The sequence below is a fragment of the Arachis hypogaea genome, chromosome 20 (genome assembly GCF_003086295.3).
Source record: "Arachis hypogaea cultivar Tifrunner chromosome 20, arahy.Tifrunner.gnm2.J5K5, whole genome shotgun sequence".
Classification (NCBI taxonomy): domain Eukaryota; kingdom Viridiplantae; phylum Streptophyta; class Magnoliopsida; order Fabales; family Fabaceae; genus Arachis; species Arachis hypogaea.
The window spans coordinates 25,023,174-25,095,262 of record NC_092055.1 but is presented as its reverse complement, the minus strand read 5'-3'; the positions used below and the strand labels follow the sequence as shown (position 1 = coordinate 25,095,262).

The 72,089-nt window shown below is 31.6% G+C and overlaps 2 protein-coding genes across 2 annotated transcripts; both read left to right on the top strand.

Moving 5' to 3' along the window:
• The first annotated feature begins 37,563 nt into the window (after positions 1-37,563).
• LOC140183005 (uncharacterized) lies at positions 37,564-39,279 on the top strand. The gene has a single exon (XM_072230997.1). The coding sequence runs from the start codon at positions 37,564-37,566 to the stop codon at positions 39,277-39,279; it is 1,716 nt and encodes a 571-aa protein (XP_072087098.1).
• Positions 39,280-44,396: 5,117 nt separating this feature from the next.
• Positions 44,397-47,161, top strand: LOC112784873 (transcription factor bHLH61). The gene is made up of 4 exons (XM_025828207.2): positions 44,397-44,732; positions 44,878-45,003; positions 45,608-45,778; positions 46,658-47,161. Exons 1-4 carry the CDS (start codon positions 44,652-44,654, stop codon positions 46,778-46,780), a joined length of 501 nt encoding a protein of 166 aa, XP_025683992.1. The 5' UTR covers positions 44,397-44,651; the 3' UTR covers positions 46,781-47,161.
• The last annotated feature ends 24,928 nt before the right edge of the window (positions 47,162-72,089 follow it).

The window sequence follows — 72,089 nt, the reverse complement described above, 5'->3', positions numbered from 1 at the left end:
TAAAAAATACATTTTTATTAGACACATCACAAACACACTTCCATAAAACACAATTATAAATAAGAGTTGGCAGAAATTGGCAGATATGCTGTTGGTAACGTAGCGAAACCGTTATAAATATTATATACACTAAAATTACATCTATTAAATTGAATAAAATAACTTTAAATTATTATGTCCAGCTTTACCATTTCTCCATAACATGTCATACTACTGCGAGACGACTTCTTGATTTATGGGTTAGACAAGGAGAAATAATTGAGAAGATGATCGCTATCTTTTTTAGAAAAAATGTGTTTCTTCTTATTACTTCATTTTGATTTTGCTTTCTGTTTTCGATAATTGATCCATCAACAAACAAAGCACACAAAGAGTGAGGTTGTTGGCAGAGAACGAATTTGTGTAGCTATATGGTAGTATAGAGGAGCTTTATAGGTTCATAGATCAGAATGTAAATTATATTGAATGAATGAATAATAATAATAATAATATATAGAAGAGAACAAAGAGAACAAATGCTATTTAATAACATGTATTATCAAAGTTGACAGTAACAGTAGGCAGCAAAATTATTGTGTAACATAGTCACGTATATATAGAAGACAAACTAGTATAGCTGTACAAATTAAAGTGCAAAGATTTCATATAGTTACAGAACTATAGTCCATGGAGCACGCAATAACAACATAGTGTTCTAATTAAGTAGGTGATAAATCTACCTCGCTCTAGTTGCACAATAACATTAAGGTGCTGATAATTATACTAGGGTTGTTTAAAAACAAAGCAATTAAAAACCGATCAAAATCGTAAATAATTTGAATAGGATTGAATTTTATTTTTAAAAAATGGCATGAATTGAATTGAATTTTGAAATTCACTTTTGTAAACGGATCAAAACCAATTTAATTGTATAATAATATTTTTATTATTTTGTTATTAGATTCAAGACTTTACCTAATATATTTAACAATTATAGCATATATATAAGTTATAACCAGTTGTTGTGCCTAGATTACATATACATACATTTAATATCTCGTAAAAAGTTGTTACACTACTGTAAATAAGTTTAATTATTTGTTTATTGTAGATTAGATTATTCTATTAGTTTTTTTTGAAAGATAAATGTTATTTTATTAATATAAAATAAAATGTTTCCATAAGGAAGTACAAAAGAATTGGGTATTTCTATTTATCACCAACTGTGACTGAAAGACTAAGAGCTTAGAAAAGAGTAAAGTAAGAATAAAGAAAATTAGCAGCATCTATCAAGTATGGCTCACGAGTTCACGCACTAAATTGCTGGCTTCTTTCACTATCTCTGGTGCCGGGCTTATTACCTTCTCAAAATCACACCGATTCCTTGCTTTTCAAGTGCTCCAACATATTTAATTAAAAAATATCTAAATTAATATAAGTATATACAAACTCATAATAACTACTTTTTAGTATAAATGGAGCATTTTTATTTAAATAAAAATTTTTATTTAATTATTTTTATCAATTTAAAGTTATTTTTAGTCTTAATACATACTTAATTTTTAAACTTAAATTAAAAATAAAATAAAATCAATTCAATTTAAATTTTAATAATTTTTGAAATTTAATATCAAAATGTTGATTTTGATATTGAAGAATGTTATAAGATTATCAGAATTTATTATTTTTGACCATTAGTTAGTTTTGTTTAAAAATTAAAAATATGTGATAAAATATATATGTTGTTAGATTATTAGATTAAAGAAATTAAATTAATAATTAAATAAAAACCAAAAATAATACTCTCATGGTCCTCTAATATTATTTTTTTATATATATTTTCTCTATAAATATTATGTTGCAAGATTTGTACTGTCAAAAGACTTTTATATTATATGAATTCAAAAATGCTATTTAGACACTAAAATTTAGTCATCAAATTAGTCATTATATATTTATATATACGTATAGTGTTTAATTTATTTTCAATGCGTATTTTATATTTTAATATATATTTTATGCGAGTAGTTAATTCTTAGTATACATATAAGTTAGTCGTTGAATTTTAATATTTAATTTTACTATATAAATCAATCTAATAAAATTTTATAAATTTAATTAATTTGATATATCATCATAATATATATATTATAATTTTAAAAATAATGCAAGTAACTATAATGATTAAATTACATATTTATTAATATCCAAATTTTTATAATTTCGTAAGTTTTAATTATCAAGATAATATGACATAATTCAACTATGGAATTAATAAAATTTGTTACACATAAGAAGTTATGAGACGGTATAAGTTAACAAGACTTATATTGGATTTACTCCTAGTGTAAACCGATTTCTCGTCAATTTATTTAAGCCTGTTATTAAATAATAAAAATTTTACATACCGGCCGATTTTAGTAATTTTGATTATTATTTAATTAATATAAATATTAAATTATTTTTAATATATAAATTTTATTAATTTATATGTATAAATTTTAAAAAATATGAATATAAATTATATTAATTTATGTGTGCAAATTCTAATAAATATAAGTGTAAATTATATATTTTTTATGTATAAATATTTACAAATATGAATATAAATTATTATTGACTAAGTACTAATCTAAAATAAGAATATTTATTGATCACGTAATATTGTTAATTAAATAGTATCCTAAAGACGTATTATTATAAATCCATATCTAGAGGAAGAGCTATAGTTCGGACAATAGGGATTATGGTCCCTCCAAAATTTATATAAAAGAATAAATAGTATCAATACAAAAGAACAAATATAGTTCAGTTGGTATAAGAAATAGTTTAGATAGATTCATAAGTAATTTTTTATTTTTAATTTATAAAAATATATAGTATTAACGTTTGATATAATTTTAAAATTAAATTATAACTTATTTTTAAAAAATGACTTCTCCTATAATAATTTTTTTATTATTCTTTTTTTTAAAATAAATATTTTTAAGACTAAAAAACTAAATACAAAATAATTTATTTATAAGCTACTTTTAATATAAATATTTATTATTTAAACTCTTTTTTAAAAGGAGTTTAATTAAGTTATTTACTCAAATTGGACTCATACTTTTAGATTAAATTTGTGGGATCAACTCTCACTTTTTGCATTTATTCAATCATTTTTAATTTTAAACATTAACATTTTAGACTTAGATTTCAATAAATTGTCAAAAATTAAAAGTCTTATTGACTTATTCATATAAATTAAAATCTTATTCTCATTATCATTTATTATTTTTATCATCAACAAAAAATTTTACAATTTTAATATTAGAATTAGTTGTAGTAAATTTAATTTTTTATCTATATAATTATTTATTTTACAATAACATCTTAGATTTGAAGTTCAATAAATTTGTACAAATTAAAAATTTTATTGACTTATTTATACAAATTAAAATCTTAGTCTTATTATTATTTATTATTATCATTATTAATTGGGTTATACAATTTTAATGTTAAACTCAGTTGTAGTAAAATTAATTTTTTTTATCTATATAATTATTTATTTTATAATTTTAATTCTAAAATTTTTAAAATATTTTATAATATCAATCTATATAATATCATATTAATAATAAACTTAAAAATAAATAATTGTATTTATAAGTTTTATTTTAATATAAATATTATTATATAGTTTTTATGTTAAACTTTTTTTGTCTCCCCAATAAATTTTTTCAAGGTCTGCCACTGTTTATATCCACATATTTCGTACATGCATACATACACATACATACCCAATATATTTATTTTTTCTTCATTATTTATATATATTATCTTTGATAGATTCCTGAATAATCATCACCAATGCTAACATACATCCTTTTTTTGTTCTCTCTTTCTACCTATCCATGATGAACAACAGAAGCATGTATCACACAACTTTATACTTTAAATGAATTTTGTTTTCCGTCTTCATATTAGCATCATGCATGTGAATATAATGTACTTTTCCAAAGTGAAAACTCACGTGAGTTTTGATAGCTAGCAAAGTCACAAGCATCCTATAGAACACTGCTATACAAAATTACAAACACAAAAATATTTATCCATAACAACAATATATATATAATTAAAGAAATTAAAAATGGGTGACAGAGAAGATAAAATTCCAATTCAAAATTGGAAGAATCATAGCTAGAATAAGATAAATAATGCAGGCTGGCATTAATTCATCTTATTCTTCGGAACACGCACATATATAAATGTACTACTAATAAGGCAGATAAAAATACAGCAGGCACTGTAAAATCTGTGAATCTTCAATCAATTTCATTTTTATATAAAGAGACAAATATTTCATGTCTAACTATATATTTCTTTCCAATAATTTAGAATGTCACGAGAAACTTTTCTGAATTTGAGCAATATAATTCTCTGCATAATTGAACCCCCTATTTTTTTTTTTTTTTTTTATTCTCTGCCCATTAAGTTGGTCGCAGGATATATAGAAATGGACACAAAAACGCGTACAGATCAGCAACGTTACATGTATTGCACTCACATTCAATTATTATTATTCTTCATCATATCACCACTCACTAATAATAATAATAATAATAATAACTTTATGTAATTTTCTACATGATAGGAGGGTCCGTTTAATTAATATTTATATGATCTTGTATAATTAGGCAGCATACATGCGATATAAATTAAATTAATTACCATATATTATATTATTTATTATTATTATTATATATATATTGATGCCTGACCCTAAGAATTATACTAAAGCATTCAGCCGTACAATATATTTTTTTTTATATGATTTGATCATTGAACATGTGAGTAAGAAGTAAGAACAATCAAATCCAAAACAGAATCTTCTCAGTTTTCCAACTTTATTGGCAACTATATATCAAGTATAGTCCTCCAAGAAGGGTACATACACTACTTCTCAGTTATCACCCTAGCTAAAATAATGGGCTATCATTTTTAGGCTCCATTAATAAGCATAACCTAAAATTGTAACCTAGCAAATAGTAGTACTAGCTAGTATATATAATGGTGTGGCAAGCATTTTATTTTAAGGGTTTAAGTTAGATTCACTCTTCCTTTTATTTAAAAAAAATTATAAAAATATTTAACTATATATTATTAAAAAAATGTAGCTGAATTATTAATTACCTGCTATTTCAAAAATATACAAATTAAATAGGACAATGTTATAAAGTGAGAAGAAGCTATTACTACAATCAAATAGTTTATTGCCACACTCAATTGTTAAATTGTCGGATAATCTTTCTTTTATACCATTTCTTACATAAATGAATAATTCTAAAGGATGCAATTATTTAATAAACATTTTATAATAATTTTTAGTTATAATATTTTTATTAAAGCAACAAATTCATATTATTATAATTATTATCATTATATGTCAATGTAATAAATTCTTTAATTTTTGAACTATACAAAAGGTGAAATATTAGATATATTTATTAAATGTTAATACATTTTTTTAGTGTTTCCCTTATTTTTAATTTAGAATTGTGTAGTATATTTAATACTTTTTATTTTAATTTTAACAATTAAATAAAAATAATTTGGTTTCATTTTAATTTATTTTTTTTATTTATTAGGTTAAATGTACATTCGTATATATAGTATTTAACATGGCGTAAATAATCAAATAGAAAAAAAAAGACAAATAGAAACTATGAAAACACAAATTAATAAGTCATTATATTTAATTTGTTAGACACATAATTATTTTATAGCTGGCAATGGAGGCTTGCTACACATACAAGTCTTTTTGACTTACAAGTTTTACAAGTTGCTACATATACGGGTCTTTTAATGCGTTATTCAGTTTCCAAAACACTACACTCACCGTGTATTATGAACGACTCATCTTCCTCTTCCTCTTCCTCTTCCTCTTCCTCCATGTATTTCTTCGTTATTCTCTTTGCCTTTTTATTAGTTGTTTTACTTGCGTTTATTACTGGTATTCTTGCTTCGTTTTTTTTTTCGATTTTCATGGTTTCTGAAATCAAGCTTTGAAATCATTTTGAAGATAATGAAACTTCAGAAATACACCCAAACGATTACAGAAATACACCCAAACGATTAGAGAAATACACCCAAAAGGTTACAGAAATACACTCAAATGGTTACAGGAATTTACCCAAACGATTATAGAAATACACCCAAACGATTACATAAATACACTCAAAGGATTTAAGAAATACACCCAAAATTCGTTGAAGTACAACGATTATAGAAATACACCCAAATTATTACAGAAATACACCCAAAGGATTACAAAACTACACCCAAAGGATTTAAGAAATACACCCAAAATTCGTTGAAGTACACCTTATGCATAATTTAGAACTCTTTCTCTTTCTCCTCCTTATCTTCTGCTACTTCTTCTTCTTCAAAAATGATTTCAGAGCTTGATATCAAAAAATAATGGAAATCGAGAATAACAAAGAAAGAAAACAGAGAGAAAAGCACGTAAATGAAGAAGGAGAAAAAGAGGAAGAGGAAGAGGAAGAAGAATGTGCAGCAAAAAGAAGAAGAAGGTGCAGTGAAATTGTGCAGTAACGGTTGAAGAAGGAGAAAGAGAAAGGAAGAAACGAAAGAAAAGAAGAAGAAGAGAAAGAGGAAGAAGAACGTGCAGTAACGGTTCAAGCGCGTTAATATAATGACTTGTAAAGACTTGTATAAAAAAATGCTTGTATGTGGAGAATTTCTCATTTATTCTATTCGTGGGTATCTAATCCGATCCAACCCGTTCGGATACTGTTGGCAACCCAATCCACAACAGCTTGAGCTGTGGATAAGGTCGGATACAGGTTTAGGTCTAACCATACCCGATTAACCTACACTTCAAATATATTATGGTTATTATGTAATTAAAAATTCTTATACATGTATAATAAAATTGATGATGGATATCACACCCACGTCTTCTTTCTTTTGTAATTTTAACATGAATTTCATTATGATTTTATTGCTTTTAATTTTAATATAGATTTAATTTTATATTTTTTGTTTTATTAGTATATATGTTTATGAAATATGGAATAATTAAATATTATCTTTGACTAAAAAAATGATTTGTTGCAGTTAGACACTACAAAAAAAATACTGAATACCATCAAATTTAGCATCGGATATTAGCGGTAGGTTTATCGAAGGATTTGGCAATAAATTCGTCAGATAAAAAAATTACTGTCGGATTTGATTTTTCGATGATAAATTCGCCGATAATAATTAGAGAGAAAAAAATATTGGCGCGATCATTACCGTTGAATTTAGAAGCGGATTTATCTGCCAATAATTCAAATTAGTAGAATATTGTGTTTTGTTCATTCGCAAAAAATAAATTCGACGGTAATCTTGCTCTAAATTCAAATTGTGAACCCTCTCTCCCTCATTTCTAAACTACTCTCTCTCTTTATTAACATTCTCCTTTCTATCTCTCCCCCTCTCTCCCACACAAACCACCTCCGACAGCCACTCCACTAGCGTCGGCCACCATCAACAGCATTCAAAGACTGTGTGAACTCTTTACGTTGTATTGATCGCCCTATCGTCGTTGTTTTTGTCGCTTCTGCCACTGCTGTCATCGTTGTCATCATTGTTCCCTATGTCGTCGAAGTTGCCTCTTTCCTCCCTCCAAGTATGTTGTCCTTCTTCTTGTTCCTACTATTTTTTAATTTATTTTAAAAAAAAACTAATACAGCCCTGTCGGTTAGTCACTGTTGCCACCACTTCACCGTCCGTGCTGCCACCATGCTAGAAAAGTCCTATGCGCTACCACTATCTCTAGATAACTCACCAATTAGTTTTAGGTAATTAAATCCTAAATCTTAATTTATCTAATTTTAATTTTTTTTGTACTAGAAAATTTACAATTAAGGTTTTGTATTAGAGATTTAATTGCTTCTTACATTTAGCTCATGTATTAGTTTAGATTTAAGATTTTTTTAGTTCTGTTTTGATTTTGAGTTTTTTTAATTCTGTTTTGATGATTTTATGTTTGAAAATTTATTTATGATTTTGATTTTGAATTTTGTTTTAATGATTCTGTGTTTATTATTCTGATTTTTGTTTATTGTTTTGATTTCTGTTTATTGTTCTGTAAGTGTAAGATCCCCAACTATATTGTTTTAATTTTTGTTATGGTATTGTTCGAGTTAATTTTTTTAAGATAATTAGTTGATTGTTGTTAATTGTTTTAGTTAATCTTAATTTTAATTTATTTATTTTCTGAGTTAATTATTGACTTATTGTTGATTGTTGTTAATTTTTAAATTTGTTATTATCTGAGTTAATTATTTTCTAAGTTAATTAGTTGATTGTTGTTAATTGTTTGAGTTAATCTTAACTTGTTTATTTTCTGAGTTAATAATTGTTGAGTTAATCTTAACTTATTTATTTTTTGAGGACTTATTGTTTATTGTTGTTAATTTTTTAAATTTATTATTATCTAATTTAATTATTTTCTGAGTTAATTAGTTGATTATTCTTAATTGTCTAAATTAATCTTAATTTGTTTATTTTTTAAGTTAGTTATTGACTTATTGTTTATTATTGTTATTTTTCAAAATTTATTATTATCTGAGTTAATTATTATTATTTATTTGAGTTAATCTTAACTTCTTTATTTTCTGAGTTAATGATTGACTTATTATTTTTTATTGTTAATTTTTTAAATTTATTATTAATTATCTGAGTTAATTATTTTCTAAGTTAATTAGTTGATTGTTATTATTTGTCTGAGTTAATCTTAAATTATTTATTTTCTGAGTTAATTATTGACTTATTGTTTATTGTTATTAATTTTCTAAGTTTATTATTATCTGAGTTAATTATTTTATAAGTTAATTATTTTTAATTATTTGAGTTAATCTTAATTTATTAATTATTTGAGTTAATTATTGACTTATTATTTATTGTTGTTAATTTTTAAATTTATTATTATTTGAGTTAATTATTTTTTGACTTAATTAGTATTGTATTTTATGATTTATTAGTTTAGAAATGATTGAATTAAAATTTTTAAAATTATATATTAATTTTTAAGCAAATTTTTTAAAAAAATTAAAATTTAAGTTTTTTGTTGGTTAAATCCGTCGATAGTTATTAATTTAATTATCAATTAATAATAGATTACGGTCGGATGTATTGGAAAAAAATCTGACGGTAAAAATTACTAACATAAATTTTTTGACGATAATTAATGGAGGATGAAAAAATTCGTTGGTAAATAATTACCGGCGAAGTTTATTCTGGCAGATTTTTTTGGTAAATTTGCCGATAAATTTAACGGTACTCAACTTTTTTCCTGTAGTGAGAATCAAGTGGAGAAGTTTAAAATGTGGGTAGGATTAAATTTGAGAGATTTTCAACGCGCAAATAGAATAGGGTTGAGTTTTAGAAAAAATTTAAACATATAGATAGAACTAAGATAAAATCTAAATCCTACACTATTCTATTCATTATTAGCCCTAAATCATTCATGTGTCTCCTACTCCAAAAAAAAAAAAAAAACTAGGACTAGCAATACTATTTGCACCTGAATCTAACTCGTTCTAATTCGGTTGGAGTCAATTAGTAATTCAATCCGTAACAAATAGGATCGAGTTTGAATATCAAGTCAATTCTATTCGTCTAATCCGTACTTTAAGGTATCATTTGTTTTGTGGATAAAACACAGAGGCATAAACATTAAATATCTAAAAGGTGCTTTGACAAAGAGACATGGACATTAGACACAATGTCTTCATACAATTTTTTTGTCCACTTTTAAACGAAGGACAATGATAAACACGAAATTTAAGAAAGTGGAATAATTTTTTTTTTCTTTTTGTCCATAGATATTTTTTGTTATTCTACCGTTATCCTTCTTATTTTTCCTAATTTGAACTTTTTCTATGCATCATCGTTCTCAAAAAGGTACACCTTTTTCTTGCCTTTTCAATTCTCTATTTCTACGTTCTTCTTCTTTTTTTTTCAGGTATTCTCTTCTTCTTGCAGAATTTTCGTTCTTGACTTTGATATATTCATTTCTTTTATTGTTCATTCGCTTCTTTTCTTTGGCATACTGCAGGTTTACTCAATGAAAGTTTAATTCATTCTTCTACTTACGTTATTTTATTTATTCTTAATTTTCTTACTTCAATACCATTTTTATCTTGTTGGTTTATAGACCAATTTTTCTTGTAGTCTCTTATATTCCCAAACATAACACAAAACATTACATTAGTATCTTATACATTATATCTAATGCAATACACAAAAAATAATTTTTAGTACTCATATTCTATTATCTCAGTATCTTAGTGTTATATTCTGTAATATCTACAAAAATAAACACAGTCTAATATATAACGTGTTTGTTCATATTTAAACACAAATTTCTTTTTTTTTTTAAATATTTAATACCACCAAACTAATAATTTTATTTGCGAATAATACATAAATAATATTTGATATTATAATATATAAAAGAATTAAATATTATATTATTTAAATAAAAATAAATTTATTTTTACAAGTTAGGTGGAATAAAAGGTTGAAAAATTTAGAATACATGAAAATTCAATTTGAGAAATTTAAAATTATGAATAAAATTAGAATAGAGCTTAACTCTATTCTATTCTATCTATTGCCACTTCTGTAAATTACCCCATTCATCAATTATTGATTTTTGAGCCAAGTGATATATGATTTTGATTGAAATGAACGCACCAAAACCATGTATATTATTACACAGTATAAGGTTACTGGAATTGATAAACTTTAACAGCATCATGACGTGTCAAGACAAGGAGAGCTTACCTGTATAGTTTTGTATTTTTGCTTATTTTTTTCATGATACCATCAAATTAAATGGATAATGACTCAGTCACGCTCATGCAACAATGAATTTCTGTTCAGTATTGTCAACTTTTCAGTGACGATGTATCATTCGATCAAATTCTGAGTTGCATATAATATATAAATGGATATGTTAGGAATTATATACTGCGGTAAATTAAAATAAATCACAAATGAATGGTAAATTACAGTTTGTCTATCGCTTTTTGTTATTCTAAGGGGAAACAAAGATATCCAGACATGTTTCCATTTATGAGAAATTTTGAATTAATTTAAGAATTCAATTTGAAAGTCATCTTTACTCTTTAGACAATATTAACTAGTTTTTTGAAATTATTTTTTCACTTTAAAGTTTAAATTCTACATTATAATTTTTTAAATATTAAATCTTAAATTTTAAATTTTTAAAAAATATGAATTAAATTAATTTTATAATAAGATTAAGTTAGTTAATATTAACTAATTAAAAGATAATTTTCTATATTTATTTTTTAATTAGTGTGTGTATATATAGAAATGCGAACGGTCAAAATTTAATTTTGAATGAACGGATGAACCCTTTTTTGATCATATATTGATGAACCATTTTAGATTCTCTCTCATTGAGTTTTATGTCTACTTAACACCGTTGAACACCATGATTATCTGTTTTATTATCTAACTTTAAGATTTAACTGAGTACTTTATTTTATGAACAACAACAACAACAACTATTATTTTTAACTGTGTTTAAAACATGCATAAGATATAAATACAGAAAGATAAATTTTATTTTTTTTCCCACAATGTTTAAAAGATAGAAAATATTTAAAAAATATCGTACCATAGGGCAAAATACATTATCTTATAACAATGCAAATTTAAGTAGTTCTTTTATTTGTTTCTTTTCCAAACAGTGACCGGATCGAAAAAATTTTGTTAGTGGAGATAATATATATATAATATGACCATAATTTTTATAATTATTTTTTGTTATTATAAAATATAATTAATTTTTAAATTGTCTAACGAATAAATTTAAATACTAAAATAGTAAGTTAAATAAGTTTTTTTTTTCTATATATGTTATTAAATAATTATTTAAAAATTTATCTTCCATATGACTACGAAATAGACTCTATAATATTTATAGCTAAAGAAGTTTCTTCAACTATTGTTGTTATTGACAAACCTAAAACTAATTTAAAAAAAACACCAATAAAAAAATAATATTCTTTCAAATCTCTGTAACAATATTTTTTTTTTTAATTTTAGAAACTAAACCATTTGATTTTAGATATCATTTTTTTGTTTTATTTTCAATTTTTGTTTTTTGGGTCTTTCTTCAACAACCAAAAATTTAAAATCATTTTTAAATATTCAAATAATTTAGATATTAAGTTTTTATTAATATTAAGCCAACTAAATATATTTTTGATGGATAAATTTTTAATCTTTCATAATAAAAAAATATTGGACAGAGTCAAATTTTGGCTCTTCATTACATTTATTTAATTTTTTTTTAATTTGTTAAGCACCGAATTAACAAATAAAAAATAATTTTATTTTAACATCATTTGATCTGTAGTGTATCAATTTTTAATGATAATAGATTTATCTATTAAAATTGAATTGATATACTTTGAATTGGTATTTTTATATATTCATTATTGATTAATATTTATGTTTTGAATTTTTTTTTCATTCTTATACATTGAGAAGTGTGTGAACTAAAAAAAATTTAGTGGGGTCAAATTTATTTTTTGAATGGGGCAAATATATTTTTTTATATATTCAATATAAAACTTTATAAAAATAATTCAATGGGGGCACTTGCCCCACATGCTTAAATGTAAATCCGTTTCTGGTTCCAAACCCAATTCTCGGGTCTCTCGCCGGAATAGTCTCCGAATTCGATTATTTGGTCCAGATTTTTCTTATGGTTTGAACTGACTTGATAACCTCAAATTCTTAATCAACATTCAAAATCAAATATTTTTCTTATCTTAGCTAACAAGATAAGATAAGATAACTAAGATTATATAAAAGAATCAAGGGCTCCTTTAGGTACGACATATTCTAAATTTTTATCTATACCTCTTAGATCCATTCTGACTTGAGTGTTAGAGTGTCTTTACAGGTACCACCTTCGCCGTTCCAGAAATCCAGTACCAACAACTTTGTGTACAATTTTCCATAGTATCTCCTAATTCAACATCTTAAGAACTAATTTGTTGCGGATTTAAGAATTTGTTATAGGCCAATAAATTATTATATACACAAGATGATATTTAAATTTTCGACACTTATTTTAATTGACTATATTATCTGTACACTAAAATCAGCCATCAAAATTAGCCACCAGTATAAAATATATATTGAAATATAAATATACATTAAAAATAAATTAACCCACATATATATTTATACACCAATACATTAATAATTAATTTTAATGACTAATTTTAATGTACTTATAGTATTTTTGTATTTTAATTCATATAGCGCTCTTTGCCGTTATGTGAACCGTTTTGATAAATGATCCTCAATTATTCTAGTTAGAGCAAGTTTTGGTCTTAGTGAGTTGACCATCGACACTCAATTCATCTAATTCATCTATTTTTTTTTAAATAGAAAAAATCAATTTAAACCTTTTTTAACGGGTAAAATAATTTAAGTCCTTTTATTTAGGTCTCTATATCAATTCTTTTTTTTTAGTTGGGTCTTTATTTAAAATTAAGCCAATTACTACTAAGAAGGACTTAATTAAAAAAAAAATTTTGGTGTAAGGACTCAATTAAAAAGAAAAAAAAGTATAGGGACCTAATTGAAAATTTCGCGAAACTATAAGGACCAACAGAATAATTAAACCAATAATTAATTCATAATTTAATTAAGAAATGAATTTTTTTTGGCCAATATAATTTAATTTTTTAAAAATTATTTTTTTTTAAATTCTAAATCATAAATTCTAGATTCTAAATTTTAAATTCTAAATCATAAATACTAAATTTTAACTCTAAATCCTAAATTTTCTAAAAGAAAAATAAAAGTTAAAAAAGAATAAAAATTTATCAATAATATTTACTAATTAAAAAAATGATCTTTTTATACTTTTTATTAATTATTCCTAGCTATATATTGAAGGGCTATAGTATGGGCCATATTATCTCATATAAGGGTCCAAGAAAGCATTGTGCTCGAGGTGGAATCGCCAAGAACTCTAAACTCTAAAGAGAGTTTGATCAGAGAGATAAATACCTTTTATGGGAAGACAAGAGACAAAGGTATAGGAGCAGAGATATGTATGTATGTATCAATGTATGTATGTGTGTGTATGGAAGATATTGTTTTGTTGTGATGATTAATGGGCACACATGTGAATAGAGAGTTGAGTACGTTATTTGTCATTCTGCAATGCAGACAACAACTCTCTTCAGCTTCGATTCTGTTTAGACATTAAACTTATTTTAAGTTTAATTTCAAATTAATTCTAATCGTCAAAATTCTTTAAAAATTATATTTGAAAGCAAAAAATAAAAAATAAAAATTATAACGGTAATTAAATCCTAATAATATGAAAATGTATTCTATCAGAGAAATCTTTGACAAAATTTCCTGCCCATATGCATGTAGTGATGGATATGTATATATGCTAATGAGGTCAAGAAACATGTCCACAGTCTACTAAACATTGCATGCTATTATAAAGCATTTTTAAATAGGTACTACTATATAGTGGTGAAGGTAAAGTATCTACTGTAAAATTTTACTGGTATATAGCTAACATGCGATTGAATATAAGACCATGATTAAGAGTTCACACACAACAGGACCCATGCAAATATGCAATGTTATAATTTGCATAGCATGATACAACACTAAACCTCGTTACCCACGACCTTTTTGACAGCTTGTTTTGAAGCAGAGATTATCGATCACTACTGAATATCGTCAGATTTACTATAGAAATAACAAAAATAATTTGAAAATAAACTTATTACTCTCGGGTTTATCACTGAAAATAAGTTGCCGGTAAAATCCTCATTGATAATTAATTATATAATTTGATGGTAATTATAATCAGATTTTGCAAATTCTGCGAAAAAGAGACCCAAAAAAGTATTTGATTACCGGCGGAAACCAATAACTTTAGTGTTATACAATATTGTTTCACACCAATTTACCGTTGAATTTTTCTCTCAAAAAATTCAACGATAAATTCAATTTTTTTAACACAATTAATAGTCAAATTCTAAATCATAAAAATTAAATAAAGATTTTATTAAATATTAAGTATACGTACAGAATAAAAAGTCAATCAAATAAATAAGATACAATCAAATAAAGCAGAACAAAATCCTAATTACTACGTATTTTGATAGTCGTCGTCATCGTTATTCCCTTGGTCCTGTTGAGGCGACGATTAAGGCGGTGATGTCAGTGCCCCTCCACCAGAACCGCTTCCACCAGCGGCATCTGCTCATGATACACTTCCATCTATTGTAGCATCCGTTGAATCTGCCCAAGCTCCTGCCTAAGTTCCAGCCTGAGGGAATCTGTCTCTGTCACCCGTGCGAGGATCTCGCTATACCTCTTCTCAGACTATTGCAGCTGCTAAGCCTGATCGTGCAGGCTCTAGGTGAGATTCTGAACTTGCTCCTGAAAATCGACGCTGTCCTCGGGATCAGCAGTAGGGCTGGTGACAGAGCCAGACAAAACCCTCATTGTGGAGGTGCAGAAGTTGCTGGCGAAGAACAATCCTAATTCGTAGACATAAATTTATGTATGGTTCAAATGCGGTCTCGAGCCACACCATATCAGGATTGACAATTGAAGCAGCGGAGTTGTTACCGTCCTCCCCACTCTGTTGAGAGTAATGCTGAGTTGCGGCCTCCAATCTCTGCGTGTAGAACTCTTCTTGGGTAACACATGTTATAATTAGGATGACAACATGTCAGTCTTTATACCACAGAATGTTTACTCACATAATAATCCGCAGACCCTAATAAGCAAATCTCTTTTTGTTCTCCTTCAAAGTGTGAGTATACTTGAAGGTTTCTGCCATCTTGGTCGATGCCCTGTTGGTCCGGTTTGTGGCTTGGCGATACCTAAACCCTTCCTTAATCTCCTAATAGATGTAGAGGTCCTGCTTAACATCCGGCCGGACCTATTGAGTAAAGTGGTCGCACGCTCTCACGTACATAAGGGTGGCAAACGGGCTATCCCGCCCTACCCCGCCCCGCCTAGTGAAACGGTCCCAAATTTCTTTCCTGCTCCACCTAACGGCGGGTTGGCGCCAATTCTCTTTTTTAATTTTTTTTATTTTTTATTAATAAATTCTTAAATATTAATCAATATATATAATTTCAAAATCATTTCAATAAATTTATAATTTTTAAAGACGTAAAAAAAATATAATTTCTAAATTCACAAATATTAAAGTTTTATAATTCTAAATATGTAATAAACATAATCAGCAACCAAATTTTTTGAAACAAAATAATAAAACCAACATTGTAAAAAATAAAACAAACATTGTCTAAAATATATAATTAAACATATTCAAGTCTCTAATCAATCAAACATAGAACATAATCCAAATTATGACTTAGAACATCTTCAATTACAAAAAAAATGGCCTGCTGGGAAGCCCGCCCTGCCCCGCCAAAGATCGCAGATTAGGCAGTACGGATTAGGCGGATTTTTCAATTATGGTGGTTTCAAATTCCAACCTGGGCCCACCTTTTTTACTATCCACTTCTGAAACCATTGCTCTCTGGTCTTAGCAAGGATCTTCTTGTGACTCGGTCAGGACTGGTCATATATCAGTTTAATCACATTTGTAATCTCCTGCGTACAAGTATGGTTATCCGATGCAAATCTATTAACAGAGAATTTAAGAATAGTGAATACAAATTTGATTTAAGGACTTCAAAATAAATTTTATTTAAACTAATTATAATAGTACTCACGCAAATACGCAATCAAACTATCAAGTCAAATCGTCATCCTAATCACCGACGGCTGTACTGTGAGATCTGAGTGGGATCCATGGGAGAATTTTGGCACTACGGTGTCCGTCACCAATGGTGGCGTCATGAAGTAGTAGGCCGCTGAGTGGGTGGAGGAGTACTCTGGTAAATCAGTAGGGCGACTGCCCAGAGGAGGGGGTGGCGCAGCAAAACCCACGTAGTTAAAGTTTGGGTCTTTGGGACCATGATAAATGGCTGATTCTTTGACAATCCTAGGGTAGCTGAGGTAGAAGGCGAGAACTGAATGGTCAGAGGAGAGCAGTAGTCGCCCTCCCTCTACCCCGACCACAAGAGTGGCTCATAACACCTCTAACTATAGTCATATTTATCTGAAACAATGTAATTATATTAAAATCTAATTGCCAAATCAATAAATATATTTTGAATACTTTTACTAACTAATTTCAACAATAATTTTAAAAAATTTTGATATAATCTCTCCTAAAATATAAACATATCTACTTTTATGGTCCTACAAATCTAACCAACCTGTTGTTCTACAAGTCTTCAATCTATAAACTTTCATCATTTATGATAGAACTTTTTATTCAACAATAATTTATTTATTATCAATGTAAAACTATACTCAAACCTTTAAAATTGTACTCATCATCATAATAATTATATATTTTGTCCTTCTACCAAATACAATATAATGCCTTTACTTTCACTCTTCAAACAAATTAAATTCGTGAACTCTTTATCTCAAATAATGTAGCCCCAAGTATTGAGGTACTAACAATTATTTGGTTTATATGGAGAATGGAGTATTACTTATTTACGTTTATATTCATAAATTAAGAGAGTGACATGTACTTGAAAATAATACTTAAAATAATATTTATTTATTTATTATATTTAAATTATTAAGTTCTCATTAAGATATGTTACTTTTTTTAAGCTTTAAACTAAGAAAAGAAATAAAGTTTTCATCAGTAATCTTACACTTTGTCATTAGATATGATATAAATCTAATTTAAATAGAATTTTATATTTTCATTTAAGAATAAATAACACATAATTTAAGGTAGTATTAATTAGAAAAAAATATATTATACATAATAACAAAAAAAATAGCATACAAGAATCACCAATACTGTAAATTATACAACTTTTTTCTCTTCCACTACATAAAAGATACATAACACAACATACTCAACTTCTACCAAACATAGCAATTGTAAGGTAGTAATTCCATACTCTAATTTACCAATAGCCATAACACAATCTTAAAATAGATGTCACTATACTCAATTATCCTTTAAAATTATATTCATCATCAATATAATTTACACTAACAAACCAAAATTTCTAAAATACATATTACAACTACTCATAAGTGGTAACAGAAGTGGAAGCGACGACGCGGCAATGGAGGCGACAACATGGTGGTTGGTAGAGGGGCCGATGGAGGTAGTTGCAGAAAGAAAGAGGAGAGTGGGGGGAGAGAGAATGGTGTTCTTGAAAGTGAGGGAGGGAGGACCATGCATTTTGAATTTATATCAAATTTATCATCGAATTTACTGGCGGATAAATCCAACGGTAATATTTTTTAGTACACAAAACCAGCGTGTCACTAATTGAATTTACCGATGGATAAATCTTACGGTAACTTCGCCCCTAATATTTAGTGTTTTCTTGTAGTGAACGACTGAAAAGACGTCTTTAAAATAGGCCAATTTTTTTGTCGAAATTTTTATGTACTGATGACCTAGTCTCGCTAAACTTTGGCCCTAAATAGCGCATATTAATATCATTCATGTGTAGCTTTATCGACAATTATATTGTCGGTAAGTATTTATGTTTTAAAATTTAACTATAAATACGTAAATTAATTAGGCGGTCAGTAATATAAATTAATTTTTTAATAAAAAATAATTTTATAATAAATTATCAAAAACTCAACCCGTGGTAAATTTTAACGGTTAAAATAATTTCGAAAACAATTTGGTGATACATTATTTTTGTACTGACGGTTTAATATAACGTTTACTTACCATGTCATCGATAACTTAATAGGTTTTTGAATATTACACGTGTTTATATATTTACCGACAGCCACCTGTCGATAAATGAGGATTAATGAGACGTTCTATTTCATGTTGTTGCCAATTTACCGATGGTAAAAGACGCATTCAAATTTAAATTGGTGCTCCCTCTCTCCCCCTCTCCCATTTTCATTTCCCTTTCCCTCTCTAGCATTTTCACTCTTTCATCTCACCGCGCTTTCTTTCTAACATTTTTTTCTCCTTATAACTCTAATCAAGATTCTGACACCGTCACTATGTTCGTGCACTACAAGAAAATTGCTGAATACCCTCAGATTTACCGTCAAATTTAGCATTGCAGAATAGTAGCGTCTTTACTGGTGGTATAGGCGTCAAATTTGTTATGACAAAATATTGCCGGCGGATTCCCATTGTCAACGGTAATAATTGGAGGAAAAATGGGAAAAATAAGCGCAACATTTAGGATGGGTTTACTGGCGAAAAAATCCGACGTTAAACCCACTTAGTGGAACGTTGCCTTTCAGTAACCCGCAATATTTGTAAATCCGACGGTAATTGTGCCCTAAATTCGAACCGCGAACTCTCTTCCCCTTATTTGAATTTCTCTCTCCTTCTCTAACCCTCTCACCTCCCACTCTCTCACTACCCTTTTCATCTCTCCTGCAGCCCCTTGCTCTCTAGAAGCCCCCGCCGATGCCGGCAGCCCCTCCTTCTTTGGCGCTGTTTGTCGTTTTAGCCGTCTGCCATTGCTGTTGCTACCGCTTCTGCCACCCTCTTCTTCTCGACGCTAGTGCTCTTCTTCAGGTAATGCTTCTGAACTTCCCTTTTTCTAAAATAGGAATAAGGTCTGATTTGTTATTATAATTTTGGTTTTGATTTGTTATTATAATTTTGTGTTCGTTATTTTAGTTCTAATTTGTTCTTATTTGTTATTATAATTTTGGTTCTGATTTGCTATTATAATTTTGTGTTTGTTATTTGGTTCTGATTCTAACTAAAATATGTTTTGAGGAGTTGTTGATTAAATTATTGGTTTAATGATGAATAAATTAAAACACCTAAGTAGTTAGGAACTCATCTAATTAGTTAATTGATTAAGTTATTTTGGATATGTTATGGTTGTTTTTAAATTTTAATTTATGATTAAGGTTGGTTGGATTTGTAGGAACCATAAAGATGGATATATGTCCAACTTTAGGGGAGGTTTTGCAAAAAAAAATTTCAAATAATATAAATGTAACACATAATTTGTGTTATATTTACTGATTTATATGATTTAAAGTGTCTATAAATTTTGTCTTTGCTATTATATTATTTTTGTGACTAGTGTTAACTAATATATCCTTTGCAGGCATGACAAGAGGTAAAGGTGTAATGGATCAACCTCGTGGTCATGGTAGAGGGAGGGGTTCTACCAGTACCCCTGGAAATTCTGAGTCATCCCCCTTTCTTCTGACTATCCCTATGACATCACAGACAATGGGTGCATAGGACCAGATGTTCATCATGGTCTCTAACCCTAACTACATGGCTCTTACTGTTGTGCCACCCCCGCAACCAGGAAGTTCTCCGTTTGCTTCATTGGAGTGGACTCCTCCACCACCTCCATCCACTCAACAGTGCACTATCTCGATGATGCCGCCTCCAGCAACAGATATCGTGGTGCTAGAATTTTCTCACGGATCCCATTCCTATTTTAAGTCTTTTACGTGTAAACTATTTTAGTTAGTTTAATTAATTTAGTTACACTCAATTTTCAAATTTTAGTGGATTTAGATTGTTAAGATAGGTTCGATTTAGATTAATAGGTTTGAACTGCTGAAAGTATTTGAGAATTCTTGATTGTCGATGGATGTTGCTGCTTAAGTCATATAGGTGAAACTAATAATTTTAATTAATTGAACTGCTTATGTTGATTCATGGATGTTGCTGCTTGATTCTTGAGTCTTGTTTTTTGATTGTTGATAGATGTTGTTGTTTAAGTAAATTATTGATGGATAGAGTTTTTGGTGCATTCTAGTTATCAATGAAGCTTTGCCAATATTTCTAAAAAAATCTAAATATAATTGAAGTTTATAGATTACTTCAAATAACTTTTTAGTAAACTACTAATCTTAAGTTTTCTATCGATAGATTTGTGCCAAATAACAATGCATGTACACAGGAGTGTACTAATGTCATCAAGTTGATGTACGACCACCCATAGCCGAGCTACAAGAAGATCCTAGCTGAGACCAGAGAGCGAGGGTTTTAGAAGTGGGTGGTAAAAATTCAACATATTCAAATCTTAGTTAGTTTAAATCTTCTATTTTGTTTATTTAACTTTGATTAATCCGTGCTTAATGTTCTTTCTACAGGAGAAATTTATATAGGACAAGACTCACGATCTCATGATCAGGAAGATCTTCGACCATCGGATGGCTAAGTGGCTTCAACAGATGTTGGAGGATGTACGTGAGTACTGCGATCACCTCACCATTTAGCTTCGCCCAGACATTAAGAAGGCATTGTACGTTCACTGGGAAACTAATGAGGGGTTCTAGTATTATCGTCTCACGAACAGAGCTAACAGCGCATCGGTCAGGTCATTAAAGAATATCAGTGGGTCAGCAATTTTCATGAAGACAACGGCCAGGCTGGTATTTAACTTGTTTCTTTAAGAATTAAGTTAGCTTTATTTAGTCTTAATATAATGTCATTATTACTTGACTTAACATGTGGTTTCAAAATGTGTAATCTAAGTCAATGGATCGTAATGTGACGATTGTGGAGACCTTCAAGTACACTCACACCTTGAAGGAGAATAAGGAGAGATTTACTGATCAGCGGGCGCGGATCATTATGTGAGTAAACATCATGTGATAAAAAATTTTCAATAACTGCAACCATAATCACAAAATGTGTTACACAGGAGTCTTACACGTAGCGATTGGAGGTCACAACCCAGCAATCTTAGCCTACTAGAGACGACAACAACAACTCTAGGGCATCAGTTGTTGATCCTGACTTGGTTTGGCGTGAGGCTGCATCTAAGTTGTACAAGAATCACATCTATGGGATGGGATTGTTCTTCGCCGACAACCGCCACACATCCACATTGAGACATTCACCCGCCTCTGTCACCAGTCGGCCTGTCGATCCTGAGGACGGCGTGGATTTAAGGGAGTAGGTGCTGCTCCTGACCCGGAGCCTTCACCAACAAGGTCAATAGCTGCGGGCGTCTAAGGAGAAGTATCAAGCGATCCTCTTATGAATGACAGACATAGATAACCTCAGGCTAGAGTGGAGGGGGGAGCTAGAGTGGCTTTAGTAGATGGAGAGCCACATGGCACCATACGAAGATCAGATACACGCTGGTGGTAGCGGCACTGCTGGAGGGGCACAAGCATCACCGCCTAGGTCAATGCCTCAACAATAAGATCAGTAGGACGACGATGACGACCTTGACGACGACTATTAGGATCTTTAGTGACTAGGGTTTTTTTATACATTGTTTGATTGTATCATATTCTCTATCATTTGACTTTTTATTTTATTTGTACACTTGATAGTTTAACATATTTGGATTTTATTATTTAGAATTTAACTACTAATTGTGCATAAAATAAATTTAAATAAAAAATTTAGAATTCGACCACTAATTTCGTCAAAAGAAATTTTTAAAAAAAAGTTGAACTTACTATCGGATTTTTCAAGGAACAAAGTAGTTTGGCGCCAAAGTTACCGTTGAAAAAAATCCGTCGATAACTGACATCAGATATTCGTAGTTTAAATTTTCATCGCTAAATATGCCGCAAGTTACCGACGGACAACAAAATCCAACGATAAACAGTTATCGGCGAGGTTTATACCGTCGAATTAAATCTGCCAAAAAATCCGACAGTAAATTTATTTTCGGCAAATTATTTTCATTTTTCCGTCGGTAAATCTGATGGTACTCAATGTTTTTCTTGTAGTGGTGGTTAGTTTCTCTTCAACTCAATTGGTTTAGTTTTTTTATTAGTTAATTTTTTTCGATCATTTTAAATGTCCCTATTTTTCGGATTTATGAATTTGACTCTAACTCATCAATTGTGATTTATCGTAAGTTTCTGGTGACATCTGGAGGCTGAGGTTGCCTCCGGAGCGGGAACACTTTGTGTGCTTGCTATTTTTTACGTACATAATAGATTAATTTGCCTAATTAAATTGGTTTTTATTCCAATTTATAATATTTTTATTGTTATTAAACATTAATTAAAATTGAAATTATAACTTAATACAAGTAGAAAATATTTATATATTGAAAAATATTTATTTTGCAAATTATTGCGTGTTTAGAATAGAAACTTGAACACTTATTAGGATAGAGTTCTAGGATGGAAGAGGCAAAATAATTTTGTGTGGAGGCGTAGAGATTATTTTTGTTTGTCTGTTATGGAGTTTGTTTATGATAACTCTACATTTGATGCAAGGAATAAGGTGATTAGAAAAGTAGTTGCAATTTGCATGTTGATTATTTATATATAATGTATCGCTGAAATTTTGAAATATACGATTGAGGTTGTAATTTAAAAATTTAGAGTATCCTAATTATAAGAGAGCCTCTGTCAAAACTTTTAAAAAAATTGTGAACACTTAATAAAAATTAAGTAGCAAATCCTTTTTGGCCAATGTGTAGAATGAATTGTAGCATATAGATCAGTCAAAATCATTCTAGTATGTATAATAGTGTCTATTCAAATATGAGTTTTGAAATTGTCTTTTTTCGAGGGTTTAGGTGAATTCTTAAATATTTGTCTGCTGATAGATGATTACTTGATGTTGAAAAATATTAGGTGCTCGTGTACCATGTTTAAAGGCACGAAGTTTAAGAACATTGATGACGTTAGATGTGATTTGATGGTGAGGGAGGTTTATGCCAAATTATTGGGTTTTAGAATAACACGGATAATAGAGTTTAGAAGTCGAGAATATCTTTGGGGTAGGTGAATATTGCTACATTGATGAGGTACTATTGTAGTTTTTTGGGAGAAGAATGTTGTTAAGTATGAATCCATGATGATGACATCTTTTAACAACCTAACATAGTAGAAGAGGAGGAGAAAGAGAAATCTAATCCTATATACAACAGTTTTACTGAATATTAAAATTAGTGTGTAGGCCTCTCTGAAAAAAAAATATTCACTCACAATTGTCAATTTTTATAAAAATGTTAGATATTACGTTTGATTATAACCATTCATAATACTCTTTCCACCAAGTGGCGACATTAGTTAAAAAAGTCACAGAAAATTCTAATGATATTCCAAGAACAATTACAAAGTCAAAAAGGTTATTTCAAAATCGAAGTTAATGGCGCTTAAGATAGACTGTTGTATTAATGGTTGCACAATATATTACAAAAATAATGAAAGACTAATAAATACAAATTTTACAATTCACCTAAATTCGTAATGTACGAAAAGACACCATCATTATTATTATTATTATTATTATTATTCAAGTGTCTTTTCATGTAACTTGGATTGTGTTTGATTACAAGTACGGGACGATGAGATATGAACATAAAGATATAAAATTGTATTTAAGAGTAGAGACATTGTATCCTAAAATATTAAATTAACACATTATTATATATTCTATGAGGAAAGATACAGAGACACTAATAAGCAAAGACATATCTTATTTTTTTATTTTTTATTGTCACTATTAATTTTTATAATTATATTTTTATCATTCTCTTTTTCCTTTTGAATTTTAGGGATTTTTTTAAATAAATAAAATAAATCTTTTATTTACAAATATAGATAATTTATCGCATTACTATCGATTTGCACTCTATTACTTATCTCGTTTACAATGTGAATGAAATAATACTGTGTATATCTCGTTTGCACTGTAAACGAGATACGACATGATGTCACGTGCACGTATCATGTTTGCACATGTGGTGTATGTGTAATGTTCTTATCTTATTTACAGTGTAAACGATATATATACAGTGTTATTTTGTTTACACTATAAACGAGATAAGTACTAGCAGTGCCTATATATTGAACTCGTTTACAGCGTGATTTGAAGTCACTTTTGAACCATTTCTACTTATTTTCTCTCACCTCTAGTCATTTCTATTCATATTATCGAGCTACTCGGATATTATGGGGCACGCAAATGTACGAAATAAGGACATCAACCACCTGAACACGACGTGGTATATTCCTGGGGCAATCGACTTCCGATTTAGTATTGTTATTTTCATGTTTAAGTTAAATAAGCATATAGTTATAGTCATAGTTAGGGTAATTTTATAGTTATAATATCTGTTAGGTGGTATAATATATTGTTAGTAAGTGTTAATTGATAGGTATGATTTAACTTATTAGTTAAATTAATTTATTAAGTAAATTTTTCTTGCGTTTTGTTATTTCTTTAATTTGAATTCTATAATTTTAATTTTAATTTTGATAATGGTCGATAACTTTTTTTAACTATTATTCAATGTTTTAGTGGGCTTACGTTTGTTCAATATGTTTTTTTGACATTTGATTTTTAAAAATTAATATTTTTGTTTTCAACTAAGTTATGAAATGTATAATACTTATTTAGTATATTTTTTATCTTTTCATTTTGATATTTAAATGTTTACTTTTGAAATAGATTTCTTATTCAACTTTTTTATTTTTTAACAGAGGCCTCGCCTACTTTTTCTAGGTGAGTGAGCCACACTTTTGTACCACTGGACGCCATTCTCCTTTACTTGAGGGATGCTGGGTTTGGCGACACAGTGTAGCTTAGGGACTTCGTGTTTGACAACTCCCTGATAACTGCATTCGTAGACTGCTGGCATCCGAAAACTTACACTTTTCACCTACCATGGGATGAGTGCACCATCATCTTGTAGGATGTTGTGTACTACCTTGGGTTACACACGCATATGAAGCTAATGGGTGGATGTTTCGTGATTTTCAGACATGATAGGGGCACCCGATCCAAGAGTGGGTAGAGGAGCTCCTCAGTGCTAGGCCTCCTCATACTCAGCAGTAGGGTGCGCAGCGGAAGGAGTCATTCTCCATCAAGTTGACATGTCTTCGGGACCAAGTACGACATATGCTCGATAACACTAATGTAGCCACCCTTCGACAGTATACGAGGTGTTATATACTGTTGCTGATCTGAGGTTACCTGATGACCGACAAGTCAAAAAATCAGGTCCATTTCAGGTGGCTGCCATTATTGAATGACTTCCAGAGGTGTCACGGTATGTCTTGGGGATCCACTGTGCTTGCATGGATGTACCACTCTTTATTCTCTACAACACATCGAGATACCATAGACATTGCTAAATGCACTCCACTTAGTCTCTTGGATATACCAAAGATTTTTTCAGTGGTGTCCACCCAAGAGACAGGTTCTGACGTATCCCATGGCCGTGAGGTAACTATTACTATTTATGGTTTTTTTTTTCTTTTTTATTTATGTAGTTGAACATCCTCTTGCATAAATTGAGACACTGTTATTGTTGCATATGTCCATAGATTGATAGGTATGACCCAGCAAAGTAGGGACCAGTACAACCAAAGAGCCTTCGGTGGCGTCTATCATTGGATCAGCTATAGTTAAATGAGGTAAGCGAACTCCTTTTATTTATTTACCACTAAATAAATTAGATCTCCGACGTAATTAACTATTACTGATGATTATATTACATCTTATATTATAGTTCCTGTGGACGCCGTACGACGACCTAGTACTATAGTCCCTCTACCCGAACCAGTTCAAATAGGAGGCAGAGCGAGGGACATGGATGACTATTGTTCCCCTCGTCTGTTTTAATATTGTTGAGTTTTACCATGTTGATTGGGTGAAACGTCAGTTCGGTGGCAAGCAGCTAGTACTTGAGGCCTCGGTCAATGTCGACAGGATTCTGACCACCACAGGACAGGGCAAGAATATGTGGTATCCTACTCATCATCAGAAATGGCATGATGGATGGAGGGATCGAATTCAAGAAGGCCATTGGATCTTTATTCAGCCATTCAAAGACTACTGCCCTACGCAGGAGTATTGAGCCTTGTTCCGACAGGCTTGTTGTATTAAGCATCTGTCTAGCCAGGAAGTGCTTGATGATCCCAGATCTTGGCCATACCGAATGACGTCTAGCCTATTGCCAGCCATCCTAATCTGTGTCCCATACCATTGCGACCACAGTTTCTCGTCTGGTATCGGTAGGAACTCTACCTCATACACCTTGAATACAACCTCTTGCTTGTACACCAGATGGACATATGTCCCCCACTCGACACTTGCGGCAGTACAAGCGGCACGTGCATAATGACATAGAAAATGAAGTGATTCGAAAAGGCCAAGTCACATGCGCCTGCATTCAACCAAGCACGGAATGACTCTTGAGACCAACCCTTGAAAGGCTTTAACTCCTCCACTGCAAACACTGAGGCCCTTCTGTCGCAGTGCATAACACGCATCTTCGATATTCCCTCCCTGTTTTCTCAACAACAGCTATCAGTCATTGAGAAAACTGATTTTTCACGCCCAGCTGTGTCTATGCCTCCTTACCTTTTTTGACAAACAACTATTGCAGTCTCTCGTAAATGCATCGCATGATAGCTGAAATCGGTAAATAACGCGTACCCTTAAGTACTGCATTCATGCATTTTGAGAGGTTCGTTGTCATGTGCCAAAATTTGCGACCACCGTCACAGTGTTGTAATCTTATTTCCTTGTTGAATCTACCGGCCCAGTCTGCCATCTCACCCGACAAACCTCTCAAGGCATCCATGTACCACTCCTACGCAGCCTTGCTTGGACTACAAGCAGTATTTTTGAGATATCTCTTACCCTTGGTAGATTTGAAATAAGACATGAAGTTCGTGGCTATGTGCCTAACACAATATGCCTGGAACGCCCTAGGAGGGTTCCAACCACTATCTTCGGCTCTCAGTGTAGCCTTGATTGCCTATGATCTATCAGTTATAACCAACATGCCTTCTTGTGGTGTCATATGTCGTCTCAAGTTGGTAAGAAAGAACGACCAGGACTCTGTAATCTCAGGCTCAACAATTGCAAATACCATAAAAAAATATTACTGTTACCATCTTGTGCCACCCCAATGAGCAACACACTACCATATTTGCCATACAGATGCATGCCATCAACGTAGACAAAGGACTTACAATGCTTGAAAGCCTCAACACAAGAAGGAAAGGCCGAGAATACCTTATCAAATTGGCTGTAGTCGCGAACTACCAAGTGCCCATCATAGTATGGTATGACTCTGAAATCACATATTATTCCGTGACAACAACTCTGCAATGCTTGGAGCAACCTCGGCACCTTATTATATGACTCCTCCCAATTACCATATATCTGTGTAACTGCCTTTTGCTTCACCATCTGGACCTTTCTGTATGAGGGTTTGAAGTTATAGATTTTACTAACTGTACCTTGTAGAAAAGGGATACTGACTTATAGGTTGGATTGTATCAGGGATAGGATGACACTACAAATGTGGTTATTGTCTAACTATTGATGGTCCTGAGACATGGTGGAGGCTAAACAGGCATGCTCACCTCCAAAGCTACGCACCTCCCTAACGAAATAAAATATACATGGTAGGTATTTATAACCAAAATAATCATGATAAATAAGAATATACACCACAATTATACTTGACCTCACCAATATCCGAGGTTCTGTCGGAGGACAACACGGAGACTCCAAGGACATCCTGCTGCAAATTGCCGACAATACACATGGTACTTTAATCGATCCGACTCTATAATTCGGTACTCAACACTTCTACGAATGATGTAATTCTTTATACCTTTCATTACTGCATCTATTCTTTTGAATCTGTGGCCAACTCTAAACTCCACACCACCATCTATGTTGTAATCATCTCCACCCATATTAAAAAATAGAGTTTTTTTCGTACATCGCGTCTAGATATAATGTATGATAGTGACTGGGTACAATTGATAAGGTTGGAATTGGTTGCAAGGCAGACAGAAGATACCGAACTGATGCGTCGACCGGAGTCGTTGGTACAAACTCCTCCTCCTCATCATCCTCAAAAGAACCACTATTGTTGCTATTGGCAACATACTCCTCATCAGACTCCTCATTTCCACGTCCATGTCTTCCACTGGACTAGCACAGTGTAGCAGTGGTGGTGGTGGAAAAGGTGGGCTATCCTGCACAAAATTTGAGTGGCCAGATTCACCGCCACCAACATCATCAACCTCCGCAGAAAGCTCCATCACTTGTTCTGCCATGATTCTCCGATGAATGTCAAACATGAGGCATACATATTCATCGCCATGGAGCCAAAACAGACGAAACTAAAAAATTCAATTTCCTATTGGTGCTAGCAACTTATACCCAACTCTTCCAACCTCTTTTCTCCGCTAGCACCAATGCTCCTCAATATTAGACTCTTTAGATTAGACAAAAAGGTTACTCTACGAGTGCGCAACAGAATGGGATTATCACACTCAAATACCACCCCGGTGTCATTGTTTTTCATATGACAATTGGGATACACACTTACAACCACATATCCACTAGACATTTTCTCTTAATTTTTGGAAAAAAAACCGGAGGAGAAGAAGAAGTGAAGTGTTTGTGGAGAATACAAATAGTTACAGATCCTTTCATAGCTACTAAAAATTTGTCGTATCGTATCTCGTTTATAGTGTAAACGTCATAACTTATCGTTACTGTAAACGAGATAACACTGTGTATATATTGTTTACAATGTAAACGAGATAACCACGTTTGATATCTCATGTCTTATTTCGTATATAGTGTAAACAAGATATACAAAATATTGTTTCATTTATAATGTAAATGAGATAAGTAATAGAGTGTAAATCGGTAAAAACTAAGCCAATGAGTAATAGCTCAAATGGCATAGACTCTCCATACTCAATTAAGAGGTTGCGGGTTCGAGTCTCCTATCTTTCTAAATTTTTAGCCAATGAGTAATAGCTCAAATGGCATAGACTCCCCATACTCAATTAAGAGGTTGCGGGTTCGAGTCTCCTATCTTTCCAAATTTTATAGCCAATGAGTAATAGCTCAAATGGCATAGATTCCCCATACTCAATTAAGAGGTTGCGGGTTCGAGTCTCCTATCTTTCCAAATTTTTAATTCGCCAATGAGTAATAGCTCAAATGGCATAGTCTCCCCATACTCAATTAAGAGGTTGCGGGTTCGAGTCTCATATCTTTGGTAAAAAAAAAATCGGTAAAAACTAAATTACAAATATTCGTAGATAAAAAATTTATTTTATTTATTTAAAAAAAATCCAATTTTGTGCAAAGAAAAATAAAAATAAATTAGATATTTTGTTATTTATTTTATTTTATATTTAATTTATCATTAAATAAAATATAAAAATATTAATTTTTATATCAAAGTTTTCTATATTCTATTCTCAATAATATTCTATTTTATTTTGTTCTCAAAATCAAACATAGGATTGTAGAATTTTGGATGTTGGACTACATATATGATAATAATATAATGTTAGAATTGGTACCTCTAATTACAAGAAATATGTGCTAAGAAAATAACAAAATGTAAAACAATTAATTTAATTGGAGTCAATTTGATTAATTTCATATTTTAACTCAAAGTAATTTCCTACACAATTACACTTTAATTCAGTGTTCACGATTTCCGCCTCTTTGATATACTTTTTTTTATATGAACTATAATTAAAAAATGACTAATTACAGTTAATTAAGAAGAAAAAAGATTGAAGTTTAAAATGCTGTTTGGAGAGTTCCTAACTTCAAAATAATTTTGTTTCAAACAAGAATATTAGGTAAAACTTTAAAAAAATAAAATACCCTTTTTAGGATAAGGTTCTTTAATTGTGATATAACTTAGATATTAGAATTTGATTTAAAAACAATAAAATAACCATTTTGTTAATTTAGATATCAAAATCTGATTATAGAAGAACTAAAATAATCTTTATCTAAATTTTAAAAAGATAAAAGTATTCTCTTTTAAGAATATTTATAAAAATACTAAAATACCTCTTTAGAATTAGGATTTTTAATTTGTATCATAACTTACAAATTTGAATTTAATTTTAAAAAATAAACAATATCCTTTTAGATTAATTTAAAAAGACAAAAACTTTCTTTGTTTGTTTGTTTAATTGTATTAGAGATTAAAATTTTGAATTTAATTTTAAAACGAATGAATCACTAGGTTGGTTAATTATAAAAAAACTAAAATATAATTTTCAAGATACCTTTAAAAAGAGTAAAATACTTTTTAAACTAATTTTATTTAAATATATGTGAAAGCATACATTTAAATTTTATTTTAAATTTTGAATTGTTGACAAATTATTTATTACCAAATTAATTTTTAAAATTTGTTTATCAACAACCACATGCAATTTTTGTAGAAATTGCAACTTATTATATATTGCTGGTCACAAATAGAATATAATGTATTGCCTGTATTTATCTTTCTGAAAGAAAAGAGAGTACTATATATATACAAAACATTAGTTGTTTTTCACAGTTGAATTTGAACTTAATTAAAAGGGTATTTTAATCTAAAATTAAGTTTTTTATGAAATTAAATAATTTCTTTGAAATATTTATATAGATAGAAAAAGACATATGAATAATAGTTTTATCTTTTATACCTTCTCACATGTAATAGTTTTTTTTTTTTTTTTGCATAAATTTTTTTTATGCCAATTTTTTTCATAAAATAATAAGCATTGAACTGTAGGCCTTTTGATAATATAAGCTCTAATCTTATTTTATAAAACTATTTTTTTCAAAAGTTTGAACTAACAGAAGGAGTAGATGAATAATTTTGTCTCCAACAAGTTTAAATAAACAACCTAATCTAAAAAGGTATTTTAATTTTTTTAAATTAATATAGTAACAATTTAATCTCTACATCTAAATTATTTAACTAATTAAGTTCAACCAAGTAGCTTTAATCTAATTCTTCTCTATGTTCTCTTCCTTCTCATTGTTCTCTTCATTTTCTTCTGTATTCTCTTCGTTTAAGATTAATGTTCTTTTATTTGATTTAAAAATTTGGATCAAATTTTTTGAAATCAAGTAGTGAAATCAACTTTGGACAAGTATTTTGTTTTTGAAAACAATAAACAATTTAAGTTCAGACTGTCAATTGAACAAGAGGGAATTGGATTATTGTTTTGAATCAAATCAAGTGGCCGAAGTGTGGTTCGAATCTAGTTAATGTAGTTCGTTAGTAGTTTATGATTCTCTACTTGAATAATTTTGATGTAAAAACTAAGAAATTTATGTGTTATTGTTAACAAATTTTGGTGTTATATTTATTCTGATAAGTTCTGCATAATTCAAAACTCTTTCTCTTTCTCCTCCTCATCTTCTGCTACTTCTTCTACTTTTTCATCTTTTTCATCATCAATATCTTTTTCTCTTATTCATCTTTTCCTTCTTGTTTTACCTTCTCATGTTTCTTCTTGTTTTACTCTCTTAGAAAGAATAAAAATAAAAAAAAAATTAAACAAAGAAGAAGAAAAAACACATAATATTGTAAAATTACAAGGAAGAGGATGAACCTATATTCATTCAACTATATAAGATTGCAATACATTACAAATATATTCATTCAAATCTAACATGAGAAGTAATATTCCTAAAAGAAGAAATAAGAGCAACAGAACAAAAAAAAGAAGAAAAAAATACAGAATTAAAGAAGACATTTTGGTGTTTGTAACAAAATTTTGTTGCAAAATTTAAAAAATTTATGTGTTATTATTAAAAAAAATTTTTGTTATTTATTCTGATAAATTCTATATAATTCAGAACTCTTCCTCTTCCTTCTCCTCAACTTCTACTGCTTCCTCTTTTTCATTTTTTTCATCATCATCATCTTTTTTTATTCATCTTTTATTTTATTTTACTTTCTCATATTTCTTCTTATTTTACTCTCTTAACAAGAATAAAAACAAAAAAAAATCAAACAAAGAAGAAGAAAAATATATAATGCTACAAAATTATTAGGAAGATGATGAACCTACATTCATTCAACTAAATAATATTGCAATACATTACAAACATGTTCATTTAAGTCTAATATGAAAAGTAATGCTCCTAAAAAAAGAAATAAGAGCAACCAAAAAAAACAAAAGAAAGAAAAAAAAAGAAAAAAATACAGCATTAAAAAAGACATTTTTTGTGCTTTTATAGCAACATTTCGGTGTAAAAACGAAAAAATTTATAGGCTATTGTTAAGAAATTTCGATGTTATTTGTTCTTATAAGTTTTGTATAATTCGAAACTCTTCCTCTTTTTTCTCTTCATCTTTTGCTTCTTCTTCTTTTTCTTCTTTTTCATCATCAACATCTTCTTTTTTTTCTTATTCCTCTTTCTTTTTGTTTTAGCTTCTCATATTTTTTTTTATTTTACTCTCTTAATAAGAATAAAACAAGACAAAATTAAACAAAAAAGAAGAAAAAATATATAATATTACAAAATTATTAGGAAGAGTAGGATGAACCTACATTCATTCAACTAAATAAGATTGCAATACATTATAAACATGTTCATTCAAGTCTAATATGAGAATCAATGCTCCTAAAAAAAGAAATAAGAGCAACAAAAAAAATAATTAGAGTATTTATTTAAAATTAGAGTATTTTTTTAAAAATAATTTGTAAGTTGATGAATAAATAGTATTTTTTTAAAGATAATTTTAATATTTATTCATCAACTTGCAAATTATTTTCAAATAAATACTCTAATTTTAAATTAGAGATAATCAAATAAATTTAAAAAAAAAAATAATTAGCATAATTTAATTTCTAAAATCTGGAATCTTACATTTCTGATCAGTTTTACATAATTTAAAATTCTTTCTCTTTCTTCTCTTCATCTTTTGTTGCTTCTTTTTCTTCTTCTTATTTTATTTTCTCATAATTCTTTTTGTTTCACTCTCTTAAAAGGAATAAAACCAAAAGAAAGAAAAGAAAAAAATTAATGCTACAAAATTACTAGAAAGAAAAGGAGAAAAAAAAAACGTAGTAACAATAGCAGCAAAAAAAGAACGACGATGGAAAAAAATTCGCAAAGAAGGAGGAGGAGGAAGAAGAAGAAAGATATAATCGTTTACGTTTATATTAGTTGTTGGGAAGTTGGAGCATATATTCACGTTTTCACTAATGAAATTAATTTTTATTAAATTTAAACCAACTTAATTAGATTAGATTGTCAAAAAGACTTAAATATATAACAAGACTGATATAATAAGGAGATAGTTTAATCTTTCTAAAATTAAATTCAAATTTTTGCTTTTTAATATATTTAAATATGGTTATGAAAAGATATTTTAGTCTTTTTAAAATCAATATTGAATTAACCAAACAGATAATTTAGTCATTTTAGTATTCTTAAAATTAAACATACTGGTAATTTAATATTCTTAAAATTAACCAAACTAGTAATTTAGTCATTTTAAAACCGAATCCCAACTTCTAATCTTTAATACATATAACTAAATAACAAAAGAGCATTTTTATCTTTTTAAAATTAAATCAAAGAGTATTTTATTCTTTTTAAAATTATGTTCAAATTTCTAATACCAAGTAAATAACTTTAATTTTAAAGTATATTTTAGATTTTGTTATAAATAATCAAATAAAGCTATTTTTTATCTTTTTAAAATGAACAAAAATGTTATTTTAATTCAAATTTTAATATCTAATTACTAACACAATTAACAAACTTTAACACTAAAATGGGTATTTTAATCTTTGAAAATTAACAAAAATATTACATTAATCTTTTTAAAAGTTAATTCAAAATTTATTTATAATACAAGTAAAAATTAATCCTAAAATATTATTTTAGTCTTTTTAAAATTAATCATCAAAGAGATATTTTAATCCTTTTTAAAACTATTTTTTAAAAGGGTAAATTATTATAATAAACTAAATGGCTCCCAAAATTATCCAGATCTTCCAAAACAAAAAAAGACTACCTAAATGTCCCAACTTGCATTCCTAAATTGATTATCGCTTTATGCAAAACGGTACTAAATCGAATCCATTATATTCGAATTGCATGCAAACGTAAATTGTCTATAGATCAAAGTTAATGGCTTCAAATTCTATATAAACACTCGATTTTTATTTGCATATAAATCGAACTAATTCAGTTCGATTTAGACACGTGAACAGCAGTCCATGATATAATGCTTATATAGAATTCACGTGTCTAAATCCAACTGAATTGGTTCGATTTACATGCAAAAAAAAAAAATCGAATCTCATTGTTTCGAGTTAGTGCTTATATAGAATTTGAAGCCACTAACTTCGATTTATAGACAATTTATGTTTGCATGTAATTCGAATATAATAGATTCAATTTAGTACCATTTTACATAAATCGAATTTAATCAATTTGATTTATATAGAAATACAACTTGAAACATTCAGGTAACCTTTTTTGTTTCGGGAGATCTGGATAATTTTGGAGAAAATTTGATTTATTATAGTAATTTACTCTTTTTAAAATTGTATTTTAGAGTTAGAAAGAGTTTTTTAGTTGTTTTAAAATCAAATTTATTATTTGTAATATAATTACCAAATTTAAGCTTAAAATGCTTTTTTAGTACTTTAAAGATTAAATAAAAATATTTTTTAATTTTGCAAAATAAATTAAAAAGGATTTTCTTTGAGAAAATAAAAGAATACAATGGGAGTCCTTTTATAAAATTAATCAAAATTCTATTTCATTCATTTAATAATTAAGTACAAGAAAATTTTAGTATAAAAAAATTATATATTATATATATATTTTAAAAACAAATAAAAAATACTAATATTGACATAATTCATATGTCGCTTTCTTAATTATTCTTCCACAATTTTATCATATCGGTATATATATTAATTTGTTACTATACTAAAGCAAATATCTAGCTAATACTTTTATAGTAAAGTGATAACTAGATCTCTAAAACTTTTAATCTCATACTAATTAGCTCTTGAAAAAAAAAAGTATTAATGAAATCCTCTACAATAACAAACAGTAATCAGGTTATATTCTTTCATTAATGATATTTTTTATATATACTATTACTTATATTGACGTATTTGTTGACAGAAGCATAACAACTTTATGTGCTTCATTAAGATTTATAGTAAATAAATAATAATTGAGAAAATTTTTATAAAAATTTAAAAAATAATAAATATTTCACTATCATGACATCATTCACATATTCGTGTGGTAATAATTACTATAAGAAAGATCAATAAAATTGATGGCCAAATTAATGGTTTTAATTTGTTATCGATAACATTAAAAATTGACGATAAAATTAACAATAAAAACTGTCGCCTTTAAACGAGTCGATTTTTTTAAAATTTAATAAAATTGACAACGAATGTGTTGATAATATAAAGCTAGGAGTTTTGCATTTTTACTGAACACATAAACGGACATACCATTTTATGTTTGTATCATTGACGACTTAACTGATATTTTTTTTTCATAAGCTAATTAGTCGAAGATCAAAATACTCAAAAATCTAATTACCACTTTATTCATATTTTTAAGTTTTTATTATTTTATTAGTTTTTATAATTTTACTAAATTTATAATTAGATTCTTATACTTTTTTTTTTCTTTCAATTGAGTTCTTACACTATTTTTTATTTTGTAATTAGGTCATTGCCAATGTAATAAATATTAGAATTAATAAAATATTTTTTATAAATTAAAAGTATTTACAATTAAAATTCTAATTAGATATTTGACTACATATTTTTTTAGAGAAATATTTTGTTAATTTTAATATTTTTTATATGAAAAAGATTTAATCACAAAGTTAAAACAGCGCAAAAATTTAATTAAAAAATATTTATAAATCTTAATTATAAATTTGATAAAATTATAAAAATTAATAAAATAATTAAACCTATTTTTAATATTAAAATATCTCGATATTTTAGTATATTTCGGTTGCATATTGCTCTAGCTAGCTAGCTACTTGAATTCAAATATATTTTAAAAAAAAAAAAAAAATCAAACTCCATGAGTAAGAATTTCTTCTCCCATAATTCACGTTTTTTTACACACCTTAAACATTAAAATTAAATAATTGGAGTATATAAATCTTTAGTTGAATTCTAAGCTGGCATCAAAGGACACTACTCTCAGTAAGAAAATATAATTAACAAGAGAAAGAGAAAAAGCCATTATATTATATTTTCGTGATCAATAATAAATAATCAATAAATTAACAATGACCAAATTAGACGATTATCTCTATCACATGAGGAGTCAGATTAATTAGCAAGTTAGTTACACACTTTGCAGTTTTAGAAAAATTTGTTATACAGCTGTTAATAGTTGTGAACGGTTAGTTAGCAGATTTAGTTAAGGAAGTATATATAGTAGATAGAGTAATTAGAGTTTTGAGTTTTTGCTCTTGTAAGTCTCATTTTTTCTTGCCTCAGTCAGAAGTAACTTGCTTTTGACCTAGGGCTTCCTCTGTAAACTTTCCTCTGTTCTTGAACCTTCCCTCTCTCTGAACTAATATTTTCACATGGTGCGGTGAGCGTGGAAGGGAGAAAGAAGGAATCAACAGCGAAAATTGGAAGGAGCATTGAGCAGAACCAGAATCCTTGAAGATTCAAACCATGGATCGCGACTCAGCATCCTCAGGCAACTCAGCATCGTCATTTTCGCCAATTGACGTTCAAACGCTCGCGAATCTGGTGAATCAGATCAATATCTTGCAAAGTCATAACAGAACAGCGATGAATCCATCTCTGGATCCTACAAGTCCGTATTTCCTTCATCCTGGAGAAAGTCCAGGTACACCATTAATCTCTACAATTCTTGGAACGAACAACTATCATCTTTGGGAAAGAGCGATGTGGCGTGCGTTGAGATCGAAGAACAAAGTAAAATTTATAGATGGCTCAATTGAGAAACCAGAAAGTAGTGATTCTTTGTTTGAAGCGTGGGAAAGGTGCAATACCTATGTGATTTCATGGATAAGCCTATCTTTGAGTTCAGAAATTGCTCAAAGTGTGCTATGGATCGATTCAGCCATGGAGCTTTGGAAGGAGCTACAACACAGGTATCAACAAGGTGATATCTTCAGAATTGCTGAGCTAGAGGAAGAGTTATTTGCTGTGAAGCAAGGTGATCTCTCGATCACGGGATACTACACGAAATTGAAAAGAATTTGGGAAGAATTGGATAACTATCGCCCAATCCCTCAGTGCTCTCACTGTAGAGGAAGATGCAATTGTGAATACAGCGTGGTTAGAGGATACAAAGAGGATTCTTGTGTCGTGAGGCTCCTAAGGGGGCTGAATGAACAATTCTCCACTGCGAGATCGCAGCTCATGATGACAAAGCCACTGCCAGGTATAGATGAAGCGTTTTCTTTGTTGCTGCAACAAGAAAGGCAACTGAACGCGGGTGAGATGGTAGAAGACAGAATTTTAATGGCAAATTCTGGAGGTTTTAGAGGAAGAGGCAGAGGCAGATCAGGAATTGGAAGAGGAAATCCTGGAAGAGGTGGAAGAAACTCAAGGTACTGCACATTCTGTGGCAAGAATGGTCATTTGGTGGATGTTTGTTATAGGAAACATGGATTTCCCCCACACTTGAAAAATGGAGGCAGTGGGAATGCAATCAATAATGTGATAACTGATGAGAACAGTGATGAAATCAGCAATGAAATCCAAAAGGATAGTGAAGCAAATTCGAAGTTTGATTTTAATTCAGAACAGAGAGAAGCACCAAGTGTCTGTTTGAACCAACAGGATGCACAACCAAGGCATAGCATTAACCAGATCTATACCACAACTCTTCCATCTAATGAAGGTATTTCATACATCATGTCTCTTTCAGTATTTTCTCCAGGTTCCTGGGTAATTGACTCAGGGGCTACTAATCATGTTGCTTTTTCAACTAAGTCCTTTCAAACTCTTGAAGAAATTAAACCTGTTTTGATAAATATGCCAGATGGTTCACACACCATAGCCAAATTAGCAGGAAAGGTGATGTTTTCAGACCAGTTTTTCTTGAACCATGTGTTTTTCATACCAAACTTTAAGTTTAATCTGATTGCTGTGTCAAAGTTGACTAAAGATTTAAAATGCAAATTGGTTTTTGATGAGGATAATTGTGAAATTCAGGACAAAGCTACCATGAAGATTATTGGTGTAGCTGAACAAAGAATGGGACTTTATGCATTTGAAAGTCTAATTCCTGTTCCAGCTACACATAACAACATTGCGCATGCATCTGCACTCACAACACACATCTCACAACCCTCACAAACTGCTGAAAGCACTCTGTGGCATCTCAGACTTGGGCACTGCCAAATGAGAGAATAAATGTAATGAAAAGGGACTATGAGTTCCTGAAAAACACAAATTGCAATAAACCTTGTGATCCGTGTCACTATGCCAAACAAAAAAGATTACCATTTCCAATAAGACTTACAAAATCAGAAAAATTGTTTGACATAGTGCACATGGATATACGGGGACCTATAGGTACAGCAACTTTGTCAGGTCATAGATATTTTTTGACAGTAGTTGAAGATAAAAGTAGGTTCACTCAGTTGTTCTTCATGAAAACCAAGAGTGAAACTGGAATTTTAATTCAGAATTTTGTAAACATGATTGAGACACAATTTGATACAAGAATAAAATGCATTAGGTCAGATAATAGACCTGAATTTAAACTTTCAAAATTTTTTGCTTCAAAAGGAATTTTGCATCAAACTTCTTGTGTTGAGACTCCTCAACAAAATGGTATTGTGGAGAGGAAACATCAACATATCTTGACTGTCACAAGAGCTTTGTTGTTTCAGTCTAACTTGCCAAAACGTTTTTGGAATTTTGCAGCAGCACATGCGATTCATTTGATTAATAGGATTCCAAGTGCATTGCTGAAAAACACTTCACCTTATCAAATTTTAAAAGGAAAGTTACCAGACTTGGGTTATTTGAAGGTCTTTGGGTGCTTGGTTTATGCCTCAACGCTGAACGCTCGCAGATCCAAATTGGATGGAAGAGCAAAGAAGTGTGTGTTTCTAGGATATCAAAGTGGAGTTAAGGGTTACATCTTGTATGATTTAAATGAAAAGAAGATATTCTTATCTAGAGACACATACTTCTATGAGCATGAATTTTCCTTTCTATCATATTTCAACAATGGCAATAACCAAGTATCTGACACTATGACACTAACTCCAAAACCAAGTATTATGGTAAATTTTGAGGATCCATTCATTGAGCCCTCACATACACCACAAGCCCCTTTAAACCACTCAAATGGAACATACCTGCATTCATCTAATTCATTCAATGATTCATCACATACATCACATGGCTCTTTAGTTCATTCAACTAGACAAGACCTGCATCTATCAAGTTCTGTGGTATGACCAGAACACAATTATCCATCAGCATCTCATGAAACCATTGGAAATGACAGCTCGATCATATACAATGCACCAGCACAAACACATCAACACTTAGACATTAGACAATCAAATAGGATCAGGAGAAAACCATCATATTTAGCAGACTATCATTGTATGACCACTGCATCGGATATAAATCACAACTACATCAATAATCTTCAATTCAATCCTGGAATTTTACAAGATTTTTATCCTAAAGTTTTTGAAAATTTTTTTGAAGAGTCAACTATTCTCTTTTGTGAGTCACAGTCTCAATTTCATAATATCCAAATTCAACACTCTACAAACTCTCTATTGCCAAATCCCATTAAAGAACCACAATGCTATGCTGAGGCCATCAGTGATCCATGTTGGCAAGCGGCAATTGAGGCTGAACTCTCTGCATTGAAAGAAAATAAGACTTGGACTTTGACTTCTCTACCTAATGGAAAAAAGGCGGTAGGCTGCAAATGGGTGTTCAAGCTCAAAATGAATTCTGATGGTAGCATTGACAGGTACAAAGCCATGTTGGTGGCACAGGGCTTTACACAAACTGCTGGTGTTGATTATTTCGAAACCTATAGTCCAGTAGTGAAGATGAGTACATTGCGGATTGTGCTATCCATTGCAGCTGTGCAGAACTGGCACTTACATCAACTAGATGTAAATACGGCCTTCTTACATGGTGATCTTTTGGAGGAAGTTTACATGAAACCTCCACCCGGGTTGAATGTTTCTTCACCAAACATGGTGTGTAGGTTGGACAGATCTCTTTATGGCCTAAAACAGGCAAGCAGGCAGTGGAATTCAAAGTTGTGTGATGCTCTAAGAGCAGTTGGCTTCCAACAATCCAGAAATGACTACAGCCTGTTCACTAAAGATTCAAAAGGAGGATTCACTGTTATTTTAGTTTATGTTGATGATTTGATTGTAACAAGGACAGATTTAAGGGAGATTGAATTCATCAAGCATCACTTGCATGAGCTATTCAGAATCAAGGACCTAGGAGAGCTTAAATTCTTCTTGGGGTTGGAGGTGGCTCGATGCAGGAGGGGCATCACTGTATGTCAGAGAAAATATTGCATCGACCTTCTCAAAGAGTATGGGTTACCCGAAGCCAAAACAGTTTCGACACCTATGGACTACACAGTGCCATTGTCAAAGAATTCTGGAACTCCATTAAGCTCAACTTCAGAATACAGGAAGTTAGTTGGAAAATTGTTGTACTTGACTAACACCAGACCGGAGATTGGATATGCAGTTGGAAAACTCAGTCAATTCTTGGATTGTGCCACAGATAAACACTTTGAAGCTGCCATTAGAGTATTAAGGTATCTCAAGGGAGCACCAGCACTTGGGTTGATGTTTTCAGCTCATTCAGACTTAGAGCCAGCGGGATACTCAGACAGTGATTGGGGGACATGTTCGGATAGTAGAAGATCAATATCTGGGTATTGTTTTTTTTTTGGGAACTTCAATTGTATCTTGGAATAGTAAGAAACAAAATACAGTTGCAAGTTCATCATGCGAAGCAGAGTACAGGGCATTAGCAATGGCAACTAGGGAAGCTCAGTGGCTGACCTACATCTTGCAAGACTTGAAAGTGGAGTTGGAGAAGCCAATAGCCATATATTGCGACAACCAATCAGCATTACACATTGCAGCAAACCCAGTCTTCTATGAGAGAACAAAGCACATTGAGATGGATTGTCATATAGTGAGAGATAAATGGCAAGAAAAGGTTATCAAATTACTCCCAATCTCCACTGCAAACCAAACTGCAGACATATTTACAAAGGTTCTAGCTCCAAGCATTTTTGAGAGATGTCATAGCAAGCTTGGAATGGTTGATTTTGCCAATTCCAACTTGAGAGGGGCTATCACATGAGGAGTCAAATTAATTAGCAAGTTAGTTACACACTTTGCAGTTTTGGAAAAGTTTGTTATACAGCTGTTAATAGTGGTGAACAGTTAGTTAACAGATTTAGTTAAGGAAGTATATATAGTAGATGGAGTAATTAGAGTTTTGAGTTTTTGCTCTTGTAAGTCTTATTTTTTCTTGTCTCAGTCAGAAGTAACTTGCTTTTGACCTAGGACTTCCTCTGTAAACTTTCCTCTGTTCTTGATCCTCTCTCTGAACTAACATTTCCACAACCTCACTTGATTAATAATAATGATTATATATTAATTAATAACGAATATTGTTTCTATGTAATGGAAGCTGATCTGTTTATTGGAACTATGCATGCATGGTTTATATATATGGCCAGCTAGCAATGCATGTAAATAATGATAAAAATTTAAAATGCTCACTTTCAAGTTTCAAGCTAAGAGGGAAAAGAACGAAAAGAATGAAAATGAAACTGGGTTTTGGGTGTCTCCATTGTCCAATCCATAAAGTGTGAGACGGGTAGGATGGCACGTGTGGAGAGAGAGAGAGAGAGAGAGAGAGAGAGAGAGAGAGAGAGAGAGAGAGAGAGAGAGAGAGAGAGACTAAAACAAAATAAAAAGGCCCCGTGAGTGTGTGAGTTTGGAGGCATTCCCAAATCACAACTAAACATCCTTTTGTTGCTTACTTCTCCTTCACTTCTTTCGATGACCAATTCTTTCATTATATATCACGAGCTCATCATTCCCACACAATTCATTATGACCAAATAATATTATTATATTTTTAAGAATTTAATTTCGATGTATTATTTAAATAATTATTTAATTATATTTATTTTTTATAATTATTTATATATTTAATATAAAAATTATTATTTTTATTAAATGCCGTAACATTATTAAATGTAGTTATAAAATTATTGAATTTATAATACATTAAAAATTAAATTAATTTAAAATTAATATAATATATTTGCTTAGAATTTATATAAGTAAGAATTGTTCAATTATATACACTTAATGATGTTAGATTTTGGTAAAATTTAATACAAATGATCTTCATTATTTTATTTATTAACCCCAAGAATCATTATGAACTATAGTCATTTAACAGTTGGATTCATAAAAATATAATTACGCTTGTGCATGTTTTTTAATTCTAACTTATATATTATTTAAATTTATATATTAGTATACACTCACTAAAATTAAAGTAAATTATAACAGTAATAAGTCGGTGATATTGATATAGTCATTTTAAAAATGACCAAACGAACTAGAAATAATTAACTCTTTTTTAATAAATAATTAGTCAACAAAAATTTTAAACATAATTTTTTTAATTATATTACAAAAATATAAAAAGTAGTTACCTATAAATAATACATGTTAAAATATAAAATATATATTAAAAATTAATTAAATAACATATATTATTTATCCATAAATATTTAGTGGTTAATTTTTTTGTGAACATAGTATTTTTTATATTATTTAAATTAACAATGAAAAAAGCGAGTGGAAGAGAAAATAAGAGAATATTGATTGGAAAAGTTGAATGAATCTTAAGTTCTTTCCTTTAAAAAATGGAACATTATTTAAAGTTATTCTTCTTTTCAATAATTATCATTATTATTGTTACGAAAAACGCAACCTCTTATTACTTTTTAAATAGCATGTTTAATTTTATATTATAAAATATTACTGAAAAACATATAGTGATTAAACTCATTATAATATTCCATTGGCTTCTAGATATGCAATAATTAATTATGTATATTAATCATATATAGTATTATTAGATACATATATATTAAGTCAATTCTAAAATTTATTGTTCATATTATTTACAAAAATGATTGTCTAACTAGTAAAACCCTTACAAAAATATAGCTCGTGAGAGCATCTAACCATAAACTATGTAAATAACTAATTCAATATTCATAAAAAATAAATTATTTAGTTTGACAAAATTATTCAAAATATTAGACAAATGTACTTCATGATTGATTCACTGTGTAATTTTATTAAACTAATTCAATAATCTTTCATAGATATAAAATTAGTTAATTAATAAATTTTATTATTAGAATTATGAGGACTCAAATTTTTTACTATTAGAAATAAAAGAGGGTATTTTAGTAAAATAGTGGAGGAAGAGATAGAGCCTATATAGTATATTCATTGTGAAGAAACTTAGGCAGTCATGTGAGAAACAAGAAAGAAAAAGAAAACACAACAATAATAAATAAATAAATAGAAGTAGGTAGTGTTGTTTGATGAGAGGTCTCCGTTATAGGAAGTTCGTAGCTCTCTAATTATATATAAACAGCTTCAGATAGAGATCTGCAAAAGTTGATATATATAGCAAAACAGAAGAAACAGAAAACAACTCACTCTTCTCTCATGGTTTCTAGAGAGCAAAAGAGAGCAGCACTATTGCACGAGAAGCTGCAACTTCTTCGTTCCATTACTAACTCTCATGCTGTAATTATTCATTTTTTCTTCTTTCTAATTTCATTCAATTTCCTAAATTTACATGTCTTTATTTTCTACCATAGATATCTGGATATATTCAAAATTATTAGATATTGAAAAATATTGATTGATAATTGTTATATATATGTGGCAGCTTAACAAGACGTCGATTATAATCGATGCATCAAAGTACATCAGAGATCTAAAGCAAAAAGTAGAAAGACTCAATCAAGACATGGCGGCTGCACAAACATCCACTCACCAAAATCCTTTGCCTATGGTATGTATATATATATTTTCTCAAGTAAAAGAAAAAAGAAAAAAAGAGTTTAACACCTCTACCTCTGTAGTTACAAATCTTAGCTTATAATAACTTTATACATTTATTAACTAAAAAATTCACCGCTAGTGTACATAGTTTAACTTTTACTAACTACTTGAAAGGTGGTACAAAATATATATAGATAAATTTATTAGATAACTATATAAAATATTTTATATTATCCGTATATATATTTGTCAGAGATATAATAATTTATATATCTCCTCTTATCACCTTAAATTTTTAACAAAAACGATTTTATAATATGATATTAAAATTTTTATGATCGAAAAATTTAGAATTTAAATCTTGTTTAATCTTAAAAGTAAAAGAAAAAATAATATAAAACAAATAAAAAAATTAAAATTTATGTAAAAATTTACGTAAACCCTAAAATAGTGGTTTCATGAATTTTCAATACTAGGCAGAGAGCCACAATGAAAATTATTAAGCACTAATTTTTTTTTAATCAAACTTTATTTCCACAAGGTTTAGTTGATTAAAATTAGATACATTTTAATAATGAAGTTGCATTGTATTGTTGTGAATGAATAATATTCAGGTAAAAGTAGAAACCCTAGAGAAGGGGTTTCTTGTAAACGTGGTGTCAGCAAAGAGTTGTCCAGGTCTTCTTGTTTCCATATTGGAGGTGTTTGAAGAGATGGGTCTCACTGTTATGGAAGCTAGGGTTTCTTGCACAGACACTTTTCGCTTTCAAGCTGTTGGAGGAGAAGTAAGTAAATATTATGGAAATAATATAACATAATAATAAGCTTATGGATCGGATATGAATATTATTAAGAGAAACGCTAAGAGTGCTAGCAGTATTTATTATTTTTAGTCTAGTTATTAATATTTAAAAGTATTTGTTAAAAATATGTCATGTTGTTGAATTATTAGATTAAAAAAATTAATGACTAAAAATAATAATAATAATAATAATAATAATAATAAACAATAAATTATGATGATTTTTGAATATTTTTCTATTGTTAATATTATTTTTTATTCTTGATATTCTTTAATTTATGTCAAATAGGATATTCAATGTGCATATCATTTTGTGACTTTCTTTTTCACTTCTTATATTATTCCATATTTTTGGAAGTCACATGCGCATGTCCTTATATGCAAATGATATTCACATCATTTTAAAATATATTTAATATATACTTAAAAGATATCCATAATTTTTTATTTTTATTCAAAATATTTAAAAGAAAATTTCATTATATAAAAATCTAAAATTAATTATTATATTTTCAAAAATATTTTTTAATTAAAAATAATAGATATATACTTACATTTTCAGAACAATCATACCAGTCGTGCGTTAAAATCAATTACTAATATAAAATATATATTAAAATATAAATATATATTAAATATAAATTAAATTACATATATATTTATATATAAATATATAATAACTGATTCAGATGTGTAAATATTATTTTTGATTTGAGAATTCATAGAGAGGGGCTTGATGTGAATATTGATGTGTACATATACGCAATGTGCATAATGTTATATATATATATATATATATAAGTTCTGCAATAATTTAAAATAAGTATAGTGGCTAAGAATGATTAAGTTGTGAATTTTGTAGAATGAAGGGGATGGTGAGAGTATTATTGATGCACAAGCTGTGAAACTAGCAGTGGGGCAAGCAATCAAGAATTGGAGCCAACAAAGTACTGATGATGATGATGATGATGATGATCAACAGTGAATCAGTAACTGACTATGGCCACCACTTCTACTATAATTAGTCACTAATAACTATTATTACTATATAGTAGTATTTTATTTATATTTATCTCTCCAGTTTCGAAGCCTAAGTATGTAGTGGCTGTTTTATTGATAAAGGAATCAAATAAATAAGCTTCTACAATAATCAGAGTTAGTTATCACATCTTAATTATCAGCACCTTCTAATATAAAAAAAAATGTTCCAGCACTCAAGCAAGGGAAAAGAAAAGAGAAGAAAACAATGGATGATTATTATTATTGCTGGCTAAATTTTAATTTATTATATATGTTGTTCGTGTATGTGAATAATAATGTGTAGCTAGGTACTTATTAATTAGTTATGTTTTTGATTTGTTTGAAATGGTTCACGAGCATGAATGTAGGTAGCTAATAATAAGGCCATGAGATAGATGCATGAAATTGAAATGGTACCGTACAGATAAACAATGAGGGAGAATGATGTCCCCACTTTTGAGGGATAAAATGGAGTAGTACTTTAGTACTAGTACTATACTCAAGAATCTAATATCCATCTGTGTGACCAGCTGAGGAAACACCAATATAATGCAAATAATTCACACTCCAAAGTTACTAACATTCATGACCATGGATGTATCCAGCCATCATCCTCTAGATTTAACAAATCGAGAAAATACTCGGTTTAATCCTTAAAATTATACTCAAATTTCAATTTAGTTCTTAAAGTTTCAATTGCTTTAATTTAGTTTTTAAATTTTTTAAATTTTAATCACGTTAGTTTTTGGGGTGGTTTCCGTTATAGAGTCAATTAAAAAATTTAGCGACTAAATTGAAACAATGAAAATTTCAAGGATTAAATTGAGGCTTGAATATAACTTTAGGACCAAACTGAATATTTTCTCAAAGATTCGGTCTTAGAATATAATAAAAGTGATTTTAATATTTAAAGGTTATTTTCAACTAAAAGTTTCTATATGTCCTGAAATTAATTCCTAATTAGGACATTAATAAATCTCTGACATAAAATTTTACATTATTTATGTCTATTTTGATGTAAATTTTTTAAATAAAAATTAATAGGAATAATAAAAAACTTAATAATTTATAAAAAGTAATTCATTAAACACATTTTTATTTTAAAACAAAAAGTGTTCTTTAAGGAGATCAGTTTTAGTGTTAATATATAGTATCATTTATTTTCTAATATCAGTGAAAATTCAGTTAATAAGTAAATTATAAGACTCCTCAAATATGTGTTGTAGTTAACTACTTAAATCTATACCCTAAAATGAATTTAGTAGAAAACATTTTGTGATAACATATAGGCAATAATGTTTAAATAGTTTGAAATTATTAAATATAAAATTATTTATTATATCTGCTTTAATCTTTATTTAATAATTTAAGTTTTAAAATATATAATTTATGGCATAGAATTAGAATTTTAATAATAAAAAATATTAAAAATTAGAAAATAAAGAATAAAATAAATCAAAAGTTTAAAATGACTAACAATTTTTTTTTTATCTTATATTTAAACCAACATTAACCATTTCTTTGCCTTTCCAACATTCCACTATCCGCAAAGAGAGGATGGGCGACCCAGATCACATGCAAATGTTGCAGTGTATAGAGAGGGTCATTCAAAGCAATATATACGGCATTTTGGTGTACAGAAATATGGTATGGGAGGTCCACCTCAGTGGATTTTATTTGTTCGCTACCAAATGGTAAAATATTATTCTTACTAACAATTTAAAGTTCCTGAGAAAAATCCATAATTCATTGTAGATTGATTATGTCCTTCAATTCTGACATCTAGCTATTCATGTAAGAATACGGTGAAATTAAATGCTTCTGTAGTCTAACATATATGATAATACCAACTTATTATTAGCGTTAGAATGGACTGAATGGTGTTACAATTTACAAAGCTTTCCATATTTTAAAAAATAAATAGATAAGGATTTTCAAAGTTGATTATGTTTTTTTTTTTTTTTTTTTTTTTTTTTATGAGAAAGTTGATTATGTTTTAATTTAAGAGGAGAAAGAAGAATGTCTGCGAAAATTGAGCGTTGATGAAATTTGTGTTAGTGTGTATTATATTGTGTTGAGCGAACAGAAAAAGGGGAAGTGGGTTAATAATATAAAAAGATTGGAAGTCATTGATACGGTGTGGCTGAAAAAAGAGGGGAATGAATTTTCTTAATTTTTGTTAATAATTAAGAAAATAAAGTGTGATTTATTAATAAAAAGTTAGAGATCATATTTTACATTCTTAATTTTTTTTAATAATTGAGAAAATCTATTTCCTTAAAAAAGTAGTATTTATTGTGAGATACTATTCAAGCGAATCGATAATCGATTAAGTTATTCATTTATTAATTTATTAATTTAATAGATAAGTTATTTGTTAAATTAATAAAATCACTCTCACATAAATATTGAATAAAAATTATAAAATAATAAAAATATAAAATTAAAATTTAAAATATATATTTATTAATATTTTAATATATAAATTTTAATAAAATAAATATATAAAATTATATTTAAACAAAATATTCATAATAAAAATAAAAATATAATATTATTATTGAAAGATAAAATTAATATTTGATATAACTTAAATTTAAATTAATTAAATTATATATAAATTATAATATAATATAAATTTTTATATAATATGTATATTATATGAATAAATATGAGTAAATAGTCAAATTGGTCCCGAAAAATAGCCCGATCTCCAAATTAGTCATCATAAGAAAAAGTTAATCAAAACTGTCCCCGAAAAATTTAAAATTGGTAACATTAGTCCTTCCGTCAAATGTTTGAGTAACGGCGTGAACATCTGCTGACCTGGCCGTTAGTGTGACACCTCAGCGAAACCAAAAACGGCGTCATTTTTTTTGCACCCCGTTACAACGCTTGGGTTTTCATCCCTGTTTCCTTACATGTCTCTAGTTACATCCTTCTTCTGAAAAGAAAAAACCTCTGTAATCCCTTTCTCTTAGTTGTTACCTCCAGGAAGACGAAGCATTGAATGGCGACTACGAGGCTTGACCGATGACGACATTGTGCTGGAGTTGCAGGTGACCGGTTTGCGACAACGTTAGTCAACCGAAAAGGGCACTCCATCGCCTTGCGTGAGAGGTAGGTTAGCTTTCTTTTGTTATTTTTTGAGATTGATTGTGGTTTTATCTCCTGATCAATAATGTGCTTGTATTATGGTTGGAAATCCATTGTTACTGTTTGCAAGGTTAGGGTTTAGGAGAACGTGTTCAGGCTTAAGGCTTTGGTGATGATCCATGAATGACCCAGTTTTTGGAGTCTTGAGAACAATGTTTGTGCTCTATGTAGCTGCATGTGTGTGTTTTAGATTCATTTTGGTAGTTGATGTTGAATCTGCTTTGGCTCTTTATGAAAAAAATTTTCATCAGTTGTGTGTGTTGCTGTTTTGATTTCAGATGGAAGGTCCACCTATGACCTTTGTATTTCACCATGGTGGGAAGTTCAAAACAGATGAATCAGGCTATCTGTGTTATAAACCAGATAATACTGAAGTATTAATGGGTGTAGACGAAGACACTCTAGATGTTTTCTTTGTGAAGGGATACTATAAGGAGTTAGGATATGCTGAGATGAACAATTGCTTGTGGAAAGTGCCTGTAACGCTGCTGGATAATGGCTTGAGGAGGCTAGAAAACGACGCTGATCTGTTGGCATTGGTTAAGGATTGCAGGAGGAATCATCACCTCATAAACATCTATTTTGAGCATGTAGTGTCTAAGCCACACGTGGTTGATTGCATGAGCGAGGATGGTGATGATGTAATACGTTTGCCAAGCATCCCTGAAGAAGCAGAGAAAGTGAACAAGGACCAGAATAATGCAATGTCCCAACCTTATTGTAAGACAACAAAAAAAAACACCTCAGCTAAAAAGAGCCAAAACTCAGCCCACTCCTAAGCTCACTCCTCAGCCCACACCTAAGCCCACTCCTCAGCCCACCCCTCAACCCACACGTACTCCCACACCTAAGCCCACTCCAAAGCCCAAAACAAAGCCCATGGAAAAGGCCATCCAACAGCCCAAACCTTGGACTAAACCCCAGGCTGCTAAAGTTTCTGGCAAGGCTACAGCAGCCGATAAGATCAAGAAGAAGGTAAAAGCTACAACCAGTACAAGATCTGGAAGGCAAGTTAAGGCAACTCTAGTTAATAATGATAGTGACTCTCATGATTCATATGAGAGTGCTGAAGACAGTTTGTACAAGCCTCCAAAAGTTGCAGGAGATTCTATATACAGTAGTGACAGTGACAGTGGCACTACAAGAAAAAAGGCCTATGGCCACGCTTTTTTCTTGTCACGCTTCAAAAGTGTGGCCAAAAGTGGTCAATGGCCACACTTTTATGAGGGTGGCGATAGATTAGAGATTTGGCCACTTTTTTTTGCCACGCTTCAAAAACGTGGCGAAAAGGATCAACGGCCATGCTTTTGTAAGGGTGGCAATTGATTAGAGAAATGGCCACATTTTTTTCTGCCACGCTTCAAAAGCGTGGCCATAGAGAGAAACAAGGACGTGTTAAAAGCGTGGCGACAGGGTTTCATTACAGCCACGCTTACAAAACGTGGCCATATCCTTGATGGAGTAGAGTCTTCTAGGACCAAGAAAGTAGATCACAGAGAGAAGCATATGCCTGCTGCTGATAGAACAATGGACAAAGCTATTGAAACTGATGACTCCAGCTATGAGGATATCGAATCTGATGAATGCTCTGATGGAGGTATTCTATAATTAATTGTGTATGAGTTATTGAATTTGCTTGTTTAGGGTTTCTGTGTCAATTAATTTTTTTGTATTAAAATTTTGTGTTATTTTCATGTAATTTCAGAGTCAGACGACGAATCTTTGTGGGAAGAATCATCAGATGGAGATGAATGGAAGTCAGAAGATTTTGCCCAGGAGTTAGACTCTGAAGATGAAGGGCCAACTGTGTATCCACATTATAATGACAAGGCCAAATTTGGTGATCTGAAGTTTGAGGTAAGTATGGTTTTCAAATCCAAGCAACATTTTATGGCTGCCACTAGAGATTATACTATACAATGGGGTAAGAATATAAGGTTCTGTAAGAATGACAAGGTTAGAGTCAGGGCTATTTGTAAGTATGAAGACTGTCCATGGGTAGTATATTATAGACACAACCCCAGTGATGGTTCCTGGCAGATAAAAATACTAGTTGACAATCACACTTGTGCAAGAAAGCGAAAAAACAGAACTGCTACATTGGAATGGACTGTGAATAAGTTATACCCAAAACTTAGGAAGCACCCTAAGATGAAGCATAGGGAGGTGTATGAGTAGTTTGTTAGGAAGTGCAACGTGAAGCTGAATAGTTCATGAATTATCAGAGCTCTTAAGGCATCTAAGAAGATAGTTGAAGGGGATGAGATTGCACAATACGGGTTGATATGGGATTATGCACATGAATTGCTAACTGCCAACCCAGGTTCCACTGTTCAGGTGGGTGTCATTCCCATTACTGATAATTCGCCTCAGTTCAAAAGATTTTACGTCTGTCTAGATGCTTGTAAGAAGGTTTCAAGGCAGGGTGTATGCCATTGATAGGGTTAGATGGGAAATTCCTGAAAATATTACATGGAGGACAACTTCTCACTGCCTGCGGACAGGATGCAAACAATCACATTTTTGTGATTGCATATGCAATTGTTGATGTTGAGAACAAAGAGAACTGGAAATAGTTTTTGGAGCTGCTCCTCTCAGACCTGGGAGAATATGAGGCAAAGAACTTGTGTTTCATCTCAGATATGCAAAAGGTGAGGACCAATTTGAATCGCGATTAATTTTTAAGGACATTTCTGATTTAATGATGATTCTTTGAAGGACTAGAATGACTATAAATCTTGTCGGGTTTGATTGTTTGTGTAGGGATTAATATCTGCTGTCAAAGAACTTGTGCCAGCAGTTCCACACAGATTTTGTGTTTGGCATTTGTGGAGGAACTTCTCCAAAAAGTGGGGCAGCGTCGAGCTTAAGGACTTGGTCTGGGAGTGTGCAAGATCAAGGACCCCGGTTGAGTTCGAAAGGAATATGACTAGAATCAAGAGGATTAATCAACAAGTTTGGGAATACTTAGCCAAGTGGCTGAAGGAAGCTTGGACCAAAGCCCATTTCAGTGAAGGGCCAAAGGTAGACAACATATGCAACAACGCTTGTGAATCCTTCAATGCAAAGACCAAGCATGACAGAGGTAAGCCTATTATGAACCTGGCAGAGGAGGTACGAAGAATGGTTACGAAAAGCATGTCTGACAATAGACTGAAGCTTCTGACTTATCAAGGAATACTTACTCCAGTTCAGCAAAGTAGGCTAGAATCTCTTATTAAGTTATCCAAAAACTGGGCTCCCTACTGGTCGGGTGATGCGAAAGAAGAAGTGTACGAAGTTCAAGGATGGCCAACTAATATGGTGGTAGATTTGGGGAACTATACTTGCTCCTGCTGGTTTTGGCAGTTGACAGGTTAAATTCATAACTGATTTCTTCTTTCAGATGCATACCATTATACATACTTCACTGAATGAAATTATTTTTTGTGAAATATATAGGAATGCCTTGTATGCACGCAATATCGGCCATTCAAGAAAAAAAAATGATAAGAGGCCTGAGGAGTATTGCTACGAATGGTTGACTATGGAGGCGTACAGAAGAACATACCAATTCAATGTTAATCCTGTCAAGGGACAACACTACAAGAAAATGGAACATTTGTAACAAAAAATTTGTATCAAATTTAAAATTGTTACAAAAAAATAGTATTTTGTAACAATAATTAGTGATTGTTACAAAAGGATAATGTTTTGTAACAAAGGAAACAAGTTGTTACAAAACATGATAATATTTTGTAACAACCTGTTTTATTTTGTTACAAATAATGTTAGTTTTTGTAACGAGATGGTGTTTTGTTACAAAATATAGTAATATTTTGTAACAAAAAAAAATAAGTTGCAAAAATTCAGAATATTTTGTAACAAAATATTTTTTTTGTTTCAAAAATTCCAATTGTTTTGTAACAAAATAATTTTCTGTTTCAAAAACTCTAATTGTTTTATAACAAAAATTTAATTTGTCACAAAATTTAATATTGTTTGTAATAAGTTAATTATTTGTCACAAAATATAAGTATATTTTACAACAATTTTTTTTCAAAATAATTTCATTTTGTTTCAAAAAATAAAATTTTAAAAATTATAAATATTATTTTAGATTCTTCTAAAAACTTAATATACAATTTTTATTAATAATCAAATTTTAAAATTAATTAAAATTTAATTCATGGAACTTAAAGAAATTTTAAGTTAAATTATAAATATAAATAAAAATAAATAAATATAAAAGAAAAAAAAACTACATTACTAAATGCTGAAAGTAAAAAGAAGCTTAGTAGTGTAGTTACTCAGATTTTGAAAAATTAATAATAAATTATTTATGATTTATTTTATTTATTTGAGAACATATTTTTAGAATTTTTTGTATTAATTAAGTATTTTTTTATTGATTTAAAACTTTAGTGATTTAAAAACAATGAGGATTTTATATGCGCTAATTTGAATAATTAGATTTTGAAGATTATTTTATAATTTTAAAAAAAATTAATTTGATTATCTCTAATTATTGAATTAGAGTGTTTATTCGAAAATAAATTAAGTTCATAATTAAATAAATATTTTTATAAATATTAGTATTAGATTAAAATTAGTTTTCAATTACTCTATTACCCTAATTTTATCAAAATTATTAAATTATCTAAAATTTTCAATTTCATACACAAAATCCTAATTCCCAAGTTAAAACCCTAACCCCTTTTACCCAATCTACACACACCTAACCCCCCTCCACTACTTGTTCAATCTTCAATTAGCCACGTTCAGCCTTTCATCACCGTCACACCGCTTCCCTTTCTTTCAAAATGTTAACACCCAGCAACAGAAATCCAAAGAAAGAAAGCAAAGAGAGAGAGAGAGAGATATACGAGAGTGAGGGAAACAAAGGAAGGAGAAGGCTGCTGCACTGGCGTCGCGCCTCACCGCCGTTCAGCTTCCTTCTGCTCACGTCTGGTCCGCCGTAGGGGAAGCCGTTCGTGATGTCGCCGTCGAATTGGGCTTGTCACTGCTGCTGCTGCCGAGCCGCCATCGATGCAAGAAACCGTGCGCGAGAGAGGGAGGGGTCATCGAGGGAGAAGAGGTAGCGCAGAGGAGGGAAGCGTTGCTGCCTGCGCCGCTGCCTTGCCTCCATCGCCGTTGGAGTTTCATTGTCGCCGCCGTGGTTGTCGCGGTGTGCGGGCTTCGCGAAGAGAGAGAGAGACGAACGCGAAGGACCAGGGTAGGAGCGAGGCCCTGTTCTGTGCCGCCATGCCTTCACGTCGTCAAACCACCACCGCCACTGCTAGGGTTTGACTCCGTCATGTCCTATTGCCGCCGGAGTTAGCCGCTATTAGAGCTGTTGTTCTGCCATCGTCAAACTTGAAGGAGGACGTCATTGCTGTTGTTGCCGGTAGCACTATTACTGTTCTGGTTCTAGTCTATTCTTTTATTTAATTCTGTTTTATTTACACACTTCAATTTGTCATTGCCATACTTGTGAACGATTTGATTTAGTATATTCCTTGTCCTAAATTTCCAGAGTTGTGTTTACTCTTGATTTCTATTCAATTCGAATCCTTTGTCCTAGTGCAACCATCGTCGCTGCCTTAGGAAATTGACACTATTGCTGTTCTGGTTATGTTGGAATGCCGCCGCTGCTGCAAATTTAGAACAAAAGAGGGTTTGTCATATTTAATTTCTGAGTTCGACTAGCTGAGGTAGGGGATTTGTTTTGAAAAATAAATATTTTAAGTTATGAATGCCAATAAAATTAAATGAGTAACTGCAAATGGTTTATGGTTGCTTTGTGTGAATAATTGTTAGAATTGAGTTGAATCATGGCTGTAGTTGGTGATTGGTTTAATGATTTAATGTAGTAATTATTGACGATGTTGTGTATTTTGAAGTTATACTTGCTACTAGTACTTGTTGATGTTGATTTTGTGTATGGAATGTTGCTATGGCTGCTGGAAATTGATTTGATGAATCAGAACTTGAGATATGTTATAGATGAGATGCTGAAGAATAGATGCTGTGATAATATGGTTACTTTGCACCTATGATATGAAATTGTGATATATTGAATTAAGAGTTCTTGGGCAACTTTTGGTTAGTCAAAATAAAGTTAGAAATGTGATTTTAGATGAATCCTAGGCTTGAATATAGGATTTGGTATGTGAGGTTGTGGGAAATACTTTGTGCAGAATTTCTGCAGAAATCTGCATAATTGGCAGCAGAACGAATGACTTTTTGGGAGTAGTCCAGACCTAATTTTTAGATAAAATTATTTTTCTGTAAAACTTTAGTGTGTCCTGAAAATTCCATAAAAATTTCAGGGAATTTGGCCAAGTGGTTTGGAAGATATGATTTTTTGAAGTTTAGTAGTTGCTGCAGATTTTTCTGGTTTTCTGGTTCTGCAGTACCAACTTTCAGACGCTATAACTTTTAATTTAAACAGAATTTTGAGTTGATTTCAAAAGGATTTTAAAGATCTATCAGTCTATTTTAAGTGAGTACAAGTTTCATGTTCATATTTATTTTGTAGACTTAGATAAGTCACTTGGAAGCTCGGTTGTTTGCTGGAAACTCTGAACTGGTTTATGAAAACAGGGCTCCACTTTCAATTGATAATTAATTAATCAAATGAAGTGATATGAACCTGAAACTTGTGGATTCGGAAACTTAGGGATGTTGACTATAATCTCACCAAAATTTAGAAGCAACGAATTAGAATTGAAATTATTATGAAATTTATGTTATTATGAAATTTATGTTTGCATGCCTTGCCTAGCTTCTTAATCATGCCATTTTTTGTTTTGTTTTGTTTGTATTCTCGCAGTCCTGATTATTCGATGTGTTCTGCTATTGGAATTGGAATACTTCACTATTGCTCTAGTTCTTAGTCTTAATCTTACTATATTTTTCTGCTGCCGTCTAAAATTAGAACAATCGAATGATTAGTATTTTAAATATGGACTGGTAACTGGCAATATCACAGGGCTTATGTTTTATTGGGTAAACTTTCAGTTTTTGCATTGTTGACGAGGAAATCTTAGGTTCATTTTAAATTTTTAACCATGGAACATCAAGATTTAGTGGATAAGAATGAAGAGAGCGTTCAATCGATCGAAAAGGTTAGCAATACTGAAGATCGGGGTAAGATGAATGAGGTTGAAGGTGTGAAATCTGAGTTGATTAATGTTGATGAGAGCAAGGATTTGCAATCTGAAACTAGTTCTATTCAAGAAGTGCAAGGGAGTAATTCCAAGGGATTTGAAGCTGAAATTAAAGTCAATACTAATGCACAAGAGTACTCTTGTCTGAAGGTCAGTATCTAGAAAGCCCAGAGGTATGGATTTAATTACCCTATATACAACTAAAACCCTTGCAGAAATTCTCATATGTAGTCTTTGTTTCATATTCTTTGATCATTTTATATTTGTTAATCATATGATCAGACAAATCTGCTGAATATTTTAATTGATTATCTTGGTACAATTCTTAGGTGTCATTACTATTTTTGTGATTGTTGTCTGATGGTGTAGGCTGTTGAGTTTGGACGAAAGCTTGCTAGCAAACTCTTCTTTTATCATGTTCTATGGTGCCTTATTATTTTACTTTAGTTCCTTATTATTTTGATTCTATTTTTTGTATTTTTTTTGGTGATTTTGATACTTTTTGTTTTCTTAAATTTTTGTGTTTTTAGGTAACTACATCATCATCATTAACATAGAAATATTAATTCAATTTTGTTATTGATTTTGTGTTTTTTACAATGCATTGAATTAGGATAGTTTGTATTGTGGAGTTATAGAAAACCGCCTTGGAATTTAGTTTACATAGAGCCCTTTGAAAGTGATAGTCGCTGTGATGCTAGGTTATGGCATAAAGGCTTAGAAATCTAAGTTAAGGATTCAAGTACAATTTCAAGAGGCAATGCAAGACCGTGAGGAGCTAACAAAGAAAATAGATGTGCTCAAAGAAAAACTTAAAAAGCAACAAACACGCCAAAAGGAAGAATAAACTCGAGTGAAAGCTCAATTGGAAGCTCAACAAGCTGTTGTGAACTCTCTCATAGCGCTCTTTGACAATGAAACAAACTAGACCCTAAAGGTACTTCTAAAGTTGCTTATGGTTTTAATACATTTTCGTAGATGATTCCCATTTTATATTAGTATACTTTAATTTGTATATAGATTTATTTATCACATTTTACTTGTGTCATGGTTGAAAAATGACAAATGTCCTATTATTTGGTTTGATAAATTTGGTTGGGTATGGCTGAGACATAAGTTGTGAATTGGTTGTGTTTGTTGGAACCGTGGACGGTGGAAATATCCAAGTTTTAGGGGAGGTGCTGCCGAAATTTTTCTAAACATTTTAGATAAAACTTAGTGGAAAAATTATAATTAGTGTTATATCTTGTTTCGAACTTTTTTGTTTCGGTTTTTCTTATTTACAGGAGTGCTGAAATGGTGACCATATGCTACCTTGAGGGCTCAAGAATGTTTTGATGCATAGAGATACTAATCTATGTTAGAACTTTTATGTTTTGGTTGAACTAATCAATGTACTCACTAGCTAATGTTATTTTGTTTCAAGATAATTTTAGCTAAAAGGATCTTGTTTGACTTATGTATGTTTTTGCATATTATATAAATGTAAACTTGCTTATTAAAATCGTTAATATATTAGTTAATTTAAAAAATAATTTAGTAAATTATGCATGTAATTTGTAATAAAAAAAGTTGTTATAAAATAATTAATTTGCTTTCGTAACTAAAGGAAAAAAATGTTACAAAATCATGTTACATTTTGTAACAAAATTTTTTGATAGGAAAAGAATTGACTGTTACGAAAAATACCTTCAAGATTAAAATTTGTTACCACTTTTGTAACGGCTTCTGGTTTTTTGTATCAGAAAAAATTGTTATAAAATATGGTATTGAATTGTAATAGTTCCATTTTTCGTTACAAAAACTTTTTGTAACGGGACTTACTGCAATGGACCCTTTTTTTGTTACAAAAAACTTTTGTTTCAAAATTTCGACGTTTTGTAACAATATTTTTTGTTACAAATGCGCCTTTTTCTTGTAGTGCAAGATCTATGGGAGAAAACCAGTTCTCCTGCACCTGTTCCACCTCCAATCAAACCTAAACCAGACAGACCAATAACAAATAGAAGGAAGGACAAGGCTGAAGGACCCAGTGGCACGAAGACAAAAATAAAAAGGAAGTATGCTCCAATTCGGTACATGTACTGTGGAGAGGTGGGACATAACAAGAGAACTTGCAGCAAGAAAAAGCAAGACGATGCTCAAGAGAAAGCAAGGATAATGCAGTTGTAGCTTGCAGCTGTTCCACCACCACAACCTGCACCTGGTCCGAAAGCAGAAAAGGTAGATCACACTCACCCTATACAGACACTACCGCAGTAGCAACAGCTGCTCCAGATGAACAGACTGAAATTCCTATTACTCAGCATGCTCAGCTTCCACTGACACAACAATCACAGACCTCAACCAATGTTACTCAGGTTATCTTCTAAACAGTTTTAAATTGAGAATTAGTTACTTGTAGCTGTTTTTATTTGAGACAATGATGATAACTGTTTGATGCAGACTAGAGGTGGAGGAAGGCCTCCAAAACTTCATGTCACCAGGGCCAGGGCAAAGGGACATGCCTCTCCAGGACCAGTTGTTGTATCTGCTGAAACGATCAAGGGTAGCAGCTCCGCAACAGCCAAGAAACTTGCTAGCTTCATGACATTTGTTCCAACTCCGGGTTTCAAACCTCCCAGAAAAAAAGACATGGAATGACTTCAAGACTTGAAGACATAAAATATAGGGCAATTAGTATCTGTTATTTTGTTAGGGCCAAAATTTGCTATTTATAAACAATGTGGTAGTTGTGGTATCTTCAATAGCCCTGTTTTTTGTATAGCCCTTTATGGTATATTGCTATTCGATTGTCAGCTACTACCCTTGTGTTATTATCATGTTAAAACAATGTTGTATTTGAATCTGAGACAATGAAAACTAGTACACCATTGGTGATGTTATGCTATTCCTACTTCACTTAATTTTAATTCTGCTTATTCTGATTTGCTTACATTATGTTATGATCAACAATAATGTTGCATGTAGATAACATTTTTACTAGTAAAGAAACATGAACATACAAGGTTTTCATAATAACAACAAACTATCAAAGTTCACAAAATCCATGTTTTCACAATAACTGCTTCACTTCCCACTAAAGAACATACACGTAATCATAAAAACCACAATCACAACTATTAATCCAAAATACAGTTGCATCCTAAGTGCTCTAACTTCAGCTTCTAAACTCATCATTCTCCATGATATGTTATGGTTCAAGACAACAGCATCACTCTCCATTTCTGCATCAGTTTTAACCAAGGTTGCGAGAACCGGATCGGTCAATAAACCGGTAAGGTCACTGGTTTATTGGTTTATTGGTTCGACCAGGGTTCAATCAGGGTTCAACCGGTTTTAATTAAATATTAAAAAATTATTAAAAATTTATATATAATTTTAAACATATATAATTATATCTTCATCCTATAATTTTTTACCAATAGAACTGAGATGTTCTGGGTTTCATGCTTTGTAAAACCAAAATAAAGAAACTCTTCATCACAAATCATAATTAACAACCACTCAGACTTAATCCAAAAAATATCAAATTATTCCAAAATCATTCTAATAAACAACTCAGAATAATTATAATCAACAAAAATAAAATAAAAAAAAACAAACAAAAACAGCAACTCACAATGGTTACAATCAACCAAAAAAAATGCAACAGCAACAAAAGTTCTGTCCAGAAACCAGACTCCAAATTCAACAGAAGAGCAATTCAGAATCTGAAGATCATTATAATCAACTCCAATTTCATAAACATTGGCAACTCAGAATAAAATAACAAATTCACAAAATCAGTAACACAATATCTGAGGATCAACAACAAATTCTTTCCAAAAAATTTAACAAAATAAGCACAAATTAACAAAATCAGTAACTCAGAATGACAAACCCTAAATCAGCAACTCAATTATTAACAGTAAAGCCAGCAAATAGAGGAGACGGGGAGGAGGAGGTGACACGGCGAACACAGTATTATCAAAATCCAAGCCACAGTGCTTACCGGTGGCGAGGAGGAAAGGGAGAGACAGTGACGACCAACGAGACGGTGACACCGGCGAAAAGAGAGAGAGCGCGCTCGAAAAGAGGAGACGACGGCCACAGAGCTTCCACACGACGGCGACACAGCTTCCTAGGACGGCAACGGAGCTTCCTACAACGGCGACATAGCTCCTGCGACGGCGACGGAGCTTCCGAACAAGACGCTTCTACCCAGCGGAGACGAGTTTGTCGATGACAATGAAGTATTGTTGCGCGGATCTGGGGGCTGCGGGGCGCAGTGGCTGGCTGGCTGCGGTGGCTGGAGGGCTAGGGTTCTTTGTGCTTTCAATATAAAATTTGCAGTTCAGTTTCAGAGAGGTGAGGAGAAGAGAGGAATGGGGTTGGGTGCGTTGGGGATCAGGTTTCTTTTTATGAATTTTTTTTTAAATAGACAACGACGCCGTTTAGCATTTTTTCTTTCAAACCAAAAACCGCTAAAAAATCGGACGGTTCTCCCGGTTCACCGGTTAACCACCGGTTTGGCCGGTTTTTTATCAATTTTTTGCCAGGCGGTTTTTGACCTTACCCGGATCGATTAGGTGACCGGTTTCCGGTTATTTCAGTTGAACCGACCGGTCCGGTTCGATTTTTAGAACCATGGTTTTAACATCTCCTAAGTGCTCTAATCCTTCATACTCGTTATCCTCAGCCCACCTAAAGTAATTACAGTGGCTGTCCTTCTGCACAACATTAGGGTACAAAAATGTCAAAATCCCACTCAAATAATTACAAGTTTCAACAAGACTACATTCATAACTCACCCGGTATCTTGGACAAGCATGGAACAATCTATCAGGATTTTTTTTGTCCCAAACTTCTTGATCACTGTCTTCAGCCCACAAAAGCACACTTGGTTGGAGTTCTTCCTCCGCCACCACAGCGAAGAGCTCGAAGCATGGCTTTCGTGTGATTGTGATCAAGACCATCAAGCTAATGATGGCAAGAAAATATACTAAAATAAAAATGAGCTGTGGCTGAGATATTCACCATATTTGGTTAGATTTGGTGATGTATCTTGAACCTTTCATGCTCAAAAATGGACGAAGAAGATTCGGCCAGCAAGGGAGATTCTTGAAGCATGGCTTGTCTTTGATTCTGCTCAACCACCACAGGGAGTAGCTAGAGTGGCGAAGTGATGGTTGAGGCAGAGATTGAAGCAGATGAAGTCATCATCATCATGAAGCATCAAGGGCCAGAAATCCATCTTGGAGAGCAAGCCAAGGATGGAGAGCTCGGATTGATGAAGGGTGATGATCAAGAAAGGTCCAGAGGTAATTGCATGTTGGGTTTTACATGGTTATCTCTTCTCTCTCTATGTGGCCGAACCGTTTTTGTTGAAGGAGGAAGAAGTTGGTTCGGTTTTGGCTTCAATAAGTGGAGGCTCCCCTCTTCTATAATAAGGGTGGACAGCCACTGTTTGAAGCAAGGAGAAGATTTGAGAGTGCAAGGCACAGTGTTCTCAGAGCTACCTGAGCTAACAGTTTTCTCTTCTCCTTCAATGTATTCTGTTTTGTATTTTTCTGTTTAATTTTGTCATGTCTTGAGTCTCATGGAAAAAGGCAAACAGTGAGGTTTGTAATGAAAAAGCCATAGAGCGGAAAAAGGCAGAGAGTGCAAAATTAAAAGAAAAAGCCATAGATGTCTTAGAGTTCCTTTGTTCATCTATGTTGTGTTTCATGATTCTGTGGGAATCCCCTTGTAAGTTGGGTTAGCACTTTACAAGTTGTAATCAGATTGATTATAGTGAAATTCCATTATGTTTGTGATGGAGACTGGATATAGGCTGCACTGCACTTAGCAGCTGAACCAGGATATATCTGGGTGTAATCCTTCTTCTCTTCAACTCCATTTCTGTTTTCTACTGCACAGGAGCAAAAACTAAAATGTCTCGTGCCGAGTGACGAGACAAAACAAAAGGTCTCGTGGCAAGTGACGAGAAAAAACAAAAAGTCTCGTGTCCAGAGACGAGCTAAAACAGAAAAGTCTCCTCTGAGTTCAGCAAGCGTTAGCAACATAAAAAGGGGGCTAAGATTCAACCCCCCCTTCTCTTAGCCACTGAAACCATCAATTGGTATCAGAGCTTGGTCTCAAAGAGATCAAGCTTTGCAGCTTGGAGTAAAGATCCTCATGGCAGAAAACAGTGGCGCAAATGTGGTGTCCTATAATCTAACTGAAGGTCAATCAAGCAACAGACCTCCTCTTTTCAATGGAAAAAACTATACCTATTGGAAGGAGAGGATGAAGATATTCGTACAAGCAGTGGATTACAAACTTTGGAAGATTATTCTCGAAGGGCTTCAATTTCCAACTATCACAAGTGCAGAAGGAGTTGTTTCTCTCAAACCAGAAGCAAGATGGACCGAGGAAGATAGGAAGAAGGTAGAGTTAAATGCCAAGGCAATAAATCTGCTCAATTGTGCTATCAGCTTCGAGGAGTACCGACGGGTATCAAGATGCACAACGGCAAAGGAAATCTGGGACAAATTGCAAATCACCCATGAAGGAACCACCATTGTCAAGAAGACTCGGACAGATATGCTAAATAGAGAATATGAAATGTTTGCAATGAAGGAAGGAGAGTCCATTGATGAACTGTTCGAACGGTTCAATGCTATCATTGTTGGCTTAGATGCTCTGAGAATTACACATTCTGATTCTGTGCTAGTGAGAAGAGTGTTGAGATATCTCACAAAAGAGTGGGAAACTAAAGCTTTAATTATTTCTGAGAGCAGTAGCTTAGACTCCATGACACTTGATGATTTGAGAGGAAATCTTCTTGCTTTTGAAAATACCTATTTGAAAAAAGATACAAAAAAGAAAGGAATTGCATTTTCTTCTGTGACTAACCCTCTGGATGATGAATCCAGTGATAACTCTTCTGAAAATGAGTTTGTTTTATTTGCAAAAAAATTCAGAAAAATGGCTAAGCTCAAAGGCAAAGGCAGCAGCACAAGGAGAGTAAAGAAAGACCTTAGCAAGGTAACTTGCTACAATTGCAAGGAAATGGGGCATTTCAAATCTGATTGTCCCAAGCTGAAGAAGGAGGAAAAGCCGAAAAGAGGAAAGAAGAAAGGACTGATGGCCACATGGGAAGACTTGGAGAATGACTCTGATGATGATGATGAAGAAACCGAGACCAAGTCACAAACATGTCTCATGGCAGATCATATAGATCAGGTAGTCTTTCATAACCCTAACACTGAAGATCTTCATCTTATGATAGATCACCTTTCTGAAAAAATAAGATATTTTCTGCTGGAAAATCAAGAACTTGAACAGCAAATTACCATTCTTAAGGCCGAAAACAGTTTTCTAAAAGAAAAAGTGAGAGAAGCCGAAACTGCTTGTGATCTTGTTGAAGAAAATAAGCAGTTAAGAGCCCAAGTTAGGAGCTGTGAAAGTAACCATTGTGTTCTTGCATATGTGGACTGTTTTAAGCAAAATGAAGAGTTGCTTAAAGAGGTTAAAAGACTTAAGGAAGACTTGGCCAAGTTTACACAAAGTTCCGAAAGTTTAAATCACATCTTGGCTAGTCAAAAACCTCTTTATGATAAGGCTGGTTTGGGGTTCTTTAAATCTGAAAATTCACATTTTGAAAATATTGCTTCATCTTCTAATGACACAAGATTTCAAGATCCCACCTACTTTAACAAAAAGGCAACTCCAAGGTTTTGTAGACTATGCAATCGGAATGGACACTTTCCCATTCAATGCTTTTTCGGTGAAAGAATGGTTGGTGACAAGGTTTATAAAATTGTTTTTGATTACAATGGCTTAGGACATAGAAGATGGTTTAACGTAAAAGGATCCAAAAAGATTTGGATACCTAAGGTTACTTAAGCATTGTTTTGTAGGTGTACCTAGCATCCAAAAGGAAGGAAAATGTGTGGTATATGGACAGCGGATGCTCTCGGCATATGACCGGAAAGGCAACCTTCTTCATAAAGCTTGATGACTATGATGGAGGACTTGTCACTTTCGGTGATGATGCAAAAGAAAAAATTGTGGCTGTTGGGAAAGTTGGTAAAAACTTTTCTTCTTGTATAAATGATGTTCTCCTTGTACATGGCTTGAAACATAATTTGCTTAGTGTTAGTCAACTTTGTGATTTGGGTTTTGAAGTTATCTTTAAGAAATTTGTTTGTTTAGTTGTGTGTGAAAAAACTGGGAATGTTCTTCTTGAAGCTAAAAGATGTAACAATGTGTATGGATTAACTCTTGAGGATTTAAAGGAACAAAATGTAACATGCTTTACATCTTTTGAATCTGAAAAATGGCTTTGGCATAGAAAGTTGGGACATGCTAGCATGTATCAAATTTCTAAGCTAGTCAAAAGAAATTTGGTTAGAGGAATCCCAAACATCAAGTTTGATAAGGATCTTACTTGTGATGCTTGTCAATTAGGCAAACAAGTAAAATCCTCTTTTAAATCAAAAGATGGAATCTCAACCAAAAGGCCATTAGAAATGTTACATATTGATCTTTTTGGTCCTACTAGAACTCAAAGTTTAGGAGGTAAACATTATGGTCTTGTGGTGGTAGATGATTACTCTAGATTTGGTTGGGTACTTTTCCTTACTCATAAGAATGATGCCTTTCATGCTTTTTTTACCCTTTGTAAGAAAATTCAAAATGAAAAGGATTTGAAAATTGCCCATTTGAGAAGTGATCATGGAAGAGAATTTGAAAATCAAGATTTTGAAAAACTCTGTGATGACTTAGAGATTTCTCATAATTTTTCATGCCCTAGAACCCCCCAACAAAATGGGGTGGTTGAGAGAAGGAATAGAAGCCTTCAAGAAATGACTAGGGCTATGTTATGTGAGAGTGAAATTCCTAAATTCTTATGGGCTGAGGCTGTGAACACAGCATGTTATATTTTGAATAGAACAATCATTAGAAAAGGGTTAAAGAAAATGCCTTATGAGCTATGGAAAGGAACCCCTCCAAATCTTAAGTACTTTCATGTTTTTGGATGCAAATGTTTTGTGCTTAACAACAAAGAAAATCTTGGAAAATTTGATCCAAAATCATATGAAGGAATGTTTGTTGGATATCCCACCACAAGCAAGGCCTATAGAGTTTATCTCAAGGAACATAGGACAATAGAGGAATCCATACATGTTACTTTTTGTGATTCTAACTTAATTCCCAGCATTGTGAAGGATATTGATTCAGATTGTGAAGAGGATGAAACAAGCAAAGAAAATCCCAAATCTGTCCAGAATGAAGAATCTGTCAGCCCGATTCTGTCTCGTCAGATTGAAGGAGAAACTTCCATTTTATCTCCTGAGCAGACACGAGAAACTGAAACAGCGAGACCACCAGAAGCTCATCAAAGTTCAACACCTGGCCGAAAACCTAGAGAATGGAAGTCTATGAGGGGTTATCCTCATGACTTCATCATTGGTGATCCCTCTCATGGTGTAACAACAAGATCCTCCACCAAAAGGCAACCCGAACCTAGCAACTTTGCTCTCTTGTCACAAATGGAGCCCAACAATGTCAAACAAGCTCTTGAAGATCCATCATGGGTCAAGGCCATGCAAGAGGAGCTAGCTCAATTTGACAAGAATGAGGTTTGGACATTAGTACCTTATTCGGATGGTATGAAGGTAACGGGTACTAAGTGGGTCTTTAAAAATAAACTTGGTGAGGATGGACAAGTTGTTCGTAACAAGGCTAGATTAGTGGCCCAAGGTTACGATCAAGAAGAGAGGATAGATTTTGATGAGTCTTTTGCTCCGGTAGCTAGAATGGAAGCAATTCGGTTGCTTCTTGCCTATGCCGCCCATAAAGGTTTCAAAATGTTTCAAATGGATGTTAAGTGTGCTTTCCTTAATGGCTTTATTGATAGAGAAGTGTATGTGGCACAACCCCCCGGTTTTGAATATAAAGAGTTTCCAAATCATGTTTTTAAATTATCTAAGGCTCTTTATGGCCTTAGACAAGCTCCAAGAGCTTGGTACGAAAGGCTTAGTGCCTTCTTGTTGGAAAATGAATTTCAAAGGGGTACCACCGACACTACTTTATTCATTAAAGCATCTAATGATGATATACTTCTTGTTCAAGTTTATGTTGATGACATTGTATTTGGTTCGGCCAACATTTCCTTGTGTGAAGAGTTTGGAAAACTCATGACTAGTGAGCTTGAAATGAGCTTAATGGGAGAGCTTACTTTCTTTCTTGGCCTCCAAATTAAACAAACTCCTAGTGGTACTTTTATTTACCAAGGAAAGTATGCAAAAGAACTTATCAAAAAGTTTGGCCTAGAAAATTCCAAAGCAATGGGTACACCAATGCATCCCAACACAAAACTTGAAAAGGATGATGATGGTCAAGATGTGGATGAAACAAGGTATAGAGGAATGATAGGTTCACTCATGTACCTTACCTCCTCTAGACCGGATATTGTTCAAAGTGTGGGTGTATGCTCAAGATTTCAATCTCACCCAAAAGAATCCCATCTTACGGCTGTTAAACGCATCATTAGATACATTAAAGGAACTTGTGATTATGGCTTGTGGTATCCTAAATCTGATGAATTTTGTGCAGTAGGGTTTTGTGATGCAGATTATGCGGGAGATAGAGTGGATAGAAGAAGCACGTCTGGCATGTGTTGCTTCCTTGGAAGCTCACTCAACATGTGGTCAAGCAAGAAACAAGCCACAGTGGCTTTATCCACCGCTGAAGCAGAATACATTTCCGCATCTGCATGTTGCACTCAATTAATTTGGTTAAAAACACAATTGGAAGATTACAAATTAAAAATCAATAGTATACCCCTATTTTGTGATAATATGAGTGCAATAAATATTTCAAAAAATCATGTTCTGCACTCAAGAACCAAGCACATTGAGATAAAGTATCATTTTATTAGGGAACATGTGCAAAAGGGTACTATTGATATTCAATTTGTAAAATCAGAAGACCAAATTGCTGATATTTTTACAAAACCCCTCTGTGAAGACAGATTCTGTACCTTGAGAAAAAGCTTGGGAATGTTTGATTTAAGTTTCATTGAAAATTTGTGAATATTTGACTCTGCTCAGTTTTTGCTCGTAGATTTGGACGAGAAACAATAAATGGCAGAATGGAAGAGCTGTGGTCAAGGGGGAGGCAACGCAGAATTCGAATTTTATGGGCCCCACCAAAAATTCCTTGACCCCACCAAGACAGTTTTGTTAGTTTCATTTCTTTTGAAAAATTAAATCAACAAAATCCCTTGGTTGTCTCATCAAATCTTGTTGGAAGAAGCATGTTGTCAAATCAAATCTTTCCCTCCAACTAATCCCTTGATTTAGGGAAACCTCTTTTCAGTTTTTGAAACGCCCTTGGATAATAACCGCTCTCTTAATGGGTAATAACTTCTCTCATTCTCTTTCCAATTAAGCATTTAATGCTTCTCTAACCTCCCATCACTCACCTCACTATCCGGCCACCCTTTCATCTGCAACTTCCATCTCCATTTATCTCCTTCATTATGAAAAAGAAAACAGCCCCAAGGAAGAGTGAGAAAATTCGCCAATCTCAAAAACCTTCTACACCCCAATCACATACCCACATTCACATCCATTCCACCTCCTCCTCTTCTCTTTCACCCCCCTCCAAGAGAACCGAGACTATGAGGCGCAAAGTTATTGCTAAAAAATTCTCTGGAAGAAGGAAGAGCGAGAAGGCGAAGGAGCCCAGCATTGAAGAGGAAGTAGAGGAGTCTCATACCTCACCTTCTCCATCATCGCCGAAAAGAACCTCTCCACATGCATCCGGAAAGAGTTCCAAGAAGACGAAGGGTTTCGAGTTCCATGAGACCAGAGAACCCGCAAACCTTGGGTCAATGGAGTTCAAGAACAAGTTTCACAAACAACACTCACATTTCGATCCTTCCAGGTTCTCTACGTGTGCTGCTTTTGAATTCCACAATGAAGTCCTGGAGAAACGGCATTTGTGTCTCTCTTATCTAGTGAATCTAAAATCTTTGGCCTCCAAAGGACTCGATTTACAGCCCATGTTTGAAGGTCTTAAATGGTCACCTCTGCTTCATATTCATAAAATGGTGTACCCAGGGCTGGTTAGGCACTATGCAAATCTAAGGTTTATTGATGGTAGCCTTCACTCTTATGTGAAACGGGTTCAGATCATACTGGATTCTGAAACAATCTCTTCTGCCCTTGGATACATTGATGAAGGGCCAAAGGTTTATATGAGTGATAAATGGGACTCACATGTAGGAGTTACATACAAGCAAGTGATTCATCAAATCTGTGAAAATTTGTCTGGCCTAGATGGAAATGTTCCGACTCATAAGGCTTTGGGTCCAACTAACTCTCTGCTGCACCGCATCATAACTCACATTCTCACTCCTCAAAGTGGTTCTCACAACAGGGTAACTGTATCTGATTGTCTCATAATATTTGCTTTAGTTACTTCAACTTCTATTTCATTTAGCTATATTATGATTCGTCACATGTGGGAGTCTGTGAAAAGTACAAAAAAGGCCAATCTACCTTATGGAATATTTCTTACATGCATTTTTGAGTACTTTAAGGTAGATTTAACCAATGAGGATGTAGAGAATCGGGTTTCCATGATCAGAGCAGGCGGAGCTGCAAAAATGGGAAAGAAATCAATAGCATCTGATGATGACTTTTTGAAGGCCGCCCAGAATCCTCAAAGACGACTGGTTCCCTCAGAGAAATTCTTACAGAATTCACCAATATGTCCGATCTCATGGTTCAATTTCACAAGTCTGCTCGCAAACTTGCTTATGAGAATGAATTGGCATGGAAGAAATGCCAAGAGAGGGTCAGTCTAATGTTGGAAAGTCTTGAAAAAGAAGCTGGCAGTGATTGCACCGAGGAGGAACCTGACTTTAATCTTTTCGATGATTAACTCTCTGGTTACTATTTGATATTGGCACAATTTGGCTCAATTAGCTCTTTTGTTTTTTGTTAGGGTTGCAATTGACAATAGCTACCTAGGTGATACTTTGATGACACCGTTTGGTTATGTTTTGGACTGTTATATGGCATATTCTGTTTTCTATAACAATGTTTTGTGCAGGTGTCCCCATGATGACAAAAGGGGGAGGAATTTAAGGTTCCAAAATTGAAATTGGAACGAAAACAGGGGCTGAAAAACAGGGGTTGTTGAAATTTTCAAATTGAAAATTCATGATCACCCTTGATCAAAGAATGCTTGTTGATATTGCATTTGTTGCTCAAACTGTTCTTAGTCTATCATGATTAGTTAATTGTCATTTGGCATTTGGTTTATAATTATGTTAGATTTATTGAGATGCCCAGCTGTTGATTAATCATTGATAAACTTGTTATATTGAAAACTTATTTTTGGCAGTTCCTTTAAACTATGTAATAAAACTGCCCTGTTTGTTTGCTCAAATACTTTTCCATCATGTTGTTTTGCTCTGATATCTTTAACAGGAAAGGATTTGAAAAACATTTTGATATTGTTTGAGCAGTAAATCAGTTTATGATATCAAATGAGTTTTGATTATCAATTAAAACTGCTCATAAATCAAGCATTTAGCATCATAAAATATGCTAAATAACATTGTTACTTGAAGCTTGATTTAAAAATGTTACAGGTTGAATGCTTCCCTTGGTAACATAAGCACACATCAAGGGGGAGCAATGTGACATTTTGAAAGGGGGAGAAAATTCAATCTACAAAGGGAGTATTCTTTACTAAATTTTTCCCATTTCAATTTTAATAATGTTTGTCATCAAGGGGGAGATTGATGAGTTTGGAAAATTCTTATTTAATTTTGATGATGAATAAACATTATTAAAATATTTAATTACAAAATTATTAATTTGATCTTAACTCATACTTACTAAATTAATAATTTTGTTGTGCAGATTTTAATGGGCCAAACTCAATGATATTATAACCAAGCCCATATTTATTTTTGATGAGAACCTTCTATGCTTGATCCGAAACAAATCTCATCAAGAAAGCAAATGTTAACCAAATGGGCCAGTTTTAATTTCAATGTTATAAGCCCAAATTTTATTTGTGATGTATGGTTCCAAACTTGGTCCGAAACCAAGAAAAAATGAAAGCAAAGTGCTTCCAACGGAACCAAGTCTTTAACCATGTGATGAATTTCAAAATCTATTACATTGTTAATTAATGCATGGGGAACATGAGAGAGAAATGTTCAGCTGAATTGATTGATGGGTGTAATGACTACACGCCACTCTAAGCTAGGGAAGTAAAAGCAACTTTCACCAACTAATTGGTTTATTACATTTGAATTGCTTTTGTTTCAAGTTGTTTATTTTCTCTCATCTCTCTCTTCTTTTTGGTCAATATCCAGAAAATAAAGGAAGTCATGGAAGTTACATGGAGCTACCGAAATGAAGTTGCATGCATCAAGACCATCAAGCTAATGATGGCAAGAAAACATACTAAAATAAAAATGAGTTGTGGCTGAGATATTCACCATATTTGGTTAGATTTGGTGATGTATCTTGAACCTTTCATGCTCAAAAATGGACGAAGAAGATTCGGCCAGCAAGGGAGATTCTTGAAGCATGGCTTGTCTTTGATTCTGCTCAACCACCACAGGGAGTAGCTAGAGTGGCGAAGTGATGGTTGAGGCAGAGATTGAAGCAGATGAAGTCATCATCATCATGAAGCATCAAGGGCCAGAAATCCATCTTGGAGAGCAAGCCAAGGATGGAGAGCTCGGATTGATGAAGGGTGATGATCAAGAAAGGTCCAGAGGTAATTGCATGTTGGGTTTTACATGATTATCTCTTCTCTCTCTATATGGCCGAACCGTTTTTGTTGAAGGAGGAAGAAGTTGGTTTGGTTTTGGCTTCAATAAGTGGAGGCTCCCCTCTTCTATAATAAGGGTGGACAACCACTGTTTGAAGCAAGGAGAAAATTTGAGAGTGCAAGGCACAG

Excerpts from the sequence above, each read along its gene's own strand:
- LOC112784873 (XM_025828207.2), top strand. The coding sequence starts at position 44,652 with ATGGTTTCTAGAGAGCAAAAGAGAGCAGCACTATTGCACGAGAAGCTG. Across the intron at positions 45,004-45,607 it reads ACCAAAATCCTTTGCCTATG|GTAAAAGTAGAAACCCTAGA; the intron begins GTATGTATATAT and ends AATAATATTCAG. Across the intron at positions 45,779-46,657 it reads TTCAAGCTGTTGGAGGAGAA|AATGAAGGGGATGGTGAGAG; the intron begins GTAAGTAAATAT and ends TGAATTTTGTAG.
- LOC140183005 (XM_072230997.1), top strand. The coding sequence starts at position 37,564 with ATGGATCGCGACTCAGCATCCTCAGGCAACTCAGCATCGTCATTTTCG.